The 56987-nt window shown below is 34.0% G+C and overlaps 4 protein-coding genes across 4 annotated transcripts in view; 2 read left to right on the plus strand and 2 right to left on the minus strand.

The window, feature by feature from the left end:
• The first annotated feature begins 1947 nt into the window (after positions 1 to 1947).
• On the plus strand, positions 1948 to 10955 carry LOC140814372 (serine carboxypeptidase 1-like). Its single transcript, XM_073173321.1, has 13 exons — positions 1948 to 2308; positions 2404 to 2511; positions 2586 to 2857; positions 2955 to 3197; positions 3286 to 3404; positions 3502 to 3597; positions 4264 to 4369; positions 4816 to 4951; positions 9072 to 9190; positions 9280 to 9401; positions 9498 to 9593; positions 10260 to 10365; positions 10812 to 10955. The coding sequence occupies exons 1-13, from the start codon at positions 1948 to 1950 to the stop codon at positions 10953 to 10955; spliced, it is 2028 nt and encodes a 675-aa protein (XP_073029422.1).
• A 9342-nt stretch (positions 10956 to 20297) lies between these two features.
• Positions 20298 to 21722, plus strand: LOC140814224 (uncharacterized). Its single transcript, XM_073173142.1, has one exon. The coding sequence runs from the start codon at positions 20422 to 20424 to the stop codon at positions 21493 to 21495; it is 1074 nt and encodes a 357-aa protein (XP_073029243.1). The 5' UTR covers positions 20298 to 20421; the 3' UTR covers positions 21496 to 21722.
• Positions 21723 to 47588: 25866 nt separating this feature from the next.
• On the minus strand, positions 47589 to 48695 carry LOC140814373 (F-box/kelch-repeat protein At3g06240-like). The gene has a single exon (XM_073173322.1). The coding sequence runs from the start codon at positions 48693 to 48695 to the stop codon at positions 47589 to 47591; it is 1107 nt and encodes a 368-aa protein (XP_073029423.1).
• An 8011-nt stretch (positions 48696 to 56706) lies between these two features.
• The window catches only part of LOC140814377 (F-box/kelch-repeat protein At3g06240-like), a 1541-nt gene continuing 1260 nt past the window's right edge, over positions 56707 to 56987 (minus strand). The window contains exon 1 of the mRNA XM_073173331.1: positions 56707 to 56987. This exon is cut by the window's right edge and continues 1260 nt beyond it. Within this exon, the coding sequence (XP_073029432.1) occupies positions 56766 to 56987 (222 nt within the window). The 3' untranslated portion in view covers positions 56707 to 56765.

Below are 56987 nucleotides of genomic sequence, written 5' to 3' on the forward strand. Positions count from 1 at the left end.
TTTCCTTTATGTTATGTATCTATTGGCTTTGGTGGTCAAGAACGAGACGTTCTTGAAGCATCCATCAACTCTCGAAGGATAAAAGCATTCTTGTTTAGGTATATTTCACTAAGATATGAACAAATTTTATGCGGTTGCAAATATCATATTCTTGGAATCTCCTGCTGGAGTTGGATTCTCGTGCTCGAATACGTCATCTGACTATATAACAGGAGACAAAAAAACAACAGATTCCTATACATTTATATTCAACTGGTAGTAAGGCACACACATTGCACATGGATAATGAATTTGTGTACTAATTAATATTGGTCATAAATTTGTAAATCAATATAGACATATACATTTTTCACAAATTATTCAGTAACAATTATTATTTCACAGCTTATCTATTATTTCAAACAATCATAGTTCTATCATTTCAAACAACAATACAATATCGCGTTGAGAATCTGTATTGATTGACAAAAAGATTGATTCAAATTACCTGAATCATCATATGAAATTATTATAAAATAGAAAAAACATGATCAAATATATCTAGGTTATAAGAATAATAAGAAGAAGAACATGCATTATACTTGCATAAAAAACAAAGAAAATTTTTGTCGATAAAATATCACATATCCGAATATAATTAAAATATGATTTTTTAAAAATATTACTCCTAATTAAGTGTGTTAATTAAAAATAATTTGAAATGAAGTAATATAAATCATTGTAGTCAGATAATTACGTAAATTAAAAAATTTGTGATATATAATTTACATAGAATATGTTATTTAATACACAAACTAAAATAATAAGAAGACATATATATTAGAGATAAATTTATTATTCACGATAAATATGAAAAAATCTAATGCATATGGATGCAATTTCCTGATTCAAATTTTGTACAAAACAGTTAAATTTATCATTAGTAATATAAAAATCTATGTATCTAACAATAATATCATCATATGTAATTTCCATGTTTTTTCCGTCTTCGGATTTGATTTTGATAATCTCTTTGATTCGCACGTGTTTTTTCCCACGATCTTCTTATTTTGTTTATTTGAGTCATTCACATTTCGGGTCTAACTCCATTTTATTTTTCTTGTTTAGTGTAATGAATAGAAAAAACTAGAAAAAATAGAGTGAAATAGATGTGATGTATATATTAATTTTAAAATTATTGATATAATTACTTGCATAAAAATTATGAGAAAATACATGAAAATTCAAGAGCAGATAATATATTAGACAAAAACTCTCTCAAGATAAGGGATGCACAAATAGATATTTTATTAGGAAGACAAAAAAAAATCAAGATAATATTCAAAATATAACCGTATTTTCTTCTTTTAAAAAAAGTTAATAGGATACCTCCTAATATTTAGGTAAACATATTAATTAATATTTCAAAAGTAACTAAATGTTATTTTTAGATTTAAGTCATAATATCATAAAAATATGAAAAAATATGCATATATTCACATAATTCAAAAACTAATCTAGAATATATATACACACAAAATATATGTAATCATTAAAAAAAAGAATCTGCTCTATAATTAAATTTTGTTTAAAATAATATCTGGACAATAAACGACCAAGCCGGCCATTGTTCCATTGTTTATCACACTCTTTGATCTTCTGTCTATAGTTTCCGAATGTCCTCGGTAGTACTTTCCAAAGGCACTATACAAATATGTAAAAGAAACTTTGCAATTGCAGGCCTGATTCCGGGACAAAACCTACATTTTTAGAGAAAGTTACATGTAATAATTGATTTATTTGGAGAGAGCGGCCCGCCTGCTGTCGTCTCCAAGTCCAGGTGTAATAAAACATTGATAATACCAATCAAAGGTAAGTCCAACAATGATATTCTTGTTGAATAAATGCCCAAAAAAACATACATATAAATGAAACAGGACTTCTGCTGTGGAGGTATGACAGAAAAAAATGAAAGGGGCTTTCTTTGTTTTCCTATCTTTTCTGTATCTATCGGCTTCTTCCGTGCAATGCTCAGGCGGGGTACAACGAAACTTGGTTGAAGCGTTCATCAACTTTCAAAGGGAAAAAGTCTCCGAAAACTACGATGTTGAAGATGTTTCTACTGAATATTCACCTATATATGTGGCACCTCAGGAGGGACTAAAGGATGCAGATCGAATACTAGCAATGCCTGGTCAACCGGCAGTGAACTTTTCTCAGTATTCGGGTTATGTGACGGTCGATCCTACCGCAGGGCGAGCACTGTTTTATTGGTTAACAGAGTCTGAAGACTCTTCTACCAAGCCTTTAGTGTTGTGGCTAAATGGAGGTTGATGGAACAGTAATTTGTAGAAGTTTAAAGCTTTGGACTTGCTTTTTTTTTTTTTCTTATAATAAACTGAGTATTAAATCTTGAAATTACAGGGCCTGGATGCTCTTCTATAGGAGCCGGAGCAATGACAGAACTTGGACCATTCCGAGTAAATCCAGATGGGAAAACTTTATGGTATAACAAAAATGCTTGGAACAATTGTAAGTCTTCAATTTTATCCTTTCAATTTCTGGTTTTTGTATATTTCACTGTAATTCGAACAAGATTTATGCAGTGGCAAATATCATATTCTTGGAATCTCCCGCTGGAGTTGGATTCTCGTACTCGAATACATCATCTGATTATATAACAGGAGACAAAAAAACAGCAGCAGATTCTTACACGTTTTTAATCAACTGGTTAGAAAGGTTCCCTGAGTATAAAACCCGAGATTTCTACATAACCGGAGAAAGTTATGCCGGTCATTACGTGCCTCAGCTTGCTGATTTAATTCTTAAAAACAACAAAATCACAAACCAAACTGTCATAAACTTAAAAGGGATTGCGGTAAGTCTGATTGAGAAGCACATCCTCAGTAAAAAAAAGAAAAAAAAAAGATAACATAAATTATTTCAAAAATCTTACATAATGTGATTGTTTTCAGATTGGGAATGCATTAATTGACTTTGAAGATGCATCAAAAGGCCAGTTAGATTTCCTGTGGACACACGCCCTCATATCCGATGAGATTCACCAGGGCATTATAGAAAACTGTAATATATCGTATGGCGCCAATGTCACACAAGTCTGTCAAGACTATGTGTATCAAGCTTATGATGTTGCAGGCAACATCTACCCTTATAACATTTACGCTCCGTTGTGCTCTTCATCTTCAAAATCTACCCCGGTATATGCTAATTCATGTGCGTTATTTATTTCGTGTTACAAAACCATACTAACTTTTTTTTTTTTGTAATAAAACTGGAAAACAGCAGGTATCTGGATTTGATCCATGCTCAGATAACTACGTCTCTGTGTACTTGAATACTCCTGAAGTGCAGAAGGCTCTTCATGCCAATGTCACTGGAATTTCGGGACCCTGGGCTGACTGCAAGTACTATATTTGATGACTCAAGATATTTTTAGTCTAAATTTAAGTATTAAAGCTATGTAACTTGTTTTTTTTTTTTTTTTTTTTGGTTTTGATGCAGCTACTACGTAAATTCTCACTGGCAGGGAATCCCTTACACAATATTGCCTATCATTAAGGAATTGATGGCTAATGGGCTCAGAGTTTGGATCTATAGGTACAAAATTAAGTGACATATTTTTCTTGCATGTGTATTATGTGATCTAGCCTAAACAAAAAGTTCAAATTTAATGTATGAATCACTATTACTTGAATATTCATGATCATGTTCCTTGGGATATGTATGTCATTGACTTAGATATAATATACATTCAATGTGTACCAAGACGAATCTTTCCGGCGTGCTTATGTCCTAACTCACACGCATCCTAAGAAAAATTCTAGAATTGTTCAAAGTCAAGCACCCTTAGAGTTCCTGTGTGATGAGCTCCTGAAAAGAACATATACTTTCTTGATATCTGTAGCTCAATTAGTACCAATACTTTAAGAATCTAGGTATTTAAGTCTGAATATCTTGGGTTCGAGTGTTGGAGGAAGCGAAAGAAACCACTTTCTATGATGAAATATTTTATGAGTGACGGTGCATGAACATAAGCTACGGCTCATGCTGGACCAACCTACAGCCCATGACCAATATTGGTGCATGTGTATGAGCTGGTATATTTTACACAATGTTTTAAAAAAATTAGAGATTGTCAAATGCTTATTGTCTGTATATTTATCGAGAATAATTTGTTATTTAAGATAACTAATTAAGTTGTATTATTAGTTATATTCAAAATTCACAAATTAATTAAGTAACATGATTTGAATTCGGCTGCAGCGGGGATGTAGACCTTGTGATACCAGTTACAGCCACTAGGTACTCCATGCCGAGGCTCGGGTCATCAGTCAAGACTCCTTGGTATCCATGGTACAACCAAGGCGAGGTAAGCGAAAAAAAAATGAACTTATTTTGGTATTGTTTCTTAAATTGTTTTTTACGACAAATCTTATTACATATCGATATATTTTGTTTAAAGTTTAATACAACTTGAAAACTAGAGCTCGTGACGCACAAATTATTAATTTGGAATAACAACGATGATGATAATAAGTCATTAATCGTTTGGCGTGGAAGATTAGATTCAATATCTGTGTTTCATCTAGAATTCGGCTCAAGTTTTATAATAATTAGAGTTAAAAAATAATTATGTTATAGAAATATTTTGTTTGATCAAAAGCCAACTCAACTCATGAAAATTATATTATTTTTTATGCATAAAGTATTTTTACTTTTTATGTTATGAGACAGTCTCACAAGAGAACTACTCGTTCGTGAAATACTGACGATATAATAATACCAGTATAATATTATTTATTTGTTACTTATCAGGTGGGAGGTTATGTGGTAGAATACCATAATGTAACATTTGTGACAATTCGTGGAGCTGGACATTTTGTACCAAGTTACCAGCCCGAGCGTGCACTTGTCTTGTTTTCATCGTTTCTCCAAGGAAAGCTTCCTCCAAGTAATTGATTAATTCGCAGAGGACTGAACTGTATTACCTCAATCTCATCGTTTTTTTCAATTCAATAATCTAATTTCAAACTTCAGTTTTATATTTTTAATGAACTAAAAATGTACACATGCAAGAATTAGTTAATCAAATGAATGAAAATGACAATCGCGTATCTTTTTAATCACTGTTAATAACTCATACGTCGCTAATTTAGATAACATACTCATGATTTTATTTTTAAGTTCGTTAAATTATTCGCTACCATTAATTATCTAACATTTTTTTTAATTTATCCAGCAGACACAAAAAGGTAGTTGTCGAGAATTTCGCCCTCATAAAAAATATATGGAAATTATTTAAAATAGTAGGGGTCTCTTGTGAGACGATCTCGCAAATCTATATCCGTAAGATGGTCGACTCGTTGCATATCTCTGTAATGAAAAATAATATTTTTAACAAAAAATTTAAGAAATGTTTTTTCATGAGCTGGGTCGAGTGGGAGATCCATATCATAAAATTGAGACATGATACGATCTCGCTAGTTTTTGTGCATTTAAAATACTATTTGCGATATGTGGTATTTTGAGCATGGGAAAGTTGTATTTATTTGTTTTTCTCTAACTTACATTATAGTTTCCACAAGTGGATTGTTTTGACAAATTTATTTTATTGGAAAATAATAAACTAATAACCCATTATTGAAAATGTTTTTTCTCCATAAATTGGCAAATTGCTGTTATACATGCACAAAATATTTCCCAAGTCATTGTACGGTCGAGAAAATAAAATAAATTATTATTAATACGGCAATAAATTGCCTTAATGCTAATTAATTATACCAATAGTACCAAAGCATGCAATAATTAAAAATAGGAAAGAAAAAAGAACGATGTTCTTCTCCTTTTAAATTAATACGGTTGACCAAATAAAATAAATTATGTATGAATACGGTATATAATGAGATGCTAGCACAAAATAGTAATGCTGCATTATATTTAATGATCAAATTTTAACTTGGTTATATACGATCCATAGGTTTTTATGGATTCCACGTGTCTAAATCAAATTTAAAATCTCATATTTTACATTAAGATATTATCCTTATGAATTATATATGATAATATGAAATTCACCAAGGGCAATTAGACATGTCAAAACGAGCTTGCGGGATAAGCCAACCCACAACCCGTCATTAGGCGGGGCGGTGCGGTGCAGGTACCTACCGTGCACACCTATGTGAGTACCGACGAGGTGTCACTCACCTATTGGATGTGATGAAATATAGAAAAATTGCGTATCTAATAGGTGAGTGACACCTCATCGATGATCACCCGGGAAGGGAAAAGGTACCCGGGTCTTGAGGAAAATATCCGGTATATTAGCCTTGATCTGGGCTATCCAAGTGATAAATCGGGTTAATGATGACCCGGATATTTATGGAGATATCAATGTCCTATCGTGGTGCTCTGATGATCGCATCATCGATTCTATCGTAGCACACAATTTAGGATTTTCAAAAATTTTTTGTAAAAAATTGTAGAAAATTGGCATCTGCTTAATAAGCGTTTCTTCTTATTAGACTTGTAGCTGTATATGGCTGACCCAATAATTTAATATTAATATTATGTTTATAGTTTTGTTTTGATTTTTCTACATTTAAAAATAATTAATTATTTTAATATATCACAAACAAAATTGATCACGCCAGCTTGTTGAATTGAAAAGTAACTCGTGGATTTTAATTATTAGAGTTTGAAAAAAGTGGGAAAGAGGAAAAAAGTAAACGATTCAATAACAAAGATTGGATAATTTTTACTTTCAAATAATTCCAAAACCATTGAAAACAAGGGTTTAGTTTCAACGGTGACAATCACAGTTTAATTCAACCCAAATCTCTTTGTTGTTATAAAAGATTAATGAGTGGGTCTTACGTGAGACCGTATCACGGGTTCTAATCTGTGAGAGGAGTTAACCCTCCCCATATTCACAATAAAAAGTAATACGCTTAGCATAAAAAATAATAATTTTTCATGAATGACCCAAATGAGAGATCCGTCTCACAAATAAACCCGTGAGACCGTCTCACACAAGTTTTTGCCTAGATTGATATACCCCACCTAGCCAATCTTCTGATTTAAATACTATATGTTTTTGTCTAAGCTACTTCACTCCTTAATCATGATATTAATACCCCTTCATGTGCAAAGTGTGCTACATATTATAAAGGGAAATATATATATATATATATATATATATATATATATATATATATATATATATATATATATGCTTCCGTCGGGGTCTTTCTGATGCTTAAGTCAATGATCTGATTATGAAAGCAAAGATCAAAGTATGATGTATTAGTGCTGATTGAGCAAGAGATAATGAATGTTGTAAAACAATGATCAATACCTGGTATTTATGGAAGCAAGAGATGCTATTTACCTTGTTATAATAGAATTCTTGCTATGGTAGAATACTACCTAAAACAGGAAACATTAGATGGTAGGATGGTAGGACTCCTAACCATGGCAGCTAGGACTCTCACAATATCTTGATGAGATTCGATCAGATCCCATATTTATCAGAGTTTTTAATAATCGAAGAAGACGTCTTCACATTTCCTAACTACTTTTTGGCTTTGATTTCTCAGCCACAATAATGGTCTTAGACCATTAGGGAATGGTCCGTGGGCTCGGCCTTGTCAAAATTTTCATGGGCTTTGTCCCATTTGATTTGTTCTTGAGCTCGGCTTTTTTTCGAATAGACCATGGGATAGTACCTTACCCATTTTAGTCTAAAAGAAGTATTAAATTTAGACTAATAATCTGGTCGAATCCCAAGCCCTAATTATTATGTCATTTGTCATGTTTTTATTTCATCCTAGCTAGCATAATGGATTGTTTAGATTTCGATCCATGTGAAATTTAAACTGACAACTCATATTGTCCGACGACACGATTCCTAGGTGATTGTACAACTGTTTTGCATGATCCGGACCCTTGATTTCACATTGTTTGGACGAATGTCATTAAACCCCTTCGAGTATAAATAGGAGCTTTTGAAATTTTAACTTCTATTTCACCTGAGACGTTTCTTTGCTGAAATTTCACATGCTTTCCCGACCAGCAAAGCTTACTCCCGATCACTTACCATCCAACCCCCTCAACAAGATTATTCACTTTTATTAGCTCTAAGTTTAAGGATGTATTCTCTTGATGAGTCTGTCGTACAAAAGTTACAAGACAATTTAGATGCCCTTTTCTTCGAGTGGAAGACCCCGAGCCTTCTGAACCCATGGAAGAGAATCCCGAGCATAGCCTCCCCGAGGCCCATTCCACCAAAATAAAAAGACCGTGATAGTTAAAGGCCTATGAGGTCCGATTTAAGAAAGATAGGCGTCCCTAGTATGAAGTTATAGCCTCACATTTAAGCCCTGACCTGACACCATCTATTAGAGAAGGATCAGGTATGTCCCGTAGGTACATATTGCTTATCCCTGCTCGGACAGACAAGGCTCATCTTCCCCTCGAGGATTTCTATACTTTTTATGTTGAGCAAATAAAAATTGGTCTTATATTCCCGTGCCCAAATTTATCCAAATCACTTGTAATTATTTCCAGATCTTCCCGAGCCAATTGAGTCCCAACTCTTTTAGCTCCTGCTGGCTTTAGGGGTCTTATTTAAATATTTCCAAGTTCATTAGATATTGAGAACCTTCTAAAGTTTATTCAAATAAAGAAAACTGTCTCAAGTGATTTTATCTATCGATATACCCAAAATACCAGTTTTTGAAGGGAAATTCGGACTCCCATAAGGGCTGGCTCAATATATACTTTTATGTCAAGTCTTCCAAGCCCTGGCATTTTAAGATGGGCTAGTTCATGAACTTCACCATCCCCGAGCCCCTATTCGAGCTGACCCACGATTGCACCAACTTCCTAATTGTGATGACCGTGAAATGTTTTAACTTTGAGAGTTTGGTCGTGGATGATCTAATATATAAATATAAATTTTGCAAGAAAAAAAAATGGGGATATAACAGGACTTACCTTAAGTCCTGCTACCCCTACTTTTCTGTTTTCCCATACTCATTGTGTGTTTACTCCCAAATTGTTTTCCCTTACAGATGCTCGCATAATGAAGGTTGAGATGAAAGTCCTGTTATATCCCCATTTTTATAAGGGCAACATCTACCCTTATAACATTTACGCTCCGTTGTGCTCTTCATCTTCAAAATCTACCCCGGTATATGCTAATTCATGTGCGTTATTTATTTCGTGTTACAAAACCATATTACTAACTTTTTTATTTTTTGTAATAAAACTGGAAAACAGCAGGTATCTGGATTTGATCCATGCTCAGATAACTACGTCTCTGTGTACTTGAATACTCCTGAAGTGCAGAAGGCTCTTCATGCCAATGTCACTGGAATTTCGGGACCCTGGGCTGACTGCAAGTACTATATTTGATGACTCAAGATATTTTTAGTCTAAATTTAAGTATTAAAGCTATGTAACTTGTTTTTTTTTTTTTTTTTTTGGTTTTGATGCAGCTACTACGTAAATTCTCACTGGCAGGGAATCCCTTACACAATATTGCCTATCATTAAGGAATTGATGGCTAATGGGCTCAGAGTTTGGATCTATAGGTACAAAATTAAGTGACATATTTTTCTTGCATGTGTATTATGTGATCTAGCCTAAACAAAAAGTTCAAATTTAATGTATGAATCACTATTACTTGAATATTCATGATCATGTTCCTTGGGATATGTATGTCATTGACTTAGATATAATATACATTCAATGTGTACCAAGACGAATCTTTCCGGCGTGCTTATGTCCTAACTCACACGCATCCTAAGAAAAATTCTAGAATTGTTCAAAGTCAAGCACCCTTAGAGTTCCTGTGTGATGAGCTCCTGAAAAGAACATATACTTTCTTGATATCTGTAGCTCAATTAGTACCAATACTTTAAGAATCTAGGTATTTAAGTCTGAATATCTTGGGTTCGAGTGTTGGAGGAAGCGAAAGAAACCACTTTCTATGATGAAATATTTTATGAGTGACGGTGCATGAACATAAGCTACGGCTCATGCTGGACCAACCTACAGCCCATGACCAATATTGGTGCATGTGTATGAGCTGGTATATTTTACACAATGTTTTAAAAAAATTAGAGATTGTCAAATGCTTATTGTCTGTATATTTATCGAGAATAATTTGTTATTTAAGATAACTAATTAAGTTGTATTATTAGTTATATTCAAAATTCAGAAATTAATTAAGTAACATGATTTGAATTCGGCTGCAGCGGGGATGTAGACCTTGTGATACCAGTTACAGCCACTAGGTACTCCATGCCGAGGCTCGGGTCATCAGTCAAGACTCCTTGGTATCCATGGTACAACCAAGGCGAGGTAAGCGAAAAAAAAATGAACTTATTTTGGTATTGTTTCTTAAATTGTTTTTTACGACAAATCTTATTACATATCGATATATTTTGTTTAAAGTTTAATACAACTTGAAAACTAGAGCTCGTGACGCACAAATTATTAATTTGGAATAACAACGATGATGATAATAAGTCATTAATCGTTTGGCGTGGAAGATTAGATTCAATATCTGTGTTTCATCTAGAATTCGGCTCAAGTTTTATAATAATTAGAGTTAAAAAATAATTATGTTATAGAAATATTTTGTTTGATCAAAAGCCAACTCAACTCATGAAAATTATATTATTTTTTATGCATAAAGTATTTTTACTTTTTATGTTATGAGACAGTCTCACAAGAGAACTACTCGTTCGTGAAATACTGACGATATAATAATACCAGTATAATATTATTTATTTGTTACTTATCAGGTGGGAGGTTATGTGGTAGAATACCATAATGTAACATTTGTGACAATTCGTGGAGCTGGACATTTTGTACCAAGTTACCAGCCCGAGCGTGCACTTGTCTTGTTTTCATCGTTTCTCCAAGGAAAGCTTCCTCCAAGTAATTGATTAATTCGCAGAGGACTGAACTGTATTACCTCAATCTCATCGTTTTTTTCAATTCAATAATCTAATTTCAAACTTCAGTTTTATATTTTTAATGAACTAAAAATGTACACATGCAAGAATTAGTTAATCAAATGAATGAAAATGACAATCGCGTATCTTTTTAATCACTGTTAATAACTCATACGTCGCTAATTTAGATAACATACTCATGATTTTATTTTAAGTTCGTTAAATTATTCGCTACCATTAATTATCTAACATTTTTTTAATTTATCCAGCAGACACAAAAAGGTAGTTGTCGAGAATTTCGCCCTCATAAAAAATATATGGAAATTATTTAAAATAGTAGGGGTCTCTTGTGAGACGATCTCGCAAATCTATATCCGTAATATGGTTGACTCGATGCATATCTGTAATGAAAAATAATATTTTTAACAAAAAATTTAAGAAATGTTTTTTCATGAGCTGGGTCGAGTGGGAGATCCATATCATAAAATTGAGACATGATACGATCTCGTTAGTTTTTGTGCATTTAAAATTAAAATACTATTTGCGATATGCGGTATTTTGAGCATGGAAAAGTTGTATATATTTCTTTTTCTCTAACTTACATGATAGTTTCCACAAGTGGATTGTTTTGACAAATTTATTTTATTGGAAAATAATAAACTAATAACCCATTATTGAAAATGTTTTTTCTCCATAAATTGGCAAATTGCTGTTATACATGCACAAAATATTTCCCAAGTCATTGTACGATCGAGAAAATAAAATAAATTATTATTAATACGGCAATAAATTGCCTTAATGCTAATTAATTATACCAATAGTACCAAAGCATGCAATAATTAAAAATAGGAAAGAAAAAAGAACGATGTTCTTCTCCTTTTAAATTAATACGGTTGACCAAATAAAATAAATTATGTATGAATACGGTATATAATGAGATGCTAGCACAAAATAGTAATGCTGCATTATATTTAATGATCAAATTTTAACTTGGTTATATACGATCCATAGGTTTTTATGGATTCCACGTGTCTAAATCAAATTTAAAATCTCATATTTTACATTAAGATATTATCCTTATGAATTATATATGATAATATGAAATTCACCAAGGGCAATTAGAAATGTCAAAACGAGCTTGCGGGATAAGCCAACCCACAACCCGTCATTAGGCGGGGCGGGGCGGGGCGGTGCAGGTACCTACCGTGCACACCTATGTGAGTACCGACGAGGTGTCACTCACCTATTGGATGTGATGAAATATAGAAAAATTGCGTATCTAATAGCTGAGTGACACCTCATCGGTGCTCACAAAGGTGTGCACGGTAGGTGTGTAGGATATCAAAAATGAAATTTTAGTATATCATTATATTTAAAATATATAAAAGAAGTATCTTTTATGAGAAGAAACAGTTCTCTTGAAATATCTAGAACATCTTAATAAATTATTTTTTAAATCTAAATTAATAATAATTATTATTATTATTATAACAATTAAATTATATTTCATGAAACAACTGATTCATGTTTATAAAATCAATGTGCAATTGCAATTTGCAAAAATATATCATATTGATTTAGTTATTATTATTTTATTTTTATTATAAAAAATAAATCGTGTGTAAAGATGCACAGATACACACGAAACTAATAAATGCAATATGATTGATTATAAACATATTTAAATAACTTAATTCTTAAAAAAAAAATCTGGAATAGAGTACCAATGCATGTGTATATAAAGGGAATGTTACTGATACTTAACTAGCACATAAATAATTTCTAGACTGATTTAAATTGATATAAAAAACATAAAAAAACTAGCATATAAATAGCATAATTTTAATATTAAAACTTAAAAATATAAATTTTTACTCTAATTTGGCTGGTCCAACCCGCCTTGACCCGCAACCCAAACGGGCTCAGCCTATTTGGTCCGCCTCCAAACGGACTGTTATTTTATCAATCCAACACGCTCAATTTTTATAGCGGGGCGGGCCGACCTGACGAACAGATCCGGGTGGCCTGTTTCAATCATACTCGAGTGTGGTGTAATTCTCGAGGTGGCCCGGGTGGTAAGATACTCGGGCACATGTTTGAAGGCCCGGGCTATGTGGTGATCACCCGGGAAGGGAAAAGGTACCCGGGTCTTGAGGAAAATATCCGGTATATTAGCCTTGATCTGGGCTATCCAAGTGATAAATCGGGTTAATGATGGCCCGGATATTTATGGAGATATCAATGTCCTATCGTGGTGCTCTGATGATCGCATCATCGATCTATCGTAGCACACAATTTAGGATTTTCAAAAATTATTTGTAAAAAATTGTAGAAAATTGGCATCTGCTAAATAAGCGTTTCTTCTTATTAGACTTGTAGCTGTATATGGCTGACCCAATAATTTAATATTAATATTATGTTTATAGTTTTGTTTTGATTTTTCTACATTTAAAAATAATTAATTATTTTAATATATCACAAACAAAATTGATCACGCCAGCTTGTTGAATTGAAAAGTAACTCGTGGATTTTAATTATTAGAGTTTGAAAAAAGTGGGAAAGAGGAAAAAAGTAAACGATTCAATAACAAAGATTGGATAATTTTTACTTTCAAATAATTCCAAAACCATTGAAAACAAGGGTTTAGTTTCAACGGTGACAATCACAGTTTAATTCAACCCAAATCTCTTTGTTGTTATAAAAGATTAATGAGTGGGTCTTACGTGAGACCGTATCACGGGTTCTAATCTGTGGGAGGAGTTAACCCTCCCCATATTCACAATAAAAAGTAATACGCTTAGCATAAAAAATAATAATTTTTCATGAATGACCCAAATGAGAGATCCGTCTCACAAATAAACCCGTGAGACCGTCTCACACAAGTTTTTGCCTAGATTGATATACCCCACCTAGCCAATCTTCTGATTTAAATACTATATGTTTTTGTCTAAGCTACTTCACTCCTTAATCATGATATTAATACCCCTTCATGTGCAAAGTGTGCTACATATTATAAAGGGAAAATTATATATTATATTATATAATATATATATATATATATATATATATATATATATATATATATATATATATGCTTCCGTCGGGGTCTTTCTGATGCTTAAGTCAATGATCTGATTATGAAAGCAAAGATCAAAGTATGATGTATTAGTGCTGATTGAGCAAGAGATAATGAATGTTGTAAAACAATTATCAATACCTGGTATTTATGGAAGCAAGAGATGCTATTTACCTTGTTATAATAGAATTCTTGCTATGGTAGAATACTACCTAAAACAGGAAACATTAGATGGTAGGATGGTAGGACTCCTAACCATGGCAGCTAGGACTCTCACAATATCTTGATGAGATTCGATCAGATCCCATATTTATCAGAGTTTTTAATAATCGAAGAAGACGTCTTCACATTTCCTAACTACTCTTTGGCTTAGATTTCTCAGCCACAATAATGGTCTTAGACCATTAGGAAATGGTCCGTGGGCTCGGCCTTGTCAAAATTTTCATGGGCTTTGTCCCATTTGATTTGTTCTTGAGCTCGGCTTTTTTTCGAATAGACCATGGGATAGTACCTTACCCATTTTAGTCTAAAAGAAGTATTAAATTTAGACTAATAATCTGGTCGAATCCCAAGCCCTAATTATTATGTCATTTGTCATGTTTTTATTCCATCCTAGCTAGCATAATGGATTGTTTAGATTTCGATCCATGTGAAATTTAAACTGACAACTCATATTGTCCGACGACACGATTCCTAGGTGATTGTACAACTGTTTTGCATGATCCGGACCCTTGATTTCACATTGTTTGGACGAATGTCATTAAACCCCTTCGAGTATAAATAGGAGCTTTTGAAATTTTAACTTCTATTTCACCTGAGACGTTTCTTTGCTGAAATTTCACATGCTTTCCCGACCAGCAAAGCTTACTCCCGATCACTTACCATCCAACCCCCTCAACAAGATTATTCACTTTTATTAGCTCTAAGTTTAAGGATGTATTCTCTTGATGAGTCTGTCGTACAAAAGTTACAAGACAATTTAGATGCCCTTTTCTTCGAGTGGAAGACCCCGAGCCTTCTGAACCCATGGAAGAGAATCCCGAGCATAGCCTCCCCGAGGCCCATTCCACCAAAATAAAAAGATCGTGATAGTTAAAGGCCTATGAGGTCCGATTTAAGAAAGATAGGCGTCCCTAGTATGAAGTTATAGCCTCACATTTAAGCCCTGACCTGACACCATCTATTAGAGAAGGATCAGGTATGTCCCGTAGGTACATATTGCTTATCCCTGCTCGGACAGACAAGGCTCATCTTCCCCTCGAGGATTTCTATACTTTTTATGTTGAGAAAATAAAAATTGGTCTTATATTCCCGTGCCCAAATTTATCCAAATCACTTGTAATTATTTCCAGATCTTCCCGAGCCAATTGAGTCCCAACTCTTTTAGCTCCTGCTGGCTTTAGGGGTCTTATTTAAATATTTCCAAGTTCATTAGATATTGAGAACCTTCTAAAGTTTATTCAAATAAAGAAAACTGTCTCAAGTGATTTTATCTATCGATATACCCAAAATACCAGTTTTTGAAGGGAAATTCGGACTCCCATAAGGGCTGGCTCAATATATACTTTTATGTCAAGTCTTCCAAGCCCTGGCATTTTAAGATGGGCTAGTTCATGAACTTCACCATCCCCGAGCCCCTATCCGAGCTGACCCACGATTGCACCAACTTCCTAATTGTGATGACCGTGAAATGTTTTAACTTTGAGAGTTTGGTCGTGGATGATCTACTATATAAATATAAATTTTGCAAGAAAAAAAAATGGGGATATAACAGGACTTACCTTAAGTCCTGCTACCCCTACTCTTCTGTTTTCCCATACTCATTGTGTGTTTACTCCCAAATTGTTTTCCCTTACAGATGCTCGCATAATGAAGGTTGAGATGAAAGTTGAGTTGCCAAAGCTAAAGGGGAATAGGACCGAGGCCCCTTCCGAAGATGTCGCACCCGAGCCCTCAACAAGAAAGCAACCGCAGAAGAAATCCTCTAAGAAAAGGGAGGGACCCGACTCAGGCTCCAACTCCTCCTTGATTATTGTGGGTTTCGAGTTCAATTTCCCTTCTAAAGGCAATGAAAAATTAAATGAGGCCTATTTCCTCGCCTAGCCTAGGGTTCCAAGGAATGCTGAGCATCCTCGAGGCTCGAACATCTCATTCCTGGTCAAACCTAATGGGCCCGGTTTCGGCATTTTATGGAACCTAGTTTTCCCTATCGACTTAGAAATCCTTCAATCGGCCCAGACTCACTTTTCGAGGAATCCATGGCCCTTAGTTTTATATAGGTAACATTTTTCATCACGTGATTATTTATACATTCCCTTTTTTTATTTTCCGACTCACTTAAATTTTTTGTTTTTATAAGATAATTGCTTGGGTAAACTCCAAGGCCCTTGAGGATGTCTTGGCCTGACATGACGAACTAACCAAGCAATATTATGGACTTAAATTCTGAGCACGATGAAGAGCTTCACTCCCTCCGATGTGAGCTAGAAAGTTTTCAAGACCGCCTGAAAAAGTTTGAGCGGGAGATCCTTCGCTTGAAAGAGGAAGCCCTGGAACAAGAGGCCGAGACCGAGGCTACATGGGCTCGGAAGAAATATGAGTTCCTTCAATCCCCTGAACTGGAGGAAGTATGGACGGGAAAGGTCGTGGCATACTTTGAGGAGGGGTTCAAATGATGTTTGACCCAATTCCGATCCAATGGCTATTCCAAGTCCGACCACCTGACGTCTTTCCTGGACTCAGATAAATCTCTAGAATACATGCCCGAAGAAGGCGAGGTGTCCGATCAAGGGGACCAGGCCGATGATGAAAAGGCAGTCAACCCCTAGAATTTAGTTTATTCCTTGTACCCTTTGTTTTGCACTCAAGTTTGTAATGCATATTTTGTTTAATGAAAGTCCTGGTACTTCGGGTTTAATTATTTAGTTTTGATTGAATAATTTGTACAAGTCATAGTCTATTGGCTCGATCCCTACAAGAATCTGGCCATGTATGCCAAAAAAAACTAGCCAAGTAATAACTTTGACAAAACTTGAACGAGAGAGACACCTAAGAAGGACTAGGGTTCTATTTGGCTGCCATTAAATGAAACAACGATCAGAACTATTACCACGCCGATACAACTTGAACCATATTTGATTAGCCGACTTAGAACCCAAGCATATTGGCTATCCGAACCCTGATAACTCGAAACTAAAATTTGGCTAAGTAAAAAACTGAGAACCAGAGTAGGCTGGCTGTCCGAGCCCTTATAATTTGGCTGCAATAACTAATAACCAGAACAAGCCGGCTGTCTGAGCCATTATAAATTGAATCCAAAATTTGGTTAAGTAATAAACCGAGGACCCGATGCTGAGGTCGGGTCGGGGCTGAGGGGTCTGTACAAACAAAAATAAGGTTAGGGGAAGCCAGAGATGCTTCCGACGGGTCCATCCAATGCTTAAATAAGTACTTTGATTATGAAGACAAAGATCAAAGTGCGATGTATTAGTGATGAGCGAGAAAGAGAGAGTGAATGTTGTAAAACTATGACAAATACCTGATATTTATAGAAGCAGGAGATGCTAGTTACCTTATTAGAATATGATTTTTTCATCAGATGGTAGAACTCCCCAACCATGGCGGTTATGACTCTTAATGGCGGCTAGGACTCTCGTCTTATCTTGATGAGATTCGATTAGATCCCATATTTATCGAAATTTATCTACTAACGAAGATGCCTTCATGTGGGGACCCGGACGCTAATCATCTTCTTAATCGTCATTGGGACTAATTTAATCAATTAGAATAAACAGGGTCTAATTTTTTTTTAAAAATGCGGAAGGTAATGAAATCATTCTATTATACAAACCAGTATAATAATACAAATCCTGTATCACATGCATCTAGTTCAAACCTAGGTTCAACTACTACAATCAAGTAATAAAACCTATCTATATCCAAGTCCGGAATCACCACTCTAATCTCGATCTTTCTTCACCTATGTGACCCTGAACCTGTCCCACCTGTTGCCATGCATACATACAGACAAGACAACAATCGGATAACTCCGGTGAGATATAAATATCCCAGTATAAACAATGTATCAATGCAATCATATAAAATATATATAAAAGCATAAACAATCATTAAAACATGTATTCAATCTGATTACATGAATCAATACGAATATATATTTAAGTCAATGACTTGTGATCTTATCTCAACTTATTTCTAACCTAGGGATCCCGATCTAATTTAGACTTCGGCATGCTGTATCGAATGTCTACAATAGAAGTCGATCTACATCTAAGCTCATCGATACACCGTAAGTCTAGAGTCTTCGCGGTTCTGCCCTAGCTAGGCTGATCTGCCCTAGACTCAAACTCTGGCTCTGCTATCATTCAATAGACTAAACATATCAATCTGATAATCTGCAAATATCAATACAATAAAATAAAGTATGTGATTTTGGGGAAACTCAAGTCAAACCTAACTCGAGTTGTGCAATCCCGAATCAACATTTATGTATACCTTTCGTTCTGTCTCTCTGGTACAATCGAAGTCTCGATTCAAAGTCTGTCAATGTTCAATCTGGCAATGACAATATCAATATACCTTATCAATATTCTATTTAAATCAAGACATCTCTGTCTTATTAAATTCTGACGGTACAACCGTATAATTCTGCTATACCGGTGATACGACACCAGTACATACTAATTCTAATAACTTATAATCCACCACAGTGCAAATCTGACATCACATCTCAGTCAATTTAACTCTGAAATTCATAACAATTCCATAATCAACATGTTTCTTAATCTGACTTCGATTCTATGATGTCTACTATGTCACAAACACCATATATGAATCATATCTAATTCTGGACATAGCATAATTTCAAACCTTAACAAAACGTAATGAAACTTACGTCCTGTTGAAGCCTGCGTCGTTAGGAACACAGTACTGCAGTCAGATTCAAAATCGGACGGACGGATCGAAATATAAAGGCGTAAAAATTTTACAAGCCTTTCTCGTTCCTCTTTTTTTCTTTCTTTCTGAATTTGAAAATTTGTATACATATATATATTCACACGTTGCATGTCCAAGCAACGTGTTATCTTTTCCTTAATTTTGGTTGGCGCTCGGGCGGTGCTAAACTACCGCTCAAGCGCGGCATTCTCTGTCCAAGTACTCGGCGTGTTACACCTTGGCGCTCGGGCGGTCAACCTACCGCCTGGGCGCCACATCTTCTGCCCGAACATGTTCTTGGTGAACATTGGCGCTCGGGCGGTCTCTTTCTACCGCTCGGGCGCCAATCGTTCTGCCTAAGATTTGTACAATTCATATGCTTTATTCAATCTGGTCTCGGAATGGTCCGATTATTATCACATCAGTTTAAAATCAATAATCTCAGATTAATATAATCAAAATATCAGATTAACAGAATCAAGATCTTGGCCCTTACACTTCACATTCCCTAACTACACTTGGGCTCGGATTTCTCAGCCACACTAATGGGCTTGGATCCTTAGGGAATGGTCCATGGGCTCGGCCATGTCAGAATTTTCATGGGCTTGGACCCTTAGGAAGTGGTCCATGGGCTCGACATTTTCTAACTCCTGGTTGATAAGGAGCCCTGACCCTTAATGTGCTATGCTAAATTCATAGATGAACTTAGGTCCGTCCAGATGTGGCTATTTTAGGGGGCATCAGATATTATTATGTATGTTAGTCAGAACGTTAGTGTAAATATTTTTAACATATTATAAAAAAATAATAAAAAAATTTCCACAAAATTATTCATATAATAACTGAATATTTTTTCAAATTTTTTTTTAAAAATATTTATTTATATTTTAATTTTGATTAGAAAATATAATATATAATTTCTACTATTTTTATTTTTATTAATAAGTGTTTCACTCAATCAATATATCTAATACAATGATAAATAAATCGATTTAACCAAAAAATATTGTTATCTTTTGTTTGAACATTATCTCAAATAATATAAATATTTTTTATATAATAATATTTTATAATGATTCAATAATTATAAGCTAAGTAATTATTCAAACATTCGTACTTACTATTTTAAAAATTAATTATATAAAATAACACTCAGAACATCACACGAACACGATATTAGTATTAACAATAACGATGCTTCACAAAAGATAAGATTATTATAAGTTACTAGAGGATTGGTGAGAAGTGTCCATCAAGTCAAGAAAATTAAATGTGAAGCATCACAATTCCATATTACGAAAAACATGAAGCCAACGTTCAAGTCAAAAAACTGTCCCTTCCTCCCTCTTTCCCACCCCAGCATTTATAGATATAAATTCCAACTTTCACTTCCAATCGATTCCTGTGATCTCTATACACTCTACAGATATGGCGATGGAGATGATGAAACCACCTTCAAACATGGACTTCAAATTCGACAGCGCCTCCACTTCACCTTACATAAGTGCTCCTTCCAGCCCTCAGCGTTTCGGCTCTTTCTTCTACAGCGCTCCCGCCAGCCCACGGGTCTACGCCGCCGAGGAGGGCGGCGGTGATGTTTCCGTGCCTTTTGACTGGGAAGAGAAGCCCGGGATTCGTAAGAGTGAAGAAAAGCATATCACCACTGCTACTTCTTCAAACTACGGCGATGCTGATCAAGATTTGGAGGAGATAGATTTTGCGTTTAATTTCAGTAGGAATCTGGAGAGGCTTTCTCTATCGGCGGATGAGCTTTTTGATGGAGGAAAGATTAAGCCGTTGAAGCTACCTCCAAGATTTTATTACGAACAGAATCACAAGCCCACCCTGGATTCACCGAAATCGCCCAAGAAAACGTTCAGACAAGCATTCTCTCCACGCCACTGGAAGAAAGATTCAGACCTGGACCCGTTTGCAGCAGCTCTGGAAGAGACACGGAAGCAAGACTTCCAAGAAAGTTACACAAGAGGAAGGGAAAGATCCAACAATTCGTCACAATCCGTCCATAAAGCCACACGATCCTTGTCTCCTTTCAGAGTTTCTGATCTGTTGTTCGATACCGAATGCAATCAGGAACCAAATGAAAATCCCTCTGCAATATCGGGTTTCTCTTCATTCTGGCACAAGAAATGGAAGATCAAAGACCTGTTACTGTTCAGAAGCGCATCAGAAAGCCACGCAACTGATAAAGAACAGATGAAGAAGTATTCTATATTGAGGAAAACGGATTCAATCGACGTTAAGAACTCGAGTTTCAGGTCTACAGATAGCAGCAGCGGATCAGTTTCCCGCAGAAGAAGATCAGGCCCTCCCATCTCAGCCCACGAATTGCATTACACAGTAAATAGAGCAGTTTCAGAGGATATGAAGAAGAGAACTTTCTTGCCTTACAAACAAGGATTATTGGGTTGTTTAAGATTTCAACCATCTCTATTCTCATCCAATTCAAGAAATTTTAAAATATGCACAATTTTTTTCCAATAAAAATTGCAAATTTCATGCTCAAACCTTGCAAATATAAAATATATTTTCAATACGAATTAAATCATTACTGCTCTACTTCTTCAAATCGATCAGGATCAACTGGGCATGCAATATTATAGCTTAATAATATGAACTAATTAATTTTTTGCTTGCTTCTTCTTCTTGTTTTTTTTAATATTCGACTTACTTATAAAGTTTTAAATTGTTAATTTATTTGTAAGTGCATGCACACGATTGTGTTTTAAATAAAGATATGATTCAAGTTACTCACCTAACGCTAATACCATAAAGTTTTTTGGCAAAAACTTGTGTGAGACGGTCTCACGGATCACATTTTGTGAGACGGATCTTTATTTGGATAATCCATGAAAAAGTATTACTTTTTATGCTAAGAGTATTACTTTTTATTGTTAATATAGACAGGGTTGACCCGTCTCACAGATTTAGATCCGTGAGACGGTCTCACATGAGACTTACTCAAGTTTTTTTATTTTTAAATCTTACGCATGACATGCAGATTAGCCATTGATACAGACAAAATTTGATTTTATAATGATAATTTTCAAATTTTTGAATTGGCAATTTATCATAATTAGCCACCATGGAAGATATTTACATATTTACTTTTTGTAGTAGCTGGTACGTTGTTAAACAGTTTCACGAATAATAAGTAATACTGTAACAAAAATGTAATATTTTTTCATGCGTAAAACAAATAGGATATTCATATAACAAAATTGACTCGGATCATCTCACAAAAGTTTGTCTATCACTTTTGACATTTTCTTCCTTATTTTTAATTATTTCATCCGTTTAATTTATAAAACTGTTTATTCATCGTTTCGCCATCTATCTTAAGTATTACTAAAGGTTGTTTACAATAATTTTTTATATTTCGTAAATTTATATAAGGAAAATAAATTTTCAGGTCAATTAACTTTTCTTATTTTGTGTTTTGGTTCACTAACTTTTTTAAGTTTGATTTTGATGCACTAATTTTGATTTTTTTTTCCTTTTTGGCTTTCAATTATATGTCAATGGAATTTTAGTGAAGAACTATAAATAATGATATTACATCTAAAAATGCTGACGTGACAGTGAAAAATGGCGACTCATCTGATGTCACATTAACAATTAGACCAAATAAAAAAATTTAAAAGTTAGTGTACTAAAATTAATTTTGAAAACTTAGTACTGGACCCAAACTAAAATTAGACAAGTTAGTGGATCAAAATATTATTTCCCCACACACACACACACACACAATACCTACGATCTGTGATGATTTAGCTAAAAATGTATATGAACCTTAAATGAAAAAAATCCAGAAAATCCCATGTCAAATGATTTTAGAAATCACACTTGAATATACAAAGCATGCCAAAGACTTCACAAATAACCATTTAAATTTTATTCTTAATTTCTTTTCAGAAAAATAATCTTGAACACTTTACAAATGTAAGCTAATACATGTGGTTAGACAATATTTTATATGTTTTATACAAAAGAGACAGGTGGAGCCACAAATCTTCTGCAATTAACTTATAATCATAAAAGGCCTTTTTTTTTTTAATATAAAAGGTAAATTTTAAATGAAAACCTGTGATTTTGCCACCTTTTGTCTACTTTCTTTTTTATTTTATTTCTGAACTTAACAAGAGAGCATATTCAATTCAGCTGTCAAATGAAGCATTCAACGATTTCATTATTCTAAAATGGTGGATGTAATCATTAACATCAGGTGATGGATTTTCTTAATCATAAAGTGCCATTAATTAATGAAATATGTCATTACATGTAATCAAATTAAATATTATGGAGGAATATTGAACAAAGGACTAGAAAATAAAATATAGTTATTATAAGACGAATATCCTCACTGTACCAGCACAAGTCTTTTAGCATTGTTATGTACTCACTCACACGTATCCTATGAAACTTCTCAGAGGATCATCTATCTCAGAATTGACCCAAGTAAGCACTACTTAATTTTGGAATTCTTACTTGATGATCTTCTCGATAAGAAGGTTAATTTTGAAGTTCTTATGTGAATAGCTTTCGAAAAGAAGGTACACATAAGAACTCCAAAGTTTAGCGTGCTTGACTTGAGACAATTTTGGGATGAGTGATCCCAGGGAAGTTTCATTTGGTGCATGTCAATGATGACATAAGCACGCTAAAAAGACCCGTCTTGATACATTGAGGACAATCATCGAATCTGGAGCGATACAGTTGGTATCAGAGCCGACATATCCTAGCACGGTGTAGTTCGGGGATGATAATATTCGCAAACAAGACTTATTTGAGCAAAATATAACACGATTTGAAACACCAAATATAACATATGATTTCATCCCGAGTTGGAGCACTACACTATGGATAGCGTCACCCGTGCTAGCCCTAGAATATTATCCTGATGATGCATCCACGACTCCATGTATAAAAACAAATGTTTAGCATCCTTAGATTCACTTGATTGTAATCTTATGATTGAACTATTAGAAATAAATACTGTCATTTGATTTTCAATTGTAAAACCTTTTCCAAAACTACAAATAAGATATTTTAACTAACACATATATATCTATATTACATTTAGAGTAACATTCTGCACATATTTTAACATAATATTTTCAATAATAATATGGTAAACTCGTACATTTTTATTTTGAATCCAGATGTTGAATTGAAAATATCAAGGAAACGTTACTTCGAACGTAAGATTATTCATAAAAAAATCATTTATCAGACCGTCTTACATACTAATATCATATTTTATCTAAGGACGACAGACAGCACAGAAATAAGATCTCCGGACGCCTCGAAGGATCCATATTTTTATAAATTCTTCAGAAAACATACGAAGCCTGCCGCCTAGTGCAATTGTTTCCTTTTTAAAAAAATATATGTCATAAATATTATCAAACTCGACATCTCAGACATGTTAACATGTAGGCCAATCAAATGGTGTAGCCGATTTTCTTGAAATGTCTCGAGTCAAAAAGGCGACACCCAAACAAGACAAAGTCTTATCATTTATGAGAGAGACTCAGTGACTACTGATTGACCATTTTACATGCCACGACAACTTATTTATCCTTTCTTGGGGGCGGCGAGAAAATTCGAATTTCAACAATAGTGATGACGGAACATTAATTTCAAGTTTAGACAAGAAGATTCAAATCTTGTAGTAAACATTTGTAGTAGAAAGAGTAGATAAATTCCACAAGAAGATTCAAATCTTGAGGTAAACATTTATAGTAGAAAAAGCAGAAAAAGTTTCATGGTTGTATTATGTATTCAGCCGAAAATCGAATTCAAGATCATTGACCAGGAATCCAACTTAAGATTATTGGACAATCAACTGATAATTGAAAAAGAATAAAAATAATTCTCATGCAATGTCAACGATAAAAACCAACTATGGATCTTGTATTTATATATCCAAAAAAGCGAAATATAGGCATATTATCTTCTTAAATTTTGAACTCATTGGATAATTGTACACAAAGATTTAATTATCCCACACTAACTTATATAATCCTAAAAAAACTGGATAACTTTATAAGAATTTCGAGTACAAAAATAATACACCGAGTTTGAAATTCGCGGGTTTTACATATAACACTTTAGTTTCTGACCAAACAAATATAATATAGCAAAATTTCAGTATTTTGGCCTTCAAGATTTACATCGTGAGTTCGTGATCCCTTGGGAATTAATACAATTGATCCAATTAACCGTCACACACACGCACACACATATCTATACCATCTATACCATCTTATTAAGGGTGAGGCACTTAGAGTAACTAACTTTGGTGTCATGGTCTGTTTTATTAATTATATATATTAATAAAATGTTAAAATTTGAATGTAAGTTATATGTACTTCAGCGGTTAGAGTCTTTGTTCTTAAGAGTATAGGTTAAAGGTTCAATTTCTATAGAGAGCATTTATTTATTTATTTATTTATTTTTTAATTTATATATCAAAATTACAGTTTAGTCCCTCACTATTTATTATAATTATATATTTATCCTCATTTAAATATAAATCAAATAAATTATAAAAAATATTATACAAGCACGCAACGCGTGCGTCGGTACACTAGTATAAATGAAGATTTTGCATGTACTGTCATTTTTATAATTTTTTTTTTCTGTATTTAAAGTTATAACTATTTTAATCTATGAGCTGTCTGTGCAGATTAAAATTTAGGGTTTAAGTAAACATGTCTTATATATAAGAAAACAATTGTCTGGAGCATATAAAAAGAAGAAAAAACCAAAGAAGAAGCTTTAATTCAAAGCCAAGCAGAAAATATTAATAAGTATTTTGCCAGCAACCAAAGAGAAAAGCAAACAGAAGTAGCAAACAAGTGAAAAATGGTGAGAATAATAACAAGTTGAATGATGATCAGGAACATAGTGAATTAAATGAACTTCACAATGAAGCCCCAAAATAGTCTGAAAATGAGAAAGGTGGAGACAATATGCCGAAAATAACACCGACGAAAATATAAATCAAGAGATGATCTTGTTCCCTTTAAATGTTGATGATCCAGGAAATTGTGAAAATTCAAAATATTAGGGACTTTTTATTTAAAAGAGGTCCTAGATGAGATTATGATATTTTGTTTCCTCTTGATAACACTCAAAGACATTTCACCACATTGTAAGAGGCAATCACCAAATGGTAAAAAGTGACAGAATATGGTTAGTGTATTAAATTTCCATGGACAAGATCTTCTGTGTTTGTTGCAAGTTATTCAAGACTCAAAGAACAACTACGAAACTTGGTCATCTGGCTGATGAAGGATATAAAGATGGGAAGAATATCAGTTGATATCTCAATCTTGATGAAACTAGTGAATATCATATTGATTGTATATGACTAGTTGGATTGAATTACAAAGACGACTTAGAAAGAAAAGGACAATTGATAAAAGTATGCAAGTAGCAATTAACAAGGAGAGAGAACATTTGAAACAAGTATTGAAGAGAATATTTGCAGTTGAGCAAATAATAATTTGTCATGACTTCTAGGAGATTATGAGAAGCTTTATGTCATGGGCTGGGATCGGGATTAATCGACACTGTCATTGTTTCACAATCAAATAATTTGTAAACAACAATCCTCGTAGTAATCAAATATCCAAACCAGTCTATTTCATAAATCATAACGTCGTCTTTACAAAACTTGAACGGAATGCGGTAGCGTAAAAATAATAAAACATGTAAGGCACGAATTATTCAAATGACTATATACTGATTTGGTCGTTTGGAACATGAATTTTATATTTTGTTTAGAATTTCGTCTTGGTTTTATTAGTATTTTCTTATGATATATTGTTTTGAATTATATATTTTGTCTCTCTTGTATTTCTAGAATTAATATTACAAATTAAATACTATTACATTTACGCCGATGAAAAATACAAGAATAATAAGCTTTGAGGGCATCGTTTTTGGTGCTCGCCTCAAGCTCATAATCTCAGGTCCGAAACTGCTTTTGTGAATGATCTTTTAAGACTACAGTCACTTGATTTTTTTTCAAAAAAATATAAGTATCATATGATTTAACTTGGAAAAAGATGGAAAGATTGATAATTTTAATCGTCTGCTAGTATATATACACACACAAAAACTCCAATGAGACCGTCTTATACGTCATTTTTATATGAAAAATCTCCAAGTTATAAAAAATATTATTTTTATGTTGAAAGTATTATTTTTCACTTCAGATATAAATCGGTCAACCACTCTCACATATATAGACACGTGAGACTGTCTCATAAAGACCTACTCATTTTTTTAATACTCATAATTTGAACAGAGAATAACACAAATCTAGTAATACACTTTCATAATCTGAATTGAAAATCTCCACTAAATGAAATTTTAAAGTGAAAAAACACATTCACATAATATCAGTCGTTCCATTATTGCAATGTTGTGACTTGTGAAAGTGCTAAATTGAAATTAAGCGATTATTTTTTAAAATGGTTGGAATTTTTTATTTTTGATTCCCATACATTTATGCACATTAGGAATTAAAATAAATTAAAATATCCACGCATTATATCCTCCTTAAATTTAGCAAAATTAATGATGCTAGAGATGATTATGTACAACAACAAATTTGATTTCCAAATAATTGATTTTAAAATTTATTATATGTCTAATGAAGTCAAAAAATTATATTTTTTAATATATGAAATATTTGTGGAAGTAATTTGTGTGTCAAGATTGTCCAAGAATGGAAAAAATTGCATAAAAATTTAAACAAAATTCAAAATTCGCATTTCCGAATTCAAATAACAAAATCAAATAAAAACATAAAACAGACTGAAAACTCACAAATGAGCTTTCTCCTTACTATTTTCAGCCACCTCTTCCCCCCTAGATCCTTCATCCCTCTCTTGCGGCGGCGGAGGCGGCTCCGTCCCGACAAGTACGCCGGAGAGCCTGTGCTCCACCACCAAGCGGGGCGGAGGTGGTTCGAACCTGCCATCAATACAAGAGGCGCATTTGGTCTCAACCCAACCTTCAACATCGTACTGCAAATGTCCCATCACCTTCCGGCCCGAACAAAGCCTCCCAATCATCACCGCTATCGCACCCAGTATTGTTATCAATGCAAGCACGCCGATGACGGGACCAACTGGCCCGTGGGCCCGAATGATCTGTGTAAGCTTGTTGAGTTGTTTGTATTGGTGGAAGCTGCTGCTGCTGTGGATTGATTGGCTCTACCATTGGGTTGGAAGTTGACATTCGAATGGATTACTATTATTCCAAGAAATTTTGTAGTTTGTATTTTATGTTAAAGTGGAGATGGTGGTAATTAAGAATGGATTATAGTTAAAGAAAATAGGATGGGTAAAAGGAAAATGTTCAGGGCTATTCTTCTGCGTCTCTCCGTGGGATTTTGAAAAGATCGGCAGAAGATGTGTGGGATACGGTAGCGAAAAATGAAGACTAGTTTTTATAGGAAGAGAGTAGAGTATATAGATATTTAGCTGAAAATTATAATTTTGATCGTATATGTTTATTGAATCGAAATTTTAGTTTTATATGTTATGAAATTTTAATTTTATTTTATATTTCAATTTCTGGTGATTTTGATTATTTTTCAGGGTTTGCTGGTGTGACACTAAATTGCGTTATGTATTACTTCGCAAAAAAAAAAAAAAAAAAAAAAAAATTATAACAGAGTAAAACTGAAATTAATAACATAACATGACAAAATCATAAAAAAAACTACAAATATAAATTATAGTTAGTTGTATATATATAATTTTTAAAAAAAGTAACAATAAATTGTTGTGTTTATTTTAATAATTTTTTTGTACTTCTTTACTGTCAAGTGTCAATATGATATTTCCGTGGAGATATAGGGAAAAAAAGTGCTTTTCTTAAATGAAAGTAAAATTTGTTTATATTTGGGAATGATAAAAATAAGCTTTTAAGGGTGTGTTTGGTTGGTGTGATAGGATAAGTGAATGATTAATAATTAGAGTGATTAAAAAATGAGATATATAGATTAATAGTATGAGGGATAAATAACATGGTGTTTGGTATAATTTTAAAATGATGGATTAATTTTGTAAATTTTATTGCAATGATCAAAATGTCCCCAAATACTAATTAGACATATATTCTTAAAATAATTAGATAGCTAATTAAATATTTGTAATTATAATTTACATTTATTAAAATTAATTTAAATATATTTATTAGAAAAAAATATGTGAATATGCAATTACTTTAATAATTAAAATAGTAATAATATTTTCAATGTTAATGTTAAATAAAGTTTAGTAATAATTATAATATTATTGTTTTTTTAAAATAATTTGATAGATAATTAAATATTTATAATTATAATTTACATTTATTAAAATTAATTTATGGTGTGAGTAGGGTTTTGAAATAAGAGAAGAGAAAAAGGTCATTTGTGGTGTGATGATTATTTATCCCACCTAATTTATTAGATTAATAATCAAACAATTAATCATAAAATTAGATTTTAAACCAAGTTAAAAGGATTATTAATATATCTTAAAAGTTGAACCAAACATTAGATTAAAGTATGATTATTTATTTATCATTGGTTAATCACACCAACCAAACACACTCTAAATGTATGAAGAGAAGCTCCACGGAAATACAAAAGTCTCGCGGATGGTTGATATTAATACACATACGGTACATATGTTATTATTATTTTTAATTTGATTAAATAATAGTAAACAATTAACACCAAATTATTTTCTATTATTTAGAAGAGTTGATTTTTGTTTAGATTTTTTCTTATATAAAATATGATGTGATTTATGGAGTTTTTAGTAAGATAAGAAGAGTAATTATAAAATTAAATATTTTGGTATTCTTTAAAGTAGTTATTCTAAGAGTCTCATGCTTAATCATATAGTATATATTACGAGAGTATACAATACATTTTGATACTCACGGTAAATTTATGGTCCGCTTCCAGTAAGTGTCACTAGTCCAGACGCAGGTTTTGAAATTACCATGAGCCTGAAATCACAAATAAGATCGTTAGAAGGGGGCCAGGAGGATCTCCTGGCATAGTCCCTCCGACGCTCAAGTCAGAGACTGAGGATATATGGGTGAGCAACTAAAGTTGCTGCTGAAAACAATATAGTGAATGAATTATCATACGTTCAAGATCTGAGCCCTTGATGAGCCTGTCTTTTATTTAGACTAGAGATAATGGGCTCATATATGAAGCATCACATTTAAATAAGAACATCAACATCTACATATTCAGTAACACTTCGTCACTTCCGTAAAGGTATTGTTTAGCAACTCAGATTTACGATATTCCTTGGTAATTAAATTTCTTCTACCTAAAATAAAATAACACTGTATACTTGCATCATTGGACAAACAAAATAAAATGTATCTAATTTTTTATATCACTAAAACTTATTTTCTCACGTTCCGAGTTTGAGTTCGCGCCTGCGTGACTGTACAATGGACCCTTATAGAAACTACTTCGTATTCGTCTCCGCTTTACGAAAATAATTAGCACAAGTTGCTATAAAGTCTATTATAGCCAATTATAAACTCATTATAAATTAAATTTAATTTTTACCATGTGGGACAAGAAGTATCATAATCACCCCTCATTCAGAACGCGACGCACTCGTCGCGGCTTGACCCCTAGATCCACCAGCGTCGAGAATCTAGAGATGACTCCTATCATATAGTACCTTGTCCCACATGTTCAAGAGGTGGCTTTTATGCACGTAGAACTCTGCCCCACATAGCACTTATTTCCCGGTGTTCTTTGTCGGTGACCATCTCTAATGCCATTTTTTCACGTCTCGAACCCGGGCTCACGCCTGCGTGACTGTACAATGAGTTCCTATAACAACTACTTCGTATTCGTCTTCGGTTTACGAAATGATTAACTAAAGTTGATATAAAAATCCATCGTAACACATTATAAACTCATTTTAAATATTTAATTTTTGTAATATGAGACAAGATGTATCACATATTTATAAGTAAAAGAATAAAATAGCAACTTGTCATGAAATAAAAAATGTGAATCAGACATTATAAATCAAATTTTGAATTGTCATGAACGTGAATCACAGAAACAAAGGCGTCAGGCTCATTAAATAGCAAAAGAGAATATGTCAGTGAATAAGAGAATATTTTCATAAGAATTGATTAAATAGAGTGGACTGATTTCTGTTCACGATAACATTTCAGTATTTTATAAATTATTACAAGCCAAAATTTCTCACGTATTGTCCGGTGGTTTAGTCCAAATCAAACATTTCTTTCTTGGTTGTTTATCTCCTCAATCCACATTTCTACTCTCCCTCCTTCCTCATATATCGCTGATTTCATCCTTTTTTTCCCCAAGTATTATATGATTTTATGTCTGAGCTCGATTTTCTCGGGTAAAGTTTCGATTCGAGTTCGAGTTTTGCGAGTAATATTGGGAGCCGTGATGTCTTCTGATCAACAGATCTTTAGCCTATATATATTTTAAACATTGTCAATTTTGAAGTTTTCTTATTAATTATTAAAGAGAAGCTAGCCATATATGCGTGTTTAATTAATACGTAAGAGTTATTCTTTTTTCTTTCGATATTTATAATTTTCAATGAGGAAAATCACATTTTTTTTCATATATAATTTTTTTTTTCTATTTTTGTAATTTTGTATTGTAACTTGCATATTTTTTTTTATGTCTTGTTATGATGAATTTTTTATTTTTATTCATGTAACGTGTATATACTGTATTCATTTTTATTATCATTTAACTTGTTTGTTTTTTTTTTAAAAAAAACTACAAACAAGATGAACTCCGATCAAGATAGGACCTTAAGTGAAAAAAATACAAATTAGAATATTAAATATACAAATTCACCATAACATGATCGAATAATATAAAATAAAAACGATAAATAAATAGTAAATTAACAGAAAAGGGAAAGTGAGCTTGATTATTGGCCAATCAATTCCTCGTGAAATATTTATTACTCATACCATTAGCTTCTGATATTACTCATCTTGTAGCCTGATAATTGTTGTTATTTATCTTTATTTATGTAATGGAGGGAATTTTTTTATTATGATTTTTCTTGACAATGTATGTGTTTTGCCAATTTATTTATTTATTTTTTGTTATATGTAGTATTTACTTGTGATTTTCTATATGCAAGTGAATATTCCTAAGACTAAGAAGAGTTATTGTCAGTCAAAAAGAGTGCAAAAAGCACACCTTGCACAACCATCACCCATTTTATTTTAGTTTTTAGCAATAATGTTGTATTGATTAAACTAACTGGATTTTATTTATTTGAGTCAGATGTAAATTTTATTCATAAATAAGAAATATGTAACAAATTATTCTTGTACGTGATTAACTCTTATAGTTTCTATAGCTACTACGTACATAGTATGAAGCAATAATTCTCCGCTATAAATATCATCAAAACTAGGTATCGAAGCAAAATGGATGATGATTTTATCTCGGACACATTGGTGATAAATATTGAAAGAGAAATTGATAAAAATATTTGAATTGATGTTATCATGGAAGACTTTAAAAATTTTAAGGAATGTCGAATTATTTGTAGCTATTTTTTTTTTTTTGTTAAAACATACACACAATGTTTAGTTGAATATAATCGATGAAATATTTGTTTTTCTCTTTTAATCATTTGTAAGCGGCTTCCCTAGAGCCTAAATCCTAGATAGATCAATTTAAATCAATTATATTTATCTAATATATATTATAGATTCTTGTAATTTCAAAATTCTTCTCTGCTATTTGAACTTTGTACTTTAATCGTTTTAATAGAATTAAAATAAATCAACCAACGAGACAAATTTGATAGTAGATAATTTTATAAAACGCCAAAAACAAAATTTAATTGAAAGCTCAAGTGCTCAGAGGGCATGCTACTTGAAGGAATCCAATCTGATACGGAACAATATTAAACTGATTTCAGGTGCGGATTTTCATCCTTCCAATATTAATATATTTCTCAGCATCATTCAATAAAAAGATACATTTTTACTTCACGCATGTTTACTTCGATATTTATCTATCTATTATTGCATTTAATATTTGAAGTATATACATCAAAGAAATTCTACTTAGGGATGACAATAGAGCGAGTTGGGGCGAGCTTAGCCAAACTTAAGACCCACCTAGCACGCAACTCAAAACCTGATAGGTTGGACTCGCTGAACCCGTTTAAAATTAAATAATTTCTGAATTTTCGTCAATATACTATAAAAAACGTTTAAAATTAATAAATCATTAAAATTACTTTTCAATTTTATATTAATAATATTCAGGAACAAAAAATATTATTGTAAATGAAAATCTATTAATTATATACTATAATAATATTAAATACATTATTCTAAAAAAAATTATTTCAATTTTGTCACACCCTGATATGCATGGCATGAACATCAGCAATGTTCTTGAAATTCAATAATTAAATAGACCAAGAACACTAAGCCTTAACAACATTTTTTTCTAAAATAAATTTATTCAACAAATTCATTCTTACAAACCAATGACTAAAAGAACAAATTCAATGTTTAACTCATTCAAATAAATGTCAACACTACACTAGGAATTATAATTTTTTTTTTAGCCAAATCACCATACCCAAAATTCAGCCGATTATTGCTCTTCTATCTCATTCTCGTCTGAAATTAAATGTAAGGTGTAACTGATATGGTCGTCACTCAGTAATTGAAGAGAGCATATCTTCAAGTTTAAAAGAAAACAATATAATATTTTACGCATTATTAGATCATATCTTTAAAACTTATTCACGAGTATATCTAAAACAGAAAACAATAAACGTCAAATATTTGACTTACATCCCCGGACAGGATCATATTTATCTAACTTAACTCCCCATATTGGACCATACTATTTGGCTTAACTCTCTAGATTGGATCATTAGTATTTAATTTTACCCTACTAGACAAAGTCACAAACAAGATCAAGACATCACCAAAAATATTTTTTGAAAACGATCGTCATGCAATACATCATATATTTAAACTTAAAATACAATGAAGATAAACATTATAAGATATCAAGAAAATACACGTTCCACTTACTATATTTTGCTAGTATTGAAATTTAGGTTGACTCCAAGAGAACTTGAATCCCCCATATGGAACTTTTTCACGCTTTTGTAGAGAGAGAGAGAATTATTTTTTTTTAACGTAATGTCGAATGAGAAAAGCGAATGATTATAAGTTTTATTAACCTAGGATAAAATTGGGCCGATGTTATAATTGGGCTCAATGGCTTAGGCCTCACATTACTCACTTCTTATAAGAAGTTTCGTCCTCGAAACTTGGTTCCAAGAAATCTGCAAAGAGGTATGGGTAGAGTTGGCGCATCCTCTCCTCTAGCTCCCACATGGCTTCTCGATCTGTATGGTTTGACCATTAGACCTTGACATAAGGGATGGTTCTTCACTTCAGGACTTGATCTTTCGTGTCCACGATTCGGATTGAGACTTCTTCATACACTGGATTTTCATTTAGGTTCCCTTCACTCACCAAGGGTTCTGCCTCCAGGATATGAGACGGGTCTGATATATATCTTCTTAATTGTGACACATGGAAAACATTGTGAACCCTTGAAAGATTTGGGGGTAAAGCTAATCGGTATGCAAGTGTACCACTTTGTCTAGAATTTAAAAAGGGCACACGAATCTTGGACTCAGCTTACTGGTTCTGTCAAATCTTGAGACTCCTCGTATAGGTGAAACCTTTAAGTATGATTTTTGCCAACTTGAAAATCTAAGGGTCGTCTCTTCGTGTTGGCCCAACTTTTTTGTCGATCTTGGGCTGCTTTAAGTCGTTCCTTGATGATTGAAACCTTGTCTATAGTGATTTGGTTAAACTCCGGTCTCCTGACTGGTTTTTCTCCAACTTCATCCCAATATAATGGTGACCGACACTTTCGGCCGTACAGAGCCTCATACGGTTCCATGCCTATGCTACTGTGGTAACTATTGTTGTAGGCAAATTCAATGAGGGGTAGGTTCTTGATCCAGTTAACACTGAAATCTAGTGCACAAGCTCTCAGCATGTCTTCCAATTAATGAATGGTTCTTTCAGTCTGTCCATCCATCTGAGGGTGGTAGGCAGTGATAAATGTCACCTTCATGCCCATTGATTGTTGGAAGCTTTTCCAAAATTTTGTTGCGAACCTCGGATCCGTGTCAGATAAGATGCTCACCAGGACGCCATGTAGTCTTACTATGTTGTCCATGTAGAGTGTTTCTAGCTTGTCAAGGTTGTAATTCATGCGTACGTGTAAGAAGTGGGCATATTTAGTCAATCTATCCACTATCACCCATATTGCATCATGCCCTTGATTGACCTTTGGTAGTCCCACCACGAAGTCCATGAATATATGTTCCCACTTCTATTCTGGAATTATCAAGGGTTGTATAAGTCCTCCTGGTCGCTGATGTTCTACTTTAACCTGTTGGCACACCAAACACCGCGCAACAAATTCTGTCACATCTTTCTTCATACCATTCCACCAAAATTTATGTTTCAAGTCTTTATACATCTTAGTACTAGCAGGATGTACCAAAAATTCGATTTGTGTGCCTCTGACATCACTTCTCGTTGAAGGCCCTCTGTCTCAAGTATGCATATCCTTCATTTCATCCATAATATTCCCTCGTCATCAATGTAAAATTCCGGGGCCTTCCCTTCCTTCGCTTGCTCTTTCAGCTTGGTCAAATTTGGGTCGTTTCCTTGACTCACCTTGATGGTTTCCTTCAAACAGGGATGTGCCGTTAGTGATGCTAGATTCGCTTTACCTGCATTTTTTCTACTCAAAGCGTCTGCTACTTTGTTTGCCTTCTTCGGGTGATAGTTGATTGTCTTGTCATAATCTTTTAAAATTTCCATCCACCTCCTTTGTCTCATGTTGTGCTCTTTCTGTTTGAACAAGTACTTTAGGCTTTGATGGTCGGTGAAAACTTCGCACTTTGATCCATAAAGATAGTGCCTCCAAATTTTAAGTGCGAAGACCACTGCTACCAGTTCCAGGTCATGAGTAAAGTAATTCTGCTCATACATTTTTAATTGCCTAGAGGCATACGCGATCACCCTTCTGTTTTGCATGAGCACACATCTGAGTCCTTGCTTTGACGCATCATTGTATACCATGAAGATTTCATCTCCAGAGGGTAGCACCAAGACTAGGGCTGACGCTAGCTTTTGTTTCAAAGTCTCAAAGCTCTCTTCACACGCATCGTTCCATTCGAATTTGGAATTCTTCTATGTGAGTTTAGTAAGAAGTACAGCTATAGAAGAAAATCCATCAACAAATTTTCGATAATAACATGCCAAGCCCAAGAAGCTCCGAATTTCGGTCACGGTCGTTGGCCTTCGCCATTCTAAATTTCCTCTACCTTCTTTGGGTCTACAGTCTTGTCGCCTTCGGAAAAAATATGACCCAAGAAAGCACCACTCTTCAATCAAAATTCACATTTCTAAGTTTAGCATATAGTTCCTTCTCTCTCAAGGTTTGGAGTATGATTCGAATGTGTGTTTCGTGTTCTTGCTCGCTAGCAGAGTAAACTAGATGTCATCAATAAACACAACAACAAATTTATCTAGAAAAGGTCTGAACACTCGGTTCATAAGGTCCATGAAAGCTGTTGGGGCATTTTTCAACCCAAATGGCATCACAAAGAACTCGTAATGTCCATATCTAGTCCGAAATACGGTTTTCGGAATATCTTCTGCCTTTATTTTCAGCTGGTGGTATCCTGACCTCAAATCTAGTTTTGAGAATACTTTAGCTCCCTTCAATTGGTCGAACAAGTCATCTATTCTAGGTCGTGGGTACTTGTTCTTAATGGTAATTTTGTTCAATTCTCGATAGTCTATGCACAATCTCATGCTGCCATCTTTCACAAACAAGACTGGAGCCCCCCACGGTGATGAACTAAGTCGGATCTGTTTCTTTTCAAGCAATTCTTGAAGTTGTTCCTTGAGCTCCATCATTTCTGTTGGAGCCATGCGGTAAGATGCTCTGGATATTGGGGCGGCCTTAGGAACAAGGTTTATCTCAAATTCAATTTCCCGATCTGGTATTAAAGCTGGAAACTCTTCAGGAAAACATCGGGTAATTCTCGTACTATTGAGATGTCTTCGAGTTTTAACTCTTCATTTTCTTTAACTTCATTTATGAAAGCCAGAAAAGCTTCATTCCCCTCCTACATAATCTTCGATGCCTGAGAGGTGGAGAGAACGAAATTCTCCTTAGATTTTCGTTCTCGTACGCCTCCTCGATACCTAACTTCTGCATGATCTGGCTGTTTAAGTGTCACACTCTTACCATTACAGTCCAAAATAGCGTTGTTCCTTGCTAGCCAATCCATCCCTTATATAGCGTCAAAGCCTGACATGTTGATTTGTATAAGGTTGGTGCTGAGTTTGCATCCTTTTAAGTCAATCTCACATTCTCGATAAATGGTGTAGGATACCAAGGTATCCCCTCCAGGGTTGCAACTTTGTATGGTTCGGTCAGTAACTCACTTTTAATTCTTAGCTTTCTAGCAAATCGCTTTGATATAAAGGAATGAGTAGCACCACAATCAAATAGTACATAGACAGGTAAGTGGCTAATAAAATTGGTACCTGCCACCACGTCATTCGAAGCGTCAGCCTCCTCCTCTGTCATTGCAAACACTCGGGTGTTGGTTCCTACCTTGTTCTCCTTATTGCAAGTAGATGCTAGGGTACTTTCTTTTTCTTCTGATTTTGGGCATTGGTTCATGCGGTGCCCAAATTGTCCACACCGAAAAAACGCCCCCACAGGGTACCTGCATTCACCAGCATGCTTTCTCTTGCACTTCAGGCAGTCTTTGGCTTCTTTCTTGTACTGAGATGATGCTTTCCCGTGTTATTGGCCATTCGAGGCTAGCTTCTTGAACTTTTTGTTTTGGTTGAAGTTGGACGAAGGCTTTTTGAGCTTATTCTCTTCCTCTCGTCTCTTGATGTCAGCCTCTGCTCGGATAGCTGCTCCCACATGTCTTAAAATTTTTTTGGCTCATAAACGGCTAGTGCAGGCTGAATTCGGCTTGACGAGCCTTTTGTGAAGCGGTGTACTTTCAGTGTCTCGTCAGCCATAATCGTAGGTGAATAGGTTCCCAAGGAGTGGGATTTGGACGCATAGTCTATAACCGTCATTTCGGGCGTCTGCTTCAAGTTTTCGAACTCATACATCTTTTCGGAAATAATGTTTTAGAAAGGCTTCACGGAACCTTTGCCAAGTTATGGGTCCCGTCTACGCCATCGGGGATGAGACTCCTTCCCAAAACTTGGTTGCTTGACCGAAGGAAGGGAATGGATAATTCAACTCTTATGTCCTGAGGAACTTCCATTAGCCGTAGATTAGTCTCCATTTCCTTTAGCCATTTTTGTGTTGTTTCTGGGTCGGGACCCGCTTCAAAGGTGGGGACTTCTTAAGCGTTTCATAATGGTACTTTGTCCCTTGAGGTTGTGGAGGTGGATTTGTCACATGAAAGTTCCCCAAGCCGTGCAAGGTCATTGCCACTACCGTTGTTATCGCCATGAGGTCCTCACGGCTGAGGCCTCCGGGGTGTTGATTGTGATGGTCATTACCCTCATCCTCGGGGTCACACGGGTTGGCATAGAGAGTGTTGCAGTTGGAGCGGGGTGGTCTGCCTGCCATATCCTGCCAGGAGTGTAGTTAACTAAGATGGTTTGTTGTAATAACAAGCGACATGGAAGAAGGTGTAAATGGAAGGGAGCGCAAGTACTACCAAATAAGTAACTCATTTATTTGAAAATAAAAAGTTGAAGTTTTAACAAAATAAATAATAAGCATAATAATCACACTAAAAATTATTATTTCAACCTCATCGATCCTAAGATATTATAATAAACCACCAATCCAAATAAGATCATTAGAACTCTATATTATTAATATTAGCAACTGAGTTGTTAGCACTATTCTGTATCGTTCTTGTTTCTTGGGTTTTCCTTGGCTTCTTCCTCATTGCCCACTTCAACAGGAGATTCGTAATTTGGGTCTTTTTCTTCTTCCTCTTCCTTTCCTCCGGGTTGGTTGGTTGCCGTTTGTAACTCTTGTTCTACCAGTTGGTGTTGTAGGTCTGTCATTTGACGGATGAGCACTGCATTGGTTTTACGATAATTCTCCAAAATCTTCCTAGTTTCCTAGTGATCAAACCTACCTTGCATCACGGTGGTCTGTTTTCTCTCCTATATTAGTATCAAGCAAGTTACGTTACAGTACAAAATCGCAACTAGAGTTATTAATGTATAGGGATTTAGCATGGTTGCTGTCGATGTGTGTGCCTTCCTTTTCATTTTTTTTTGGGGATTAAATGACTAAATAATTTCTTTCTAATTATTTTTAATTAATCTTTCTTCCCATAGTTTAATGGTTTTCATTCTAGTTTAATCAGTCTCAAGAATTTGATTAGATTCGATTTCTTGAAATCCATTTTAATTAATATTTATCATTTAGTTAATATATAAATATGATCATATATTTCTTTAGTAAATCGGGTAGGATTAATCCAACTTTGAAATTTGAGTAATGATAAAACTTTAACTTCAAAGATTTGATTTGATTTTTAAATTTAAACGACCCTTGATAAATTGGATGGAATCGGTGAGATTTGGTGAAAACTCGATTATATATCCTAAACTACTAAAATCTCACATTCTAATAACAGTTAGAAACCTTATCCTGCAATAAAAATTGTAACTCTTGATTTACTACATTTATTTTCATTATTATTATCATTAATTTTATTCATTATTGTTAAATCTTTAATGATTTTTGTTGGGATATTCTTATCTAAATAGTAAATCATATGCCTGTGCTCTTCTCTTATTAATCTTTCGAATTACGACCATTCGATATCCAACCAGAAATTTAATAGTTGAGTTTGTTATTTAAATTTCTAGATAATGCCAAGGTTATATTTTGAGACTAAAAAGAAAAATAAGAGATTATTATTCTAACTCCCAAAGATATCTACCTAGTGCCACGAGTACATTTCTCCTGCTTATGTTCTCAACTGAATTTGGAACAATAAGGGCACACGTCTGACTCCTTTAATTCCAATTATATTAACCACCGATTCCTAGGCTCGATTATCCTATCACCATCTATTCAAATTTAATTTGAATATTTTTATCATTACTAGTTACAATTTTAAATTAACAAAATTTATCCCGATCTTCCTTCGAATAACTGAATCGCAAATTCAATCTTCCTAAGGTAACTTTAATTTCCCATCAAGATCATGAACATTTAGCTCTGATACCACTAAAATATCACACCCCGATATGCATAGCATGAACATCGGCAATGTTATTGAAATACAATAATTAAATAGACCAAGAACACTAAGCCTTAACAATATTTTTTTCTAAAATAAATTTATTCAACAAATTCATTGTCTTACAAACCAATGATAAAAAACAAATCCAATGTTCAACGTATTCAAATAAATGTCAACACTAAACAAGGAATTAAAATTTTTTTAGCCAAATCACCATCCCCAAAATTCAGCCGATTTTTGCTGTTCTATCTCATTCTCATCTGAAATGAAATATGAAAGATGAGTGATATGGTCGTCACTCAGTAACTGGAGGGAGGATATCTTCAAGTTTAAAACAAAACAATATAATATTTTACTTATTAATAAATCATATTTTTAAAACTTATTCACGAGTAGATCTAAAACAAAAAACAATAAACGTCAAATATGTGGCTTAACTCCCCAGACATGATCATATTTATCTGGCTTAACTCCCCAGATTGGATCATGAGTATCTAGTTTTACTTTACTAGACAAAGTCACAAACAAAATCAAGACATCACCAAAAATATTTTTTTTAAACGATCATCATGCAATACATCATATATTTAAATTTAAAATACCATGAAGATAAACATTATAACGTATCAAAAAAATACACGTTCCACTTACTATCTTTTGCTAGTATTGAAATTAAGGTTGACTCCAAAAGAACTTAAATCCCCCCAGATGGAACTTTTTCACGCTCTTTGTAGAGGGAGAATTATTAATTTTTTTTTGTAACATAATATCGAATGAGAAAAAGTGAATGGTTATAAGTTTTATATATCTATGATAAAATTGGGCCGAGGTTATAATTGGGCTCAAGGGCTTGGGCCTCACAAATTCTAAAATATTATGAGTTAAAATTAAGAATTAAAGTATAAATGAGTCAATAAATAAAAATATAAATAAATTCTTAATGATATACATATATATATATACACACACATGTATATGTACACTTATGTATTAATTTTTATGTAATATATAGTGGCGGGACGGGTCTATCGAATCTCAGCACCTGCTTGACATGTTTAAACCCGCCTCGTCTAGGTAGGTTTAATACGAGGTCGGGTTTAAACCTCGGGTATTTTCATCCCTAGTGCTAGGTTCAGACTATTTTTTTAATATCATTTATCAATTTATTTATAATTTTTTAAATTAAATAAATTACTACCATATTTATATATAGTTCCTAAAGGCCAATTGCAAGTTTACGTTTTAATATTATCTAATTTCAAATATGTATTAATACATTTTCCAATAGATATTAAAAATTATTGAAATAATAATTCAGATATTATTACTCACAATCAACTTCCAATTTGACATTCCTGATTATTTACGTCCAAATAAAAATTAAATCTGTTCATTCAATATTTTAGAAAGCTACAAAAAAAAAAATCACAAATAGCAAAACAAAAACAGAATGTTGATCGGCATGCTTATCGTGTTTGAAGCTATCTAGTTACCCTTGAAAAATTTGACCGTCGATCCTACTCTCTCCTCCCTCTCCACTGCCTCGACTCGCCGCCCTCCACCCCACAGTTGTCTTCTTTTTGTCATCAGAGAATTGAAAGGGGAGACGTAGAGAAGGTTAGTCCCAACATCCATGACCTTGGGATTACTAAGGGAGATGACAGAATCTGTCAGGAAGACTACGCTCCCGACAGCTATGGTCTCAGAGGTGGTGACTGGTGGTGGACCGGAGACGACATTTCGGAACTCCGTGAAAAGTCAAATAATCCGAGGCATTCGGTGTCACGCCCTGAAACTCAGGGTTGACATCGACGTTGTTTGACAGTTACACAATCGAAACAACCAGCCTCGTAGCACAGTGTAAACCAAAACCAGTTTATAAATCATAATTCAAACAAAATAACAGTTGTCTTTACAACTCAAATCAATAAAATGATAGAATCTAATGCGGAAACATTACAACTGAATAATAATAGACTTAAACTTAAATATAAAACTTGATAGTTCACCAGCCCCAAAACCGGTCCGACTCCTCTTCCTCGAGTTCTTCCTCGGGTTTATCTGAGAAAGGGTTGTAAGGGAGGGGAGTTGAGTATTTGAGAATATTCAGCAAGTGGGGTCGTTCGAGCACAATATAACAACATGCATAAATTTCGAAACACATGACTTGCATACATAATTCGTAACACATGCATAACATTTATCAGACACTGAGATTCTTCTACCTTCTAGGGTTTACTGATATCAGTCCCTAATTTTTACTCCTCTAAAGGGTGATGCCATATAGCGGTTACATCCCCATCGCGTAAGGGTCATGTCTTGGTTGGGATTCTCAACCATATACAGTCGACTCCTCACATTGTCAAAATATAACTCATGCAAAAATCGTAACCAGAAGGGTAGAAGGAGAATTTGCACTCGACCGATTTTTAAAACAAACGAAATGCATAAACCGAAAATCTAAACATTTAAAACAACTCACTTATGAAAGACAAGTGTGCAAATTATAATATAGCAAAAACCCACATACGAAGGACAAGTGTACAAATTATAATATAGAAAAAACCCACTTACCTTAAACCTGGAAGAAACGTGAAGAATTCGAGAATAATATAAGAATCATGTAACCGACACCTCGAAAACGCAGCAGCGCATCTACCGAAATATCAGCCGTATTGTAAAATTCCTTGCGCCTTATTTCACCATTGGATCGGGCTCAAACATGGACATTAAGTTCACAAGTAAGTCACATAAATTATGAACGGTGAAGATTTGGTTTCGAAGTCGTTTTAACCTGTTCATGGACGAAAAACCAAAGGTATGATGTTCCCGCTGAAATATGGCATTTTTCTTGCGAAGACTATAAACGAAAAACTAACCGTTAGATTTTGCTGAAATTTGGATATGTTATGCAAAACAAACAAAGCATATTCTGATCCGTGGAGATTGGATTCCGAGCATCTGAGTGAGAGAACTGAACTTTGGACATAATTTTGATGACTCGTGCAGATTTTTTTTAAGAGGAATTTCTAAATTTTAGAGAGAGAACTCGAAAATTTGAGGTGTAAAATATGAAGGAGAGCTTATCCTATTTATAGGGGTGAGGTGAAAATCTTACCATAATTCGACTGATATTCTTTCCAAAATTTAGAGATGGTCCTTCCATAATTTCGAGGTAATCATTTCATAAATATTGAGATGCTTCCTTGTTGAGAAAAACTATCTTGTGTGTAATATTTCCTTCCAAATTTGATTGATATCCAGCCTTATTTCGAAATTACTACATTATTTGTACTGAATTTTGAATTTCATGTATTTATTGGTTTGGAATTTTCAATATCATGTATTATTTAATATTTTCGAATTTATTATAACTCAAAAATAAATTATTATACATGTCTATATTTAAAAATTACACTCCCAAAAATTTGGGTTCGCACATCCCTCCCTCCCTATTAGAAGCTTCGTCTTCGAAACTTTAGTCGGCTTGACCATCGAAAAGGTTTGGATATTGCTTGCACATTTTCTCTTCAAACTTCCAAGTAGTTTTCTCATTCTGTATGTTTTGATCATTGCACCTTGACCGAGGGAATGATATATTGTCTCAGTACTTGGTCATTGGTGTCCACAATATAAATATAGACATCTTCATATTTCAGCTCTTTCCCCAAGTTACCTGTGATCATGAGTGATTTAATTTCCACAACATGGCTTGAGTTCGAGATGTATTTCCTTAGTTTGGACTTGTGAAATACATTGTGGATTCTAGATATATTTGGTGACAATGTTATTCTGTAAGCCAACGTGTCAAACTCTCCAGATTTTTTAATGATCGTACGTAACGAGGATTCGGAAACAGGTAGTTGTTCATGTTGTAGGAATAATAAAGTGAAAGTTTCGCGATGTAGTTAGCAATGCACCTCAACTCACTTCCACCTTGCGCAACTCTTATACATCTCTCCACGAAATTGCACGTCATTGCTAGAGTTGGAAAAATCGTATCCCAAACACTGTAACAAAGGTCATTCCATCTCAACAATCTGTTCACATAAGAAGTTCTATTTCTTTGGATACATCGTCACGCTAGTGTATTGAATTTATTCGTACTTAGGGGCAATAATGAAGCATGCAAGACAAAATAACACTACAAAAAAATTGACGCGAAAATCTATCGATAGCGCACATGTGCATGCCGTGAAGTTAAACGTCGTTAAAGTCCTTGAAAGGAATATTGCTTGACAGATGTAAGGTTATATAATAACAGTAGTGTAATGTTATGAATTTGTGTTATATCAGAATTAAGTGTTGTGTCAAATGTTACAACATTTAAGACAACATACAGCGGAATATTAAAATTTATAACACAGATTAACTTTAAATAAATAGATGGAAAAGATTTAATATGCAAAATTATAAATACTTGTGCATTGCCTCATGGCAAAACTTAAGCATTAGAAAACCAAATTGTTTACAAAAAAACTAATCGCCAGTGATAATGACCAAAATCAATTTTCTCAACACATTGAGAAATCAACGCTTTCTGAAACAAATAACTAGAATAAACTTAGTCAAGAAAGCAAACAAAAACATGATGCCAAAACAGAAGGAAAAAAAAAAAAACAATCTTCAGTCAATTTCGTCACGGATGTTGTCTGTAGATGTCTCCAACATTCAAGGCAACACGTGGTATCTGCACGCTTCAAAATTGCACGTCTCTCGAAGAATGTTTTTCTCTGAAATTTCAGAAAGCACGAGCGTGAGTGTATGATTGATCGATAGTGCGTCCAGCCATCACTATCCTCGCTTATCTTATTTATCAAATTCCTCACGATGAAATCTATAAGATAAGGAAGGCAACAATTTGATTAGAAAATAAATTCCTCTTTTAAACATTGATATCATATCATGATAATACTTGCATAATTATCTCATTATCTAGAAAGGCAAAATATCATTAAATATTATACACAATCAAATCAACAATGAAATATAATATTAGGGAAATTATTTAAGATAAAAAATTATATCAATTAAATGAAGAAAATATATTTCCCTTTCAGTCATAAATACCGAGATATCTACACTCGGTGTAGCATAGACTCACCTTTAAAATTTAACGTCCTTTTTTCTTGTAATTTTAAATCCCACCGAAATCCTATAATGAAATCTTTTTTGCAAATATGGAAAGCATCAAAGCTATCAGGAGGTGCGATTATTTACAATTATGATTATTTCACAATTCAATATTTAAGTTTGATGTAAATCATTTATGTGTTCTTAAACTCTCCCACGTCAATCAAACTTTCTGGTGGCACGATATTGACTTATTAATCAATTAAAAGTTTAAAAATACGATTTTTTGTAAAAACATATATATCTATAATATTACACACACACATTTTTCAAAACTTGGAATTGATAACGATCATAAATATAGATCACTATCGTTATCAAATTAATAATTGCATGATTCGGGTATATCCGTAAAGATTATATTATTTTTCATAATCTAATAAGAGTAGTTATCTTATGGGCAAAAACTTGTGTGAGACGGTCTCACGAGTCGTATTTTGTGATACAGATCTGTTATTTGGGTCATTCATGAAAAAATATTATTTTTTATGCTAAGAATATTACTTTTTATTGTGAATATCAGTAGGGTTGACCCGTCTCACAGATAAAGATGCGTGAGACCGTCTCACAAGAGACCTACTCTATCTTGTGACCCAATCCACATAAGTAATAAAAAGTAGTACTCTTGAAATAAAATTAAAGTAATATTTTTTTACGAGTCGAGTATAATCAAAGATCCGTTTTACAAAATGTTTCCGTGAGATGATCTAATAAGAAGAGTTTCGTGATCATTAAAAATATGGATTTTTCTTCCTTCGGTTTTAAATATCAGCACTCCAACCGAATAAAATCCAAGGAAAGGGCAAACTAAATTGGAAAAAAAAAATCGATTAGAGCACATTATCGTATATATTTGCCATTATTTAATTTGAATGATCTGTTTATGGAATTTAGTATTTAGTTTATTGATTGGTCAATTGTTGAATAACATCATTTATCCGGTTTTTTTTTTTGCCTTATTTACCAACATGTCATAAACATGTACTTTATTGAAACTGTAATTTGATGAAAAATGTTTTTGAGACGCGGTCTAACTGGTTGAGAACATGAATGATATAAGATATTGAGACGATAAACAAATATATATCGATAATATAATGATTTATAATTATCATTTTTTATAGACTTGAGTCAAAAATTTGATGGATAAAAACGTTTCCTAGGTGTGTGAGTGTGTGGGCATAAGCACGTTAAAAAGATGTGGAGACAGTCGTCGAACTTAGGACTTTACAAAACCAAAACAAGATCACTGGTATCAGCTAGGGGTCCGGAAACGGTCGGTTTGGTCCGGTTTTACTCTACAACGGTTCGGTTTTCGATTTTGAATATCTCTAGTCCAAAACCAAACCATTTTATTATGGTTCGGTTCGATTTTTTGTAATACGGTTTGTTTTATACGGCCGATTATATACGGTTAGCTAAAATTTGTTAAGAAATAAAATTATAAGTCAATTTATGCCTTTAAAATCTAAATCATAGTATTTTTCAAACATTTAATTTATGGGATATATATCATCTTACGAAAAAATTAAAGAAATATATACAGAAAGGAAAGAAAACGTCGGCTGGTGGTGTGAAAGAAGAGAAAGCGATTGGATTGAAAAATGAACGTCAATGATACTGAGTTCCTAAATCTTAATAGACTCGTTATACAAAAAAAAGTCTTATACTTAACGACTAATATGACCCATTATATATAAAAAACATATACTTAACAATAATATGGCCGGTTCGGTTATTCGGTTTTTTTAGCGATTAAAACCGAACCGAAAAACCAAATTTCAAAAATTTTAAAACCATAACAGATCGAAAAACCGAACCATTTAAACCGAATTATTCGGTTCGATCGGTTTTTTCGGTTTTTCGGGTTGTATGCCCACCATTATTATCAGCAGTCACTTGCAATAATTTGATTCAAACTGATCAAACTCTCCTCGTAGAAAACCGCGCTCATCGAACTATAATCTCCGTAGAACTGAAACCCCTTGAAGTGGTTTTCATGGAGTGCACAAGATGCCGACTGGTCATGGCCAGATTCAACCAGCAACAACTCATTCTTCAAAAACGTAAAGGGCAGATAACACAATTAGGGCCGATGACAAACTGTTTTGTCCATGATTCTTTCACCCCGTATTCCGTCATCACCCAAATCTCGGTCTTGTATGGTTGTATCCTCGGGTGTGGATACCGAACCACAGCGAGGCTGTCATTGAACTCCATCAGCCTCAGGTTCCTTACAGAAGGATTGAAATTGTCGGGTAAGTATAACTGTCGAGAAGTCTCTTCGCTCACGTCGAAGCAAAGAATGGATGGAAAACTATAGGAAGCGTTGATTGCGATCCAGTGAATTGTGCCATTATAAAAGAGATCATAACCAGGTAAATAACTAATATCAGGCACTTTTGCATCTATTTGTTTCCAGGAATTGGAGGCTGAATTGTACAAATCAAACCTGACCTGACTCTCCCCGAAAACGAATGAGATTTCTGCGCCGGGCACCATATCCGCCATATAACTAATATTCGTAATCCGGATAACCTTGTAAACACCAGTAATTGGCTCAAACCAAAATCCATGTTGTAAAGGAATGGAAATATAGTCCAGTGGAAATCTCAGAGGGGGGATCATCTTGTATTCTCGCAATGCCGGATTGCACAAGAAAACAGTTTCTTCGAAAGCAATGCAAATAAGGCCATTGCAGGGGCCGTGAATTGAGATGTTTAAGTTCCAATGCCGTTGCAAAGGGATGTTCGAAGCATTCAGAATCAGAATCGGAATCGGAATCAACAGATCGGGTGAGACCAATAATTTGAGGAACTCCGGGTCGTGAAAAGAATATGTTTTACCTTGTCTATTTTGTGGTGGCAAACTGTGAGTTACGATATGCAAATGGCCGTAAGAAGAGATTTCCAAATCTTTCAAGATTGAAGTCCAATGTCTGGAAGAGGAGATTGCCTTATAATCTCTAGTTTTTGGTGGCAAAAATCGTTTGACAAGCAGTACCCTCTGTTTTCTCCCACGTTTTTGGTGTTCTTGGACGAACATAGGACTCTTGATCAAATCACGCCAAGTTTTTGAAACGCTCCTGAATTTTACTATAGATTTCACCGGTAGACGTATCAACACTTGGATGAGCACATCCGTCGGTAGCGTTTGATCTGCCATTGTTATGCACACCAGCTTTCAAAAGTGAGTGATTACGTATGGAATATATATATATATATATATATATATATATATATATATATATATATATATATATATATATATAGAAGACTTCTGATAGAGATAAAATTCGTGAGTTTCGAATTTTTAGAAAAGTTTTTGTTAATTTATCTTTAAAAAAAATCAATACAACAAAAGTTTACTATTTTTGTTTATATTCAAATAAAAAATAACTTCTCCACGTTTCGTACCAATTAAACTAATAGTAGGACTCTTGTGAGATAATCTTATGAAACCATATTTATCATAATAAATAATAATTTTAGCATAAAAATAATATTTTTTTATGTGATTCAAAAATATATCTGTCTCACAAAATTGACACGTGAATTCGTCTCACAAAATTTTTGTGTTAAATCAAATAGAACTCTAGTTGAGTGGTATTAATACGGACACAGCAATCAGCTGATTAGAATTTTAATATAAATATTTTTTGTACTTTCGGTTTTTCGGTTCGGCTATCGATTTTTGAAATTTATATATATTTGTCTATTTTTTTATTAATAACATTTACATTCAATCAAGATAAATAAATCAATTCAACAACGTAAACATTTTTTTTAATATCTTTTAATAATAATATTTCAAATTTAAATATATTTATTATATTTTATCAATAATTTTAAAAAAGTTTCAAACGTTAACGTTTACTAATTTTAATAATTATTAGTATAAAATAACTCTCCGTCACACGAGTAAAATACTAATTTAATATTTAAGATTGAGATTGAACTTGTATTTTTTTAAAAAATAAAAAAATAAACATATAATAAAGTCTTTATCTGACCTAAATCCTTGAGGTTTCTGGCACTGGATTCTTTCTTTCTGTATTAATTTCACTGTTTTTGGGAAAACTATACCCACATTGTGTTGGGGCTGGATTTAATGGCAAAGTCCCTTGAGGATACTCAAAACAAAATAGAATATATAAACAAAACATTTTTATATTCACCCAAAAACAGGTTAGAGAACAAACTTGGTTTATGAAGAAAATAGAATCAAGAAGTCGACAAAAAATTGTAACTATGTTTGAAGATAGAGTGGTCTCCCGTTAGATGATTTCACAGAGGATGTCAACTCGGTTCATATCTGCAATGAAAATTAATATTGTTAACATTAAAAAATAATATTTTTTCATTACTCTGGTTGACTTAGATATCTGTTTCATAAAATTGATCAGTGAGATCGTCGGTCTTAAAAGAGTTTTTGTATTTAATAAATAGATTTATATATCTAACTATATTAATATATTTAATTAAAGTTGAGGCCACCTACTATACTAACTAACTAACTAACTTCAGTAGGTCTGATTTAAAAAAAAAAAAAAAAAAACTAACTTGAGTAGGTCTCTTGTGAGACGGTCTCACGAAACTTTATCTGTGAGACGGGTCAATCTATCGACATTCACAATAAAAAATAATACTTTTGTTAAAATCTAAGATTTCGTATGAAAAGAAGAGGAAGAACACGAAGAAGTGTGGAAGTTTTCTGTTACTCCCTTGAGCTGAGTTTCTGAAAAACTAAACTACAAATTTACAACTACTTGGTATATGGACTAAGTCCTATAACCAAAGACGCAAAATGGAAAACACGCTTCTAGTTACCAATAGATTTTTACAACTTCAACACTCCCCCTCAAGCTTGGTATACATTTAATATTCCAAGCTTGGACAATAAATAGCAATGTTGGCCTTTTCCAAGAGCCTTGGTAAAAACATCCGCTGCTTGCTCGTGCGTTGGAACGTAACTTGTCTTTATAAACTTTTCTTGAATCTTTTCCCTTATCAAATGACAGTCTATCTCTATATGTTTTGTTCTCTCATGGTACAACGGATTTGCTGCAATCTGCAACGCTGCCTTGTTATCACAATGGAGCGTTACTGGAGTATCAAGCCGCATTCCCATTTCTTTCAGTATGCTGACAATCCATATAATCTCACATGTTGTTGTGGCCACGGACCTGTACTCCGCTTCTGCCGATGATCTAGATATCGTGGTTTGCTTCTTTGTTCTCCATGATATCAAGGACTCACCCAATTTGATGCAATATCCTGTGACTGACTTTCTACTCATTGGACAAGTTGCCCAATCAGAATCGCAATATGCATTGAGCATGAGTGATCTTTCCGATGATAAAAGAATTCCGAGTCCTGGTGCCTTTTTCAAATATTTTAGAACCCTGATGGCCGCATCCATGTGGGAAATCTTGGGTTCATTCATGAATTGACTTAATGCTTGAACGGCAAAGCATATGTCTGGCCTTGTAATGGTTAGATATAGCAATCTTCCTACAAGCCTTCTATACTCACCTGGATTACTTAGCAGTTCGTCAACAGATTTATCTTGTTTAGCACTGTCATCATACTCTTTTGTGGTTAATCTCAGGTGCTGTTCCATGGGCGTATCAAAAATTTTAGCCCCTGATAGTCCCGAATCAGATATCAATTCTAATGCGTATTTTCTCTAGTTTAGACAAATCCCTTTCTTCGACCGAGCCACCTCTATTCCAAGAAAATACTTTAACTCTCCCAAATCCTTGATGTGGATTGCTGTGTGAAGGTGTCTTTTTAGTGTTTTAATTGACTCTTCATCATTTCCTGAAATTATAATATCATCCACATATACAAGTAACAAAGTAATGGAGGAGTCATCTCTCTTGACAAACAGCGAATGGTCATGTTTTGATGGACTGAACCCAGCACACTTCATGACAGATGCAAATTTCACATTCCACTGTCTCGAGGCTTGTTTAAGCCCATACAAGGATTTGAGTAATCGGCACACATTGGTCTCCCCCTGATTGCCAAATCCGGGAGGAATAACCATGTAAATCTCTTCGTCAAGATCGCCTTGTAAAAAGGCATTGGTGACATCCATTTGGTACAATGGCCAATGGAGCATCGCAGCAACACTTAAGAGACATCTAACCGTGCCTATCTTGGCCACAGGAGAGAATGTATCGTGATAATCAATCCCGGGCAGTTGAGTGTATCCTTTAGCAACAAGGCGGGCCTTAAATCGAGCCACACTCCCGTTAGGATGATACTTGACCTTGTAAACCCATTTATTGCCAATGACAGATTTGCCAGGAGGCAAAGGGACAATTTCCCAAGTTTGATTGGCTTCCAAAGCACGGATTTCATCATCCATGGCTGCCTGCCAACGAGGATCGCCAACTGCCTCTTGATAAGTACTAGGTTCTTTAATTTCAGAGATGGAGGTTAAGAAAGCTCTGAAAGATGGAGATATGTGAGAATAAGAGATATAGTTGGACAGTGGATGCATAGAAGAGGAAGGATTGCGAATGGACGGGCATTTATAATCACGTGTCCAAATGGGTGGTCGAGATGGTCTAGAGGAGTGGCGAGGCCGTGGGGATGAGGAAGGATTAAGGGAAGAGGGACTTCCAGCTGAAGAAGAGGGGGCCAGTAGAGGTGTAGAGGGACTGACAGTGGCACTATCATCATGAGAAAAGTGAGGAAGAAAAATTGGAGACGTAGGTTGATGGTGAGAGAAGGGAAAGACAGACTCATGGAAAGTGACATCCCGAGAAACAAGAAACGTATTTTTAGTGAGATCAATTAGTTTGTAACCCTTTTGAAATGTTGAGTAGCCAACAAAGAGACACTTGGTAGCCCGAGGAGCAAACTTGTTACCTCGAGGAAGGATGGATGCATAGCATAAGCATCCAAAAACACGAAGAAGTGAGTACGAAGGGGAGCAATGAAACAACATTTCAAAGGGGGTCTTGTTAGATAAAAGAGGAGTAGGTATGCGATTAATCAAATACACAGCAGTAAGGATGCAATCTCCCCAAAATTTTGAAGGTAAGGAAGCTTGGAATTTTAGGGATCTGGCTATTTCCAATATGTGTCTGTGTTTGCGCTCAACAACACCATTTTGTTGGGGTGTATAGGGACAAGAACTTTGGTGGATGATGCCCAAAGAAGTGAGGAAAGAGGTACATGAAGAGTTAAAAAACTCAGTACCATTATCTGTCCTTATGGTTTGAATAGTTGTAGAAAATTGGGTTCGGATGAGAGCCACAAAAGCTTTAATCATAGAAAACGTGTTTAGCTTAGAATGCATCAAATAAACCCAAGTTGCTCGTGTGAAATCGTCCACAATGGTGAGAAAATATTTCTCGCCATTGTATGTAGTGGAGTGAAATGGACCCCAGACGTCCATATGAACTAATTGGAATGCATGCGTTGAAGCAGTGGAATGACTTTGTGGAAAGCATGTTCTAGTTTGTTTGGATTGAGGACATATGTCGCAGTGTTGAAATGTAAACTCATGTGACAGAAAAGGCAACATTTTCATTCTAGATAAGGAAATATGACCAAGACGTTGATGCCAAATAGATTCTTTAGAAACAGCAGTATTGACAACATTTAGATCAGAAACTAAAGTATTACAGTGAGTGACAATGGAACGTGGAAGGAAATTAGATGTGCCAATGTCTTTGAAAACAAAATTGGAAGTGTCTAAATGATAAAGTCCATTCTTCACTCTACCAGTCCCCATTATCTTCCCAGTGCAGAGGTCCTGAAAAAAACAGAAGGTGGGGTGAAAAGTGATGAAGCATTTGTGGTCTTTTGTGAATTTGGACACAGACAATAGATTGAAATGGAAGCTAGGCACATATAGCACGTTATGGAGGGCAATTTCGGGAGTGATATTAACGGATCCTAGTTGAGTAACACAGGTTTTATTACCATTAGGCAGTTGGACAATCCCTTTGGACCCAGCACATGGGACAACGTTATATAAATGAGCATCTTTACCCACCATGTGATCATTAGCTCCTGTATCAACTATCCATTCTGAGCATATAGGTAAATAAGAAGTACCTGCCATGTTTGCTGATGGAATATCAGAGGCAGGAGGACTTATTTCCTTTGCCAGCAACTTCAAAATGGCATTATACTGCTCTGGTGTAAAACTGAGTTCAGCTGGAATTTTCGGAATAGCCTCTTCATTTTCGACAACAGTCATGTTGGCTGCATTTCTTCTGAATTTTTCAGTTTCTTGATGAACCTCTCTGTTAGGAGGGCGAGAAAATCCCCTCCCTTGCATCCTATTGAACCGATGGCTCTCTGGATATCCTACTAGCTTGTAGCAATTTGCTTTGGTATGCCCAGACATATTACAGTGATCACAATGCAAGGAATATCTCTTCTTCTTGTCTTGAGATGCATAAAATGCTCCATGAGGAGCCTCACCGAGAATGGAGCTCATACTTAGCATGTTCCTATGAGATTCTTCTTGTGAAACAATGGCGAAGGCTTGCCCAACCGATGGTAAAGGATTCATCATTAGTATTTGACTCCTGATGTGGACATAACTCTCATTTAGCCCCATAAGGAATTGAAGAAGTTTATGTTGTTGATCATGCTCAATATACTTCTTAGCAGATTCACAGGAGCATGAAGGCAGGACAACAAGTGAAGAGTATTCATCCCATAACCGTCGTAAATTTGAATAATATGTAGACATAGTGTTTTGCCCTTGCGTCATCTTTCCAATCTCACGATGCAACGAAAAAATTCTAGATCCATTAACTTTATCGAAACGTTCCTTCAGATCTGCCCATACCACCACTGCATCCGTAGAGTAAACGATTCCACCGAATATTTCTTTCGAAACGCTATTCATAATCCAGGACAGAACTATTGCATTGCATCTTTCCCACTGCGGCAGTGTGTTTGAGATCAATTCAGGTCTGTTACAGCTCCCATCAACGAATGCTAACTTGTTCTTAGCCCGCAGCGCAATAATCATGGCTCGGCTCCAGATTCCATAGTTCTCGTTACCAATCAGTTGCTCAGAGATTAGATTGATACCTGGTGTGTCGGATGGAAGAATGTAGAGTGGATCGGATGTCTCGAACACAGCTGCAGAAAATCCAGAAGCAGAAGCCATCGATGCGGAAAAAAAATGAGAATCAATTGAGAATCAAGCTGACAATATTAATTGCGTGATCAGATTCACAGATCAACAATCGATTTGCTCTGATACCATGTTAAAATCTAAGATTTCGTATGAAAAGAAGAGGAAGAACACGAAGAAGTGTGGAAGTTTTCTGTTACTCCCTTGAGCTGAGTTTCTGAAAAACTAAACTACAAATTTACAACTACTTGGTATATGTACTAAGTCCTATAACCAAAGACGCAAAATGGAAAACACGCTTCTAGTTACCAATAGATTTTTACAACTTCAACAACTTTAAGCATAAAAAGTAATATTTTTTCATGGATGACCCAAATAAGAGATCCGTTTCACAAAATACGACCCGTGAGACCGTCTCACACAAGTTTTTGCCAACTAACTTTTAATTGATTTGATGAAAAATTAATTAAAATTTCATTCATTGATGGTATCAATATATAAATAGACTGATCAATATTTCTTTCTATAATATTTTTCCTTTTAAAATCTTCAATCCTATATTTATGTATATTTTTAAATTCAATCATATCTTTATACATAGATTTTTTAAAAAATTTAAATTCTATCACTCTTAATAAAAAATTTGAAAAATAATTAATTTAAAAATAACAAGATAAAAACAACACATGCAGAAACGCACTAATTTATATAAAAACGTTGCGTACAAAATAACACTAATCTATACTATCTATACTTCTTACTATATTATTAAGTGAGACCCTTAGAGTAACTATCTTAAAGGATACCAAATTATTTAATTTCAAATTACCTTTTTTATCTTACTAAAAACATCATCAAGTCACCTCATATTTTACATAGAAAAAAATCTAAACAAAACTTCTATTTTAAATCGAACAACACTTTTAAATTGAAAATAATTTCGTGTTAATTGTTTAGTATTATTTAATCAAATTAAAAACAATAATAACACATGCAACGCATGTGCATCTTTTACTAGTTTATATAAAGACTTTCATCCAACTAGCCAAAATCAAATTTAACTTGTTTAAAACATCTCTTCTTTTAAGTCTCGCTTTCTTCTTCTTTTTGAAGTGGGATAAACCATGTATGCATCCAACACTTGCCAATCTCGCACCTCAATTAGAGTTTATGGTGCCACGGTCACTTTTATATTTAGAACTTTTTTACTCAACTTGATATTGATCATAAATTTAGATCATATCGTTATCAAATAAATAATATTATCACAAAAACTCTGATTCATGAAAAAATTATTAATTTTTATACACTTTAAACATGAATCGTGTATTCGTTTCACGAAAAAAAAAATACTTGAGAGACAGTCTCACAAGATATCTATTCTACTTTTATTGATAAGATATAACTGTAAAGATAATTTTTTTTCATAGATTTGCATTACTTAACATAATCCTATAAATATTGGTTTTTCTTCCTTCGACTTTAAATATCAGCATTCCAATCGAATAAAATCCAATCAAAGTCGGAAAATTAAATTGAAAATTAATTATGGGCAATTATTTTATAGAAGATATACCATTATTTGATTGATCTATATATCTTTATAGAATTAGTATTCAATATAATATGTTTATATTGGTCAATTGTTGAATAACATCGACTATTCGGTGCATGGACGCATTTACCCCGTTTTTTATTTACCCACATTTCGTAAACACATACATTCATTGTACACAAAAAATCTTGTGAGATGGTCTCGTGAGTTAATTTTGTGAGACATATCTTCTATTTGAGTCACCGATTGAAAAATATTATTTTTTTTCTCAAAAATATTACTTTTTATTGTAAATATGAATAAAATTCGTGAAATCGTCTCACAAGAGACCTACCCATTATTGAAATTATATTTTGAAATTGAATTTGTGTATTATTTTTTGAAAGTAAACCCTAGAGTTTAGTGTTTTTACATAATTAAAAACAACTCAATTGAAAAAAAAAAAAAAAAAAGAAAGAAAGAGCAAAATAGAAATCCCAATGGAATCGTCAAGTCAAACAGAAACAAACCAAAACAAGATAACCAAACAGGCCATCTTCAAGATCCTAGCTAGCACGAACAAATCACTCGTCTCGGCGATCACTTCCAGTTATTTCATTCAAACTAATCAAACTCTCGTTGTAAAAAACCGCGGTCATGGAACGATGAGCTCCGTAGAACTGAAACCCCTTGAACTGGTTTCCATGGAGTTCACAAGATGCCGACCGGCCGTTGCCAGATTCAACCAGAACCAACTCATTCTTCAAAAACGTAAAAGGGCAGATATCACAATAAGGGGGGATAAC

This window comes from Primulina eburnea, chromosome 15 (assembly GCF_022965805.1).
Source record: "Primulina eburnea isolate SZY01 chromosome 15, ASM2296580v1, whole genome shotgun sequence".
Taxonomy (NCBI): Eukaryota; Viridiplantae; Streptophyta; class Magnoliopsida; order Lamiales; family Gesneriaceae; genus Primulina; species Primulina eburnea.

Coding starts and splice junctions, on each gene's coding strand:
- LOC140814372 (XM_073173321.1), top strand. CDS start 1,948: ATGAAAGGGGCTTTCTTTGTTTTCCTATCTTTTCTGTATCTATCGGCT. Junction 3,405..3,501: donor GGACCCTGGGCTGACTGCAA/GTACTATATTTG, acceptor GTTTTGATGCAG/CTACTACGTAAATTCTCACT. Junction 9,402..9,497: donor GGACCCTGGGCTGACTGCAA/GTACTATATTTG, acceptor GTTTTGATGCAG/CTACTACGTAAATTCTCACT.
- LOC140814224 (XM_073173142.1), top strand. CDS start 20,422: ATGGCGATGGAGATGATGAAACCACCTTCAAACATGGACTTCAAATTC.
- LOC140814373 (XM_073173322.1), bottom strand. CDS start 48,695: ATGGCAGATCAAACGCTACCGACGGATGTGCTCATCCAAGTGTTGATA.